This window comes from Peromyscus leucopus, chromosome 3 (genome assembly GCF_004664715.2).
Source record: "Peromyscus leucopus breed LL Stock chromosome 3, UCI_PerLeu_2.1, whole genome shotgun sequence".
NCBI classification, from domain to species: domain Eukaryota; kingdom Metazoa; phylum Chordata; class Mammalia; order Rodentia; family Cricetidae; genus Peromyscus; species Peromyscus leucopus.
In genome coordinates this window covers 78,359,073-78,431,161 of record NC_051065.1, presented here as the reverse complement: position 1 = coordinate 78,431,161, position 72,089 = coordinate 78,359,073, and the positions used below count along the sequence as shown (strand labels likewise).

The window sequence follows — 72,089 nt, the reverse complement described above, 5'->3', positions numbered from 1 at the left end:
ACCTATATCTCCTGCCTAGCTACCAGCCAGTTAGCTTTTTATTATACCAGTCACAGCAGTACATCTTCACACAATGTACAAATATCACATAACAACACAATCACTGTGGTTTTATGCACAGGATTAAGCTGATCAACATTCTAGTATGAAGCAAGGATGATTTCACAAGTATCCGCTGTTAGCTGAGGAACTATTAGTAGTTGATGGCTTCTGGGTAGAAAGAGTATGTTTTCTTTAAGGGTGAGGCTCATGATAGGTAGATTATGCTCAGTCAATGGCCCTACATACAAACTGGAATCAGTGGGGTATAAAAAATTAAAAAGACTTTACTGCAAGGCACAGGAAAACCTAATGGAGTTCAGCTACTACTTGGAAAAGTCAAGGACTTCTCCAAAGGTCAAGCCATGGCTTAAGAAGTCTTGGTGATATTTTAGCATATATATATTAGCTGGTTCCTAAAATGATTTTTTGTGTGCTTTCAAGAACCCCTAACAGTGTATTTATCTAAATACCTATCAAGCCTCCAAGGCCAAATGCAATAACACCTGTCTCCTAGGTCAGATGCATAGCTTTATTTCTTGTGCAATTTAGGGTGAGATCCTCCCTTCTTATACAGCCTTACTAATAGACCCCTAACTTCTTACCTAACCACTTCTAGGAATGTAGACAGAGCACATAGATCCCCTTTTTGATATACTAACTGATCATTAGCACTCAGTTGACCTCCTCTTTTACCACTCCCATTTTGAGTTATAAAAGAAATCCTGACAGTCACGGCCTGGAGACAATTCTTCCTACTTTTATGGCCCTGTAAGAATTCAAGTCTGGTGTCCTTGCTGAGCCAGAGGATTGCTATTGCTTGGGTTTATAACTGGATTCCTGAGAGACTTGGGGAGAACTGAGAGAGTCAGAGAACTGAGAGGAAGAAGGAGGATTTTGACTAGAGAACTTGAGGACAAAAAAGAGAATAGAAGAACTAGATGGGTAAGAACTGTAGAGGAACGGACTAGATGGGAAGAACTAGATTGAAGGGCTAAACGAGAGTACTAGAGGAACAAGATGGAAGATGAGGAAGAACCAGATGGGGAAGAACAAGATGAGAAAGAAGGAGATGGGAGAGGAGCTAAGATGGGAAGGAACTAGATGGATGAGAACCTAATGGGGCAGAACTAAGATGAGAGAATTAAGATAGAACTTAGAGGGAACAGCAGATAAATATAGAGAGAATTAAACAGAAAGGAACTAGGCTTGAGTACAGAACTGAAGATATGTGGATAGGATTTTATCTCAGAGAAATAAAATCAAGTGGATTAAAGAGTTCGGTGTGCTGAGATTCTATTTCATGAAAATAGTCCTCGACATTTGTAGTTTTCTCTTCTGAGCCCCTGGGAAGTATAATATTAAGGCTGGTCCTTTTCATGTTATACAAGAGACATGAAGTTGTTGTGAGGAGATAGACCTGAGGGGAGAAAGGAGAATCGGTGGGGTGAGAATATGATTAAAGTACATTGTATATATGTATGAAATTCTCAAGGAATTAAAAAGGTCACTTTAAAAATGAATGAATAGGAAGAATATGAGGAACCAAATATAATAGATGGCTCAGCAATGCAATTGTTGAGAACATGCTGTTACTAGTGTACATGAGCAAATGATTGCTGCAGTACTCTAAAAGAAACAGTCACCATGCAGTGGAGAGATGAAAACACAGACATCAGTTTCTCATTAAGGTTGTTGGTCTGAAGGCAATTGTGTAAGTGCTGTGGTCAGCACTCTTTACAATGCTCTTAGCTAGAGGAGGAAATTGCGTGATGGGAAAGTAGAACCGTAATACCACCCCCGATAAGCTGTCCACAAGATCAAATATATGTTTTCTCTTAGATATTTAATAAAATTTATGCTGACATAAGTAAGCTATACCATCTCTTTCAGGGGAATTCATAGCATTGAGGAAACGGATATGTAGAGAAGATGTTACCCAATTATTTTAAGCATGTGTATTTAAGTTGTAGGCATTACTTCGTTTGTTAGGGCTGACAAACAAAATACCACAGATTGGATGCTTAAGCAACAGAGATTTTTATTCTCACAATTCTGAAGGCAAAAACTCCAGGATCAGGCTGTCAGTATGTTTAAGATTTTTTGAAATCTGTCTCCTAGGCTGGCACATTGCCTTTCATGTCCTGCTCAATATAAAAACAGCAGTTAGATTGCACTATGGCCCACACCAAGTATTGTATTTTAACTTACACGTTTTTTTTTTTTTTTTTTGATTTTTCAAAACAGGGTCTCTCTTAGCCTTGACTGTCCTGTATACCAAGCTGACCTTGAACTCACAGCTTGCCTCTGCCTCCCAAGTGCTGGGATTAAAGGCATGTGCCACCACTGCCCAGCTAAATTACCCATTTTTTTTTTGCATCAAAAATCATTCTAGTGTTAATTTTTTAGTGCCCAAAGGGACCTTCAATAACGGAAGGAAAAACAGAAAAGAAGCAAAGTAAAGTTTCTATATGATTTGAAGGAAGAATAGTAAACTTGTGAAGAAACAGTGAGCTCTATGATCTGGGCAAGGGTCAATCAATTGCAGGAAGGTCACTAGGAGGAGAATGAAGGGATATGAAGCTAGTAAAAGGTAAAGGTTATTTTATTTTGCAAGGGTGCTTTATTTGACTTCAGCACAGCACCAAATCCTAGTTATCAGCAAGAGGAATTGCTTTTTCACTTGGGTTCAAGAGAGGCAGCTTTCTCATCTTACTCTTTCTAGCTTGTTGCAGGTGAGAAAGCTCAGTTCTGATAGCTCTTTCTATGCCCGTTCTTCTCAAGCACCCTCAGCTCTGAATGATCCATCTGCCATGTCAGCATATCTTGGTTGGCATCTCCCAATTCCTCCTTCTTTCTGTAAGATACACCTTTTAAAACACAAATGCATCCCTGTGTGCTTTTATTTATTTATTTATTTTTTTTGCAGTCAAATGGCATTTCTCTATTGCTATTTAAAAAAAAAGCTGTTAGCTTTCATAAATCTTATAGCTCTTTAGGTCCAAAAATAATGCAAGTTGTAGCAGAGGACTAAGTTGATGGGTTTGCCTTTGTTTACTAGATCAAGACCAGGTATTTTAAACCACTGTGTCATGAATTCAATTGGGATTATTATTTTATATTTTTTTTGAAATTAAAATATAATACCATAATTTCTCTTCCTCTCTTTTCTCCCTCCTGCTTTTCTCTTGTCCATCCCTCTAACGCCTTCTCAAATCCATAGCTCTTTTTTCGTTATATTGTTATAAATACATACACTACACAATACATGCATAAATATAAATACAACTGCTCAGTTCATATAGTGTTGCTTGACATATTTGTTTTCAAGGCTGACAACTTGATATTGAATAACCAGAAACTGGGGGGTGGGGCTAAACCTAGAGTCCATATATGAGTGAAAATCTGTAGATTGCTTTTAGTAATATAGTCACTTCCACAATATCAATTCTGCTGATCCATGAGCATGAGAAGATCATCCATTTTCTAATATCTTCAATATCTTTGTTCAGTGTTCTAGTTTTCATTGTGGATGTTTTTACTACCTTGGTTAAAGTTATTTTCAGGTATTTTAAAACTGTTATTTTTGTTTGTTTTTTGAGACAAGGTCTTACTATGTGCACCTGGTTTGTCTGGAGCTTGCAATATATACCAAGCTGGACTTGAACTCATAGACACATACCCGCCTCTGCCTCCTGAGTGCTGAGGGGTGAAAGGCATACACTACCTTGCCCAGTTTTTCAAAGTAATTTTTTTTTTTATGTGTCTATGGGAATTGCGTTGTGACCCTGATTTCTTTCTCAGCTTTTCATTATTGGTATATCAGAAAGGTACTGATTTTTATATGTTGACATTGTATTCTGCCAATGTATTGAAAGTATTAATCAGTTCTAATAATTTTCTGGTGAAATCTATGAGCTATTTTATATATAGGACCACATCAGCTGCAAACAGGGATGACTTGACTTACCCTTAACCTATTTGATCCCTTTATGTCTTTCTTTAGTTTTATTGGTCTAGCTAAGACTTCAAGCACTATACTGAATAAAAAATGGAAATAGAGTCCAGTTAATTCATGGTGTAATTTGTTAATTTTTAGTTTGGAGAATGTCTAAGTTAGGGTTTCTGTTGTTGTGATATAACTCCAGAACTGTAAGCCACTTTCAGAGGAAGGGTTTATTTGCTTACACTCCCACATCACACACCATCCTGAGAGGAAGTCAGGGCAGGAACTCTAACTGGGCAAAAACCTGGAGTCAGGAGCTGATGCAGAGGCCCAAAGGGAGTGCTGCCCGCTGGCTTGCTTTGCATGGCTTGCTTAGCTTGCTTTCATATAGAACCAAGGTCCACCAGCCTAGGAATGACATCACCCACAATAGGCTGGGCCCTCCCATATCAATCACTAGTTAAGAAAACGCCCTACAGCCTAGTTTTATGGAGGTAATTACTCATTGCAGTCTCCTCATTTCAGATCACTCTAGTTTATGTCAAGTTGACACAAAAACTAACCAGCACAAATAACGGATTTAAGATGAAGAGTGGGGTTTGGGAGTCATTCACTATTATTCTACCAGAACTCATCTGATATTTTATGGCCATTAATATTTGTTTTATGAAAATAGGAGCTTTATGTTTAGTATATTCATATTTACAATTGTTATAGGTTCTTTTTTTCTCTTTTTAACTTTATTTATTCTTTGTGTTTTTCACATTATGCATTTCCATCACATTCATTTCTCCATCCTTTTGTGTCTGCCATCTGCCCTTTCAACTGCCCCCAAAATAAAATAAAATAAAATTTAAGAGAAAAAAAAGAAGGAAAAAAAAGAAAAAAGAAAAGAGAAGGGAAAAATCAATCTCCTCATGAAGCTGCAGTATGACATAGTGAGTCACACAGTAAACCCTTTTGTCCATGTGTCTTTACTTTCAAGTGTTCATTGCAAAGAGTCATTGGTCTGGTCTGAGGCCTCTGGTTTCTGCTGCACTATTGATTCTGGGCCCTCACTGGAACTCCTCTTGGTAATCCTGCTGTTGTCCTTTGTTGTGGAGATCCTGCAGCTTTGGGTTTGCAGGATCAGTTTTTTTATGTGCTCTAGCAGATCACAGATGGGGTGGATGTTGGGGTGGACCAACACATAACCTTGGTTCTTGGCCCGGGTCGTTGCAGGATTGTTCAGCTTGCCAGCTCTTTTCTGTCTTCACCACCAGGGGGAGCTCTCCAGCATTGCCTTGGCTAATTCACCACTTGCAGTGGTGAGCAAAGGTTTGGGCCAGCTTTCCTGCTTTCATGTCCTCAGGGTTGGTTCTCTGACATCTATACCTTCAGAGCCAGCTCTACTGTGTTGCCCAAGTGTGTCATAGGAGCCACTCTGTCAAGTGCTGCAGCTGGTGAGGGACAGGGCAGCTCTTCTGCCCTTATGGCCTCAGGGCCAGCTCTGCCACCTGCCTCAGATATTGATGGGTGGGAGGTGAGCAAGCATCTCTTCCCTGTCTATGCAGATGAGTAATGAGGACAGCTCTCTTGTGCTCACATTAGGGTTGACTCACCCACACATCCACCAATGGGGTTGGTTTTATTGTGCTGCTCAGGCAAGGTGCAGGGTCTGCTCTCCCAAGTGTTATTATAGGTTTTTGGTGAATAATTTCTTTATTAATATGTAGTGATTTCATTGTCTTTTCTAATTGTTTGGTTGGTTCTACCTTATTAGATATTAGAAAAGCTATGTGAGTTGGTTTATGGATTTATTTACTTTATACATGATTTTTCATCCTTTGACTCTCAGTCTGTTTGTGTTTTTGCTTATGAGGTCTATTTCTTAGAGACAACAGATAATTTGTTCATGTTTCCAAAATAGTTGGCTAGACTGCATGTCTTTATTGGTGATTTGAGGCCATGTATACTTGAGATCGTTATTGAGAGATGTTCACTTCCATTTTCCTTGTTTTTGTCAATTGTTTTCCTGCTTGTTCGATCATTATTTCTTCCTTTCTCTCCTATTCTTATTAAATGTTTCCTGGTTTACTAGGTTGAACATGTTGGATTCCTTCCTAGCTCTCTCCCTCTCTTCACCTATTCCTTTCATGAAATTTATTCTTTTACATATGCTTATGATTGAAACTGGTTCCTTTCTTTTCCGTGTACAGTATTCCTTTAAGAATACTGGATTAATGGTCATAAAATGCCTTATATTATGCTTGTGTTAAAATGTTCTTATTCCTCTATTTGAAAAGATACCTAATGAATACAAGTAGATAGTTAATTATTTTCAGTGCTTATAATATATTGTTCTATGCTTTTCTTGACTTTATAGTTCCTGATGAGATATTTGAGTCTATCAAGTTCTGGGATTACATCTGTCTCCACATCTACAGACCTTGCATTTGAGTAACAGGTACTTACCATCATTTGGGCTTTTATGTGAGTTGCTGCATGCTGGGAATTTGAATTCAGACTTTAATCTTTATGTGAGATGTATTTTATCTAATGAGTCATCTGCCTAGCCCCAAAACATTTATGTATTTAGTATGTATCTCAGCTATTTCTTCTTTCTTTTGGATTTTTGGGTTTGATCTTTTGATGTTGGAAGTTGTGGTCATGTTTTTTTTTTTTCTTATTATTGTTGATGTTTGAATGCACTATTTCATCAACCTGGTTTGTTCCTGGTACTTATTCTTTTGTTTGGGAAATTAAATTGGTGATTCTTTTCATTCATATTTAATCCACTGTGTTTTCATTTCCAATATTTTTATTAGTTTACTTTTTAAAATTTTTCATTTTCTTTCTTTTATTCACAGTATCGACTTCTTAAAGTATATAGTTCTAATGTTCTCTGTAGCATGAATCTTAAAAGTTCTTATTAATAAAGTCAAACCCAAGGCCAGTTATTGGGGTCAATGCTGGTAGATCAGAAAGACAGAACAAGCCACAGCTATCTCACCTTGCCAATTCCTCAGCTGGTCTTGTCTCGTCAGACTGGAAGCTTCTGTGTCCTCATCCCAATTTCAATGGCTCTCAGCTTAAAAGCCTGAATGCTTAACCAGCCAAATGCTGAACCAGCCAAATGCTTCTAGTTTCTGGTCCTCATGCCTTATATACCTTTCTGCTTTCTACCATCACTCCCTAGGATTAAAGGCTTGCTTCCTGGGATTAAAGGCGTGAGTCACCATGCTGGCTCTTTCCAATGTGGCCTTGAACTCAGAGATCCCAGATGGATTTCTGCCTCTGGAATGCTAGGATTAAAGGCATGTGCTATCACTGCCTAACTAGTGGCTTTTCTGTTCTCTGACCCCAGATAAGTTTATTAAGGTACACAATATTTTGGGGAACACAATACCACCACAGTTCTCACCCATTTCTTTTATGCTGCTGACATCTCAGATCCTGAACTCAATTCACCTGTTAGTTTGTACTATGCTAAAAATCATTGATTGGTTTCCTACTAATTTTGAAATCTCCTTGCATGTTACCTCGGTCACCATCCTTTGTTACGTTTACTGAAGATCTGTGATATTTGAGAGGAACAACATATATGACTCAAAATTGAATAATCTTTTCATCATTTAATAATCCTATGCCCAATAAATAAAAGATAGGAAAAGCACTGGACACTTCTCTCTATTCTCTTTCCATTTCTGCTGTTAATATAATTAGATCACTTGCCTTTGTCTAAGTTCTGAAGGCAATTAATAATTGTTTTCAACCAGAGAAAAGAACTATGCAATAATTACAATGGTGAGCAGTCCTTGGGTTTATATTTGATATTCATTTGTTTATTTGGTTTTGTTTGTTTGTTCAAGTAGGCTCTGGCTATGAAGCCCTGGCTGGCCTTGATGTCATTATTATCTGATCTCTGTCTCCTAGATGCCAAGGTTACAGCACGTACCACAAAGGCTGACCCCAGTCTTATGGAAACTTTGTAGTACCTGATAGGAACAAGAGTTTCTGGAAGATTTAAAGCCTGTGAAATACAATGGAGTAGACAGTTTCAAGGTTTTCTTTGTTTGGTTTTTGTTTTTTGAGACAGGTTTTCTCTGCATAGTACTGGTTGTCCTGAAACTGTAGGTCAGGGTGGCCTTGAACTCAAAGATTCAAGTTAGAGTTCTTTGCCTTTAGAGTTCTGGGATTAAAAACAGGCACTAGCATATGGAGAGACCATTTCAGTGTTATTCTCCCTCAATTTACTGATATTTAAAGTATTATCAAACTAATTTACTAATGTGAAAAACCAACATGAGTACTCTCTTTTACTGGTTTGAAGGAACAGGAATGTTCTCCTCCAAGTTAAGACAGTTATGTGCCAGTGCTTTCCTGGACTTTGCCAGAATTTATAGCCACTGACAGTTTAGCATCTAGACTAGCTTATCATAACAGAAAAATGGAGTTTGACGAGTAATTTCCAAACTGCTACCTTTTTTTTTTCCTGAATGTGCACTAGCTTTGCATATTATAACTCTATTTCTGATAGATCAAGTAGGCCAAATGAACCAAAGATTTAATTATTACTGCTTTATTCCAAAGATATATAGAAATGCTACTTGAAGGACTTTCTCTCTAAGAGAGAACAGGCATAAAGGAAGAGGGTGAAAGATGAAGCCTGCGAGGAAGGGCATCATTTCCTAGTCTGTTATGCATTCATAAAGGAGCACAAGTTGGGGTATTAGGGTTGGCTTAGGGGCTAGAGATAAAAGAAGAAGAATGGGCCAGATGTGGTGGTGCATGCCTTTACTCCCAGAATTAGGAGGCAGAGGGAGGAAGAGTTCTGTGCACTCAAAGCCAGCGTGGTCTATATGATGTGCCTGAGAGTCACCTGCCTTGAAGTGATATGATCTTTCCCCAATAATACATTAAGTTTAATTTTTTCCCAAAATTTTGTGGCAATTAATTATGGATGAGTAGTATGCCATAAAATAAATACTAATATTATGATTCTTCTTAAAATCAAATGCTTTTATATATTTTTAATATTTAAAACCTGTAAATAAAATCTGTAATACATAGAATCTGTAAACATATAAACTATATGCTGTAGTTTATGTTTATACTCAAAAATCTAAATAGAATGCTACATTTATTTGATTATTATGAAAAAAATAAGTAGAGTTATAAATTTTGGAACAACAAATTTGTTAACATTATTTTATTAAATTCTCATTTAAAATATTTATTTTTTCCTTCAAACAGTCTGTTTTAGTTGGAGTTAAAGACACCTTTCAATTACAAATATAGTTGAGAAATCTTATGTGCAAAACTGGTTTCAACTACAGAGATGTTAAATTTCAATGTGTCATATGGAATGTTTGTATAAGAACATGTTAGAAAGATAAAAGACATGGAATCTTGTGTTAATTTCATTATTAACAACTTACCTTGTTTCCTCTCTTTATTATGATTAATTTATTGTTGTCATTTTTAAAATCACTAATCTACATCATACCTAAGTCCCCCCATTTTAACTTTAATCTTCCCAACTACATTGACTATCAATGGGCAGTGGGTTTGTTCAATATGCTTGTTTTTTCATCAATTTTTTTTTTTAAATTGAAATATCTTCTTATAGTGGACAACTGTAAAATAACAAGCAAGGTCAAATGTGACCTTCTGCTAGCATAACACACAACTAAAGGCAGAATGCAGAAATCCACAGACTTTAATAGTCTGTGATTTACCTAGACCCCAGACTTCTATAAGAAAAAAAACTTCAGAAGGTTGCAAAAATACAAAAATGAGAATTATTTCTGTGTCTAAAAGTTTGTTTCACAGTTTGTTACTCATGATATTCTTAATAAAATTCTTCCTGCTACTGTCCTTACATTTGCTGCAAGTGAGTGGTCAACATCTTTGCTTCAAATAAAATCTCTTTGGCATTAGGAATAAATATTGTTAGATAATAAATTGGAATTTGCAGTTCTGAGATGCCACGTCCTGAAACCTAAAGAAAGACTCTGCATTATGTATGCACACACACACACACACACACACACACACGCACGCACGCACACACACACACACACACACACGCATTCTGAGATTGCTTAAAATATCTGTTGCCATCATCGCTAAGTGAAGAATTTCAGAAACACCAATAACGAATACATCAAAAGTCCTGAAGATATTCGAAGCAAATGCTGCATGCCTACTGATTAATTTAATCTTACAAGGCTTGATGTTAGACACATTTAATTATTATTCATTTTATAGGAGATGAAGCAGAGGCTGAGATTAAAAAATAACCACAGGTCACAGAGCAGGTTATGGCAGAGCCAGGGGGTGGACTCAACAATCGTGTTTGTAACACTATACGTTCTACTTCAAATAAACAGTTTAATTAATTTAGGAATTAGTTTAATTAATTCTTTTCCAGTTTGCTGGAGTGAGGGTGGAATTTTTATGCTAGGAGACAAGGTCTTGCTATGAAGCTTAGACAATCTGGAGCTGCCACCTTCCTGCCTGAGCCTGAGTGCCGGAGGAGCATTCAAGTGTTAACAAGAGCAGAGATGCTTTCAGTGGGACATCTGAAAATTCTGCAGTTGGAGAAATGAATCAGGAAATTTTAGTGAAGTGTCTAACCACTGAACCAGTTATGGGTAGAAAATGATTTCCTCATTGAAGCATATTGTGGCTGCTCTGGTGCTCGCATGTTCTATTGACCTCGTCATATTAGCATTTGTGGTTAGTATGTTATATAAAGGATATGTAAATACAATAAAACTGATTCTAGAGGAAGCAGAAAAAGCAGATAAAATGGTTTTAAATTGGCTTGGTTTCAGATAGCTCTAGCTGTCCTGAAACTCACTACGTAGGGTTTAAATTTTTATGCAAGAATTTCTTTTGATTTTTGGCAATGACATTCTGTTTGTTTTTGTGGTCCTGGGAATTAAAGCCAGGATCCTCACATGCTGGCAAGCAACTCTTCCACTGAACTACATACCTTACGTAGCAATAGTATTTTAATACGTTCTTGTGGTTAAGCCTTTTTATACTAGATTTGCTTCATATGAAACAAAAATATTAACATAGAGCCCCAAACTCAATACATATTTCCTGTCATGTCTTCTTGTTTAAACACATTTAGTTCCTGTGCCAGCCTTGAGTTGGCCTTTGTTGCCAAGATAAAAGATATATCTCACTTTAGAAGTGTCCAGCATTAGAGATATAATTGAATTGGTAAGTGAACAGGGGACTATTATATCGACATTTAATAGCACTCTTACTCTTGCAATCTAAGCTATGCAACTCTTCTTGGCATGTTCTGCTTAAGATAATTGTAGTTTTTTTTTTTTTTGTAATGCTCCTTGTTTGTACATACTTTAAACAGATCCCTGGAATACTTTATTCATACGTTTATCTTTCAAGTCAAGTCTTCAGTTAGAAAAAAACATGAAATAACTGTCTCCTATACGTTGATCTTGTAAGCTGCATGATGTGTGCTCTGTGTCTGTCCACTTCCTACCAAATTACCAGAAAAGGTTACATTCATTGACTAACAGGTTATACAAATCTTTTTTCCCCCTGTAGCAGATATGCCTTATCTCCATATTAAATCTGTTTTTTTTAAATTATAAGAAACAATAGAAAATAGGTATTCAGAAAGATTTTCTTGCTGAAATTTCAGTCATTTGTAAAGCAGGTTGATTATTTAGAGAGGTCTATAAATTATCCTTCATTCAAAAGTCTGTAATTTTAATCATGTTATTTTAATTGCAATAGGTTGTAAATTTGCAATAAAATAACAAGAAGGGAGGCAGGAACAGATGTTCTGCCAGATCAGTGATTTCACTGCAGACTCTCTGCATTCATCATGTTGAATCTTCATCAGCTGAAATGGACTGATTGGTAGTAACATGAGCTCTGGGCATTCAAAAGGCATCAGACATAGGAGACAATGAGACAGGCTTTTAAAATAGGTTTTAACAGTGGGATTTACTGATTCCTGTGCCTGATTATAACTGTATTATTTCAAATTGCATTTATTTTGAAATGTGAAAGTGACTTAAGTACTGTACCTATAGGTTTTCTCTTTTTTTCCCCTTAAAAAAATTGATCATTCATGTGTTTTTATACATGTTAGATACCTCACCTCAGTAAAATCATGTATCATTTTTGTTAATCTGGATTTCATTTTAAAACCACATCTGTAAAAAATACTATTACTGTTTTGTTTAATGTGCTATTCATGGTTTAATGAATTTGTCTAGATAGCTGCAAATACTGTGGAAACAGGACCCTCACTTTCATAAACAAAACAAAACACACTTTAGACACTAATAGAGACCAATTGTATAGCTACTGCAGTAGCTTCAGCATATGTTTTGGATTATTATGGGATATTAACAAATATCCAATATTGGGCATTGATAAGAGGGGAAAGGGCATGGCAGGATTATATAATCTGTATATTCTCCAGTGAAAGCTTGTGAAAACATGCATGAAGGAGGAACACGGGGACAGGGAATGGATACAGGGAAGGCAAGAAAAGGAGGTGGGAGTGCAATACAGAGATGACAGTGACTGGGGTCAGGAGAAAGAGGGAGGGAGGGGAGAGACATAGAAGGAAGAAGAGGGGGAAGGAAGAAAAGGAGAGAGCTGGAGGAAGATGAAGAAGAGAAGTGTGTGTGTGTGTGTGTGTGTGTGTGTGTGTGTGTGTGTGGTGTGTTGAAGGGTTTACAAGAAACAGGACAGAGCAAGGGAAATGCTTGGTTTGTGCACATCTGAAACCCCAGAGCAGAGGGAGGTTTCCTACCCTGTCTTAGACTGCTCTCACAGGAAGTCAGAGAAGAGACAAATTGTTCTTGTCAGTGAGACCTGGGGAGGGACCTTTAGGTCTGGAAGGTTCTTATGTTCTACAAATGCCCTTTGTCTGGGTCTTATGGCTGCTGGGTGTATGGTCACTGGAAAGTGATGACAGTTTGAGAGGCAACCAGCAAAGGCCAGAAGTTGCCCAGAAACAGTTTGGTGAATGTGGAGGGCAAGATAAGAGAAAAGGTGTAGGGAAGGAAGGAGAATTGCCCTTAGTTTTTTTTTTTTTTTTTTTTTTTTAGCTTTTTCATAAAGATAGTTAGAAACTACTCCAACATGCTGTCACCATGGCCTGGGCTCGCCATCCCTCAGCCTGCTTCAGGAAAGGAAGTATCAAAGGATAAAACATACCTCTGCCACACCATGGGACTCAGCAGGTGTCTTGTCTTCCAAGCATCTTCCCCCAGCTACCTAGTTATTGATGCATTTCCTAGTGAGCATTGCACCTTCTCCAAGAATAGATGTATGCTGAAATATATACATTTTTTCTGTAGATAGAGATTTGTTTCTTCTTGTCTTTTCAGAACCTTCTTTTTTTTTTTTTTGAGAAAGAGAAGTATATATTGTTGGAGGGTATTGGGGAGTATTTCCTCATCAATATTATAAAACTACTTTGTATTCAGGTTAAACTAAAGTCAGTGTGGATTTGTTTTAGAACCACAGTTCTCCGTCTTTTCTTAACCAAGACAGCTAAGATGTTCTATAACACTGTCTTAACTATAAGCTCTCAGGGACCACAGGAATGGTGTCCCTTGCTAGCTCCCCTCAGGCATCCAGCAGCAATGCTGGCTGTATTGTTGACATTACACCTGCTCTAGCCACCTGTGCTTTCTGCCTTTCAGGGTCTCAAGGAATGTGGTGAACAACTCACCAACATTCACTTTAAAGCTGGAAACCATTAAAAGTAAATTTCTAGCCGGGCGTTGGTGGCGCACGCCTTTAATCCCAGCACTCGGGAGGCAGAGCCAGGCGGATCTCTGTGAGTTCGAGGCAACCTGCTACCAAGTGAGCTCAGGAAAGCGCAAAGCTACACAGAGAAACCCTGTCTCGAAAAACCAAAAAAAAAAAAAAAAAAAAAAATCAAAAGTAAATTTCTAGGAATATAGCACATTTTTCTCTGGTTAGACAAACTGCCAATTTAAAAAAAAAATAAGAGCGGTAAAATGGGAACATTCACAGTGACATAGAAAACGTTAAGGTGAAGCAGTTGTCTAGCCTTCTGCCTGCTTTATGATGCCACTGTTGAGCCAATCAGAGTAGCAACCTCACAAAGTCCAAAGGACCTTGTCTTAGAGTCGTTTCAAGACAAAGCTATAGATTTTCCGATGGCAGATAGAGTGAGTGCACAGTAATTAAAACTTCCTCTGCCAGCTGGTGTGGTGGTGCATGCCCATTGTCTCAGCATGGTAAAAACTGAAGCAGAAAGATTGTTGCAAATTTGAGGCTGTTTGGAGCTTTATAGTGAGCTCTGGTGTAAACTGGGTTACTACACTCTGTCTCAAAACAGACAAATATTTGGCCACATCTGAATCTCAATACTGATCAACACAGCTGCTGTTCTTTTTTGTTCCTCCCTCCTTTCCATCTCCTCCCTTCTCTTCCTCAAACTCTTCCTCTACCTCATTGTTTGTGTTGTGTTGTGGCCAGAGAGTGGAGACTGGAGCACTGAGTATCCGAAAAGAAGCTGCCTCGATATAAGAAAGATCAGCATCTCTATATAACAACAACAAGAACAAGATTTGGCAAAACTAAATTCTATACAATTCTTTACATCGAACGGACCTTTTTTTTAACCCTTTGCCTTTTGAAAACAGCTTGCTCACAGGGCAACTCATCGGGCACTTTGCCTATTGGTGGCAAGATGACGCATCTTATTGACAAAACTGTGAGGATACAGCCGCAGGAAGCAGCAATGGTTAGAATGCAAAAACAAAACTCAATCCAATGTGCTTTCTTTGTAATATGCTTAAGTCTCTATTAATGAGAACAACAGAATAGCTAAAATGTAGACATCACATTCCCCCTGTAGATTAAGAACAATCAGAGGGTTTGGGGATTATAAACTTAAATGTGTTTCCATTACAGTGAATAAACTGAAATTTCTTAGGAATTTTTTTCATAGTTTGATAAACTTCTAAACATTTACATGCAAATTCCTCAAGTTTGATTCATGACTTGTGGCATTTATTCTTGACTCTCCTTGTCAGTATGTTCTTTGCTTGCGGTTGGTGATTTCAATGTTTCCCCCTTAACTATAAAATGAAGATCTTCAATGATGGGGCCTTGTGCCATTTGTAATGCCCTGTGAGCATGTTGGTCTTATTCTTCTTTAGACTCAACTGTGGAATAATAGGTTTTGAAGTGGCAGTGTTGCTAAGAGATATTTAACTTATGTCTCTTAAATTTGGAAGCGTCCACAGTGCCTTTAGTGAACATAGGTATGGTGTTCATGATATCTTCCTTTCTCAAACACATATTCTGCTGAGAGTGCCCCACATGGGAAGAAAACTGCCAAAATTATACAGAAATGCAGGTAGCATTTACCTTTAACTTTCTTTGCTCTTTTCTTCCTTTCTTCTTTTTTCTTTTCTTTCTTTCTTTCTTTCTTTCTTTCTTTCTTTCTTTCTTTCTTTCTTTCTTTCTTTCTTTCCTTCCTTCCTTCCTTCCTTCTTCCTTTATTTCTTTCTTTCCTTCCTTCCTTCCTTCCTTCCTTCCTTCCTTCCTTCCTTCCTTCCTTCCTTCCTTCCTTTTTTTTTTTGAGACAGGGTTTCTGTGTAGCCCTGGCTACCCTGGAACTCACTCTGTAGACCAGGCTGGCCTCTAACTCAGAGATCCACCTGCCTCTGCCACCATCTCTGCCTCCTGAGTGTTGGGATTAAAGGCATGCACCACCACCTGGCTAAGGATTTCTGTTTTTTACTTCTTCCTTTCATTGTGTAGGTGGAACAGAGTTCTTCATTTGCTCTCAGCACAGAGCACTGTAACATGGAATAAATCCAGCAACGATGCATTAGTATTCTAATCAGTTAAAGGAATTAGAATTAGAGTTTATGAAACAGAATTATGATTTAAGCATTTAATAGCAAGACTTAGAAAGGGCAATGAAAGTCACATTAAAAAGGCATGAAATCTCTGGAGGGTTTTTGAATTTCTTCCACAGAATAATTTCCATACTATTTAGCCACCTTATCAGCAGGAATAAAGGGTTATAAACATTAGTTAAATAGCAAATCTACAGAGAAATAGAAATAGCAGATAGTTGGAAAATGGATGATACAGAAGCACCTTTGTGAGATAATCTTTGCTAACAGCAAAATTATTCTGATAAGTTATGAAAGTGGTTCATGTCAATAGATTGAAGGAATTAGGACAAGAAATGCACATTTTTTGACATATGTATAACTAAAGACAAATGCCTTTGTATAAGTTTAATTGTGTTCTCATAAATTATGCATCTATCTACATTCAATCACTTTAGAGATGGGTAGGTAGGCGAAATAAACATGTTTCCCTACATATGCTTTCTGGAAAGTGTTTGTTATTATCGAGCCAGATTACCTGCAGATGACAAAAGAGGCAAGCAGTGCTCTTTATACATGTTGTGTTGAATTAAGAGGCTGATTTTGATGATGGGGACAGGAGTCGAAAATGAGAAATAATTTATAAAAAGAGAAAAAAATTATTTGTCATTGTTGGTATTCTGATCTAAACAAACTTCTTCAACCGTAGCAATAGTAAGCAAAGTTGAACAGTCCTGAGAAGGCACATTCTGCTGTCCTGTATAGTGTCATATTTTCATTGTTGAACAGAGTTGGTGTCATTTTTACTGTAAGTCCCCAAAAGAAAACCCAAGTAATGGAATTCAATTAACACATTGAAAAGCACACTAAACCCTAGATCACATCACATAACATTTTTAGTGTCATTTTGAGTATGAGTTGCCTAGAATTGTATTAATCCAAGTAACAAGGAGCCCTGTTATACTCAGGGTATAATATAGGCCAACAGTTCACAACCTAGGAGAACAGGCTTTTAGAACATCGCTACAATGGTAGCCTGGTTTTGTGGATGACATGTTTGTTCCCCTCAGAACTTTGAGTACTGAAACTTCATTCAATAGAATGTGATCTGAAGGTAAAATCTTCTGTTGGGGAATATTATTTTAAGGTGTTGTTTTTTCTTTGTTTGTATTGCATTTGTTTAACTCTGTGAAGCTGTGTTACTGTGCCTGTTTAAAACACCTGATGATCAAATAAAGAACTGAATGGCCAATGTTGAGGCAGGAGAAAGGATAAGTGGAGCTGGCAGGCAGAGAGAAGTAATAGAAGGAGAAATCTGGGGGAGGAAAGAGATCGAGGAGTGAGAGAAGGAAGAGGACATTAGGGGCCAGCCACTCAGCTACACAACCAGCAATGGAGTAAGAAAGAAAGTTGTACGAAAGTAGAGAAAGGTAAAAGCCCAGAGGCAAAAGGTAAATGGGCTAATTTAAGTTAAGAAAAGTTGGCAAGCAACAAGCCAAGCTAAGGCCAGGCATTCGTAATTAAGAATAGGTTTCCATGTGTTGTTTATCTGGGAGCTGGGTGGCAGGCCCCCAAAGAGTCTTCAGAATGAGATTATATTGAGAGGAGACCATACATATGGGGTCTCTACTATGGGACAGTAACCTCAGGGTGAGAAAGTGACAAGCATTTTGCTATGTATGTGTGGCTGGCCTGGAACTCATTATGCAACTAAGCTGGCCTTGAACTTGGGATTTCCTGTCTCAGCCTCCCAAGTGCTATCATTACTGGTATGTACCACCACCCCATGCTGGGCTGAAGTCCTTGTAAGGGCAAGAGCAGGCTTCTTTAACACACACCTTCTCCATGTAAAGACACCCTGAAAAGATTTCTATAAGCCAAGGGTCTGTTGCCACCTTATAGCTCTCCAGAATTGGAGAAATATCTGCTGTTTAAGCCATGAAGACTATAGTATTTCCTCAGGGCAGCCAGAACTAAGACAATTGGTATCTGGAAAATGTTTTATTAAAACCTGAGTTTTATGGTCAGGCTTAGCAGCACATGCCTATAATTCCTGTACATAGAAGGCTGTGGCAGGAGGTAACAAGCTTGAGGCAAGTCTAAGATGTATTGTGACCCTGTGTCAGAAAACAAAACACAGAGCAAAAATTAAAAGAAAACAAAACCATCACCACTACCACTAAAAAACAAACCAAAAACAAAAAAAATATCTCCCAAGCAAACACCTGGGTTTTCAACTATGAAGGGATTCATCTGTAAATCATGAAACCTCCTGAATTTGGACTTTTTCCAGGGTTTTGTATTCAATTGAGACGTCAAGCTAGAGCTATGAATGCAAATTCACTGCTGTTGGATTGTAGCAGAGTTCATGGAGAAGTCTCAGTGAACTGTGGTAAAGGCACCGAAGGATGGTGCTTAATAACCTTCTCAGGACTGATGCAGCCTGTGTGTGAAGCCCTGGAGAGCCACTTGACTAAATAGCACATGCTGGCAAAGCAGGCCTGTATTTCACTTTAATGTGTCCCGCAAGTACCCAGCAATAACAGATGGGAGGCAAATACTTTTGATTGATGAAATTTTTGATACATTTGAAATTAGCTTTGATGATGACAGGACACCATTCACTATTTTTCTAGCCTGAAGAAGCAGACACTAATAAAACTGTAGTTTCCACTGAAGGAGCTGAGGGACCTCCTACTATGTTCAGACTCAGCTAGCAGTCTATGATAATGCTTGTAAATTGTGTATGAAATTTAACTAAATTAACAGATTTTTTTTTTTGCTTTTTTTGCATTTTTTGGGGGGATAAGTTTTCTCTGTGTAGCCCAGGCTATCCTGGAAATATCTCTGTAGACCAGGCTGGCCTTGAACTCACAGAGATCCACCTGATTCTACTTCCCTTGTGCTGAGGTTAAAGGCATGTGTCACCACCCTGGCTGAAATTTAACTAGATTCATAACAGTTAAATAACACACAAACTTGCATGGTAATTTGTTATATAGAAATGATATAAAATATGCTATGTAAATATTTAATATGTATATATCATAAAATGACATTTAATGTAAATGAAATATATAAAACATATATTTGTATAATTTTAGTGAATTTCTGCAAATTGGGCTTCTTTGAAATATATATTTACTTTGTGGGCAAATGAAAAAACCCTAAGAAGATTAAATAGGTAACCAAAAAAATCTCCTTGTCATATTTGAATCATTTGCTAATGTTTAAAAAATAATTAGTTCATTCTTCTGAAATGAGATGTTTTGTCTTTGGGCTGGTAAAATAGTGTAAGAAAGAACATATTTAAGCACAATTTTTTTTTACTATTTACTTGTTTAATCAATAATTAATTAATTAAAAGTGTATGTGTGTGTGCCAGTGTGCATGTAGGGACACAGTATGTATGCAGGAGCCCTCAGATGTCAGAAAAGGACATCAGATGCCCTAGGACTGGAGGTATAGGCAGTTGTGAGCTGCCATGTGGATTCTGAGAACTGAATCCGGACCTCTGCAAGAGCAAAAAAGTGCACTTTACTAATGTGACACCTCTCCAGTCTTAACAAAATGTTTTAAAATATGGAATCTCAACCTCTGTACTACAAGTTTGGTGAAAGACAGAGGAGAAAGAGCAATATTTAATCAGATAAACCTCTCTTCTTCCGGAACTTGCATGAAGTAGGCTGTGACAGACACGTTCCTGACTCTGGGAGCTGGATCAACTAAGAACTTGTTTGTACTGACTCACAGGCTATTTGCTCTTAGATTATGCTATAAAGATTTTTAATATCTGTCATATTATCTATTAAGCATGGATAAGGGGATGGTGTCAGTAGTTGGGGTCTGGGAAATCCCCTGAATCTTGCTGGGCAGAAAGGCATGAGGATGGGGTTCCTCACTGAATCTGCAGAGGGAAGGGGCTGAAGCCCACTGTCTCTGTGGAAGAACTCAAGAAAACCCCCTGTGCTGGCTTTTCCTACTCTGTGAATAAATTTACTGTGACAGAAAGACATTCCTGAGGAGCTTAAATTATACTTGCTAACTTATAAAGGACAACCAAGCAAGTTCAAGCCACTTAAAGTTGCTGTGCTACAAAGAGGTGACACTGTTAGCCAACTTTATATCCCACCAATATGTATGCAAAGATTCATGTTGATCAATAAAATTCGGAACCCCAAAACCTCAGATAGTGCTACATGTCAGTTACTTAATTATAAAACTCATGGCTCAATTGGGCCTGAGACGGCAGGTGCCGTTGAGTGGTTTCCTTCCCTGCTTTCCAATACAGAAGAACAGAACGTTGACTCAGACACTGAAAATGCACGTGGAAAGAAAAAGGGGATATTTACTTTCTATTTGAAGAGACAGAGTAAACAGCATTTTAACTTTAGTAATTTCTAAGTCAGGGACTGCAGAAAATATTCACTTTTTATATTTTCTTAAAAACCACCTATTTATACACAATTGGGGAGAAATCAGTGAAACCTCCAGAGTTCAGCTCCTAACCCACACTCTTTTCTATATCCCGATCTGCTCTGAGTGTGTCTGGGGCCTCCACGTGCACTAGGCTCACTTGCAGAACTGGCTATAGGTCACAGTCTGCTGAGTCCCTCTTTTAATGTTCATAGGTGCAGTTATGTGTCTTGCATTAACTGATATCTGTCCACTGTATGGATACATAGAGTTTTCTGCTTGTCTGTTGGACATGTGGGTGACATACTGCTTTGAGCTACCACCAATAAAGCTACTATGAACATTCATGTGTACTCTTGGTATTGACATATGCTTTCAATTTTTGGTAAGTATGAAAAACATTTTCAGTTGTCTATTATAGGAAAATACTATTTTCATTTTGAATATTGGAAATATTTTAAAAGTTGTAAGATTTGATGAGTATATGTAGAGTAGTTTTATATTAATATAGTACAGGCTGATAGAAATATTTAAAGGTCAACCAGCTAGTACTTATTGAAATTAAAAAATGTTTATCCTCTGTCCAGACAGTCATCCTTTGCTACACTGGAAAAATCTCTCAGCTTCTGCGTGCCTCTGTATCTCATGGGCAGAAAGAGGAGCACAATATATAATACGTATTTGATAGATTCATACATAATTAATGGAAATTTAGTGATCATTAACATTACCTCATGAGATATGATGGCATTATAAAAAATATTCTCATTGTTTTTTATTACTACTCATGAGAATATATTCAGAAGTCCTTTGTCAAATATGAACAGAAAAAATGTTAGTTTAAAAATGTTATTCTAAAACTAACAGTAGTTAGCTTCATTGCTGCTGACATGACACTTCCCTACATGTTGTGTGTTACTGTAGTCAATGAGACCCTATATGCAAATTCTTTGAAAGACAAAGGCATAGTAAGCATCTGAGAATACATTGAATCATACAGATTGGTTCTTAGCCTTTTAGGAGTAGGAGTGGATCTGCATGTCCTACTTTTAGGTAGCTGAATAAGGATTAGCAGCCTTGAAAGCCATTGAGGATGAGTTTCTCTCTCATAGTCAGTTGTGGTTCTCATTTCCCACTTCCCTAGTAATACTAAGAAGGAAAACATCACAACCTTCCCTTCTGAGTATTTAACATATCATATGGAAGGGTAGTGGGTGTCAAGGCTTTGTTGAGGTCTATTATTGGAAAGCTACATCTTCATGGTCAAAAGAATGAAATCTGAGTTTTACCTTTGGCCCTAGGTGGAAACAGGTCATTCTGATCTGCTCCAAAAATTAGAATTCTACATCCTGTTTTCTACTACTTTAAGAATTATTCCATATAGTCTGTCAATCACCTTGTTAGGGAAAGTGATTCAGGGAAGACACACCAAGAAGATGGGAGAAATAATTGTCTCCTTAATGGGATAGTGTACTTATATTTCCTAAAAACCCTTCCCCTATTACAGTTCCTACCCCTTTCCCCAGACATTGGGTGAAAGTTTCAAAAGAAATGAGACTTTCTTTACAGTAATGTTACCCAACCTTCCTATCCTGGAGAGGTAGACCTTTACCTTATCAATCAATTGCAATCCTGCCAGATGCTCACAGTGATAAGGACCATCCAGTTCTGAGATCATACCTTCAAACTCCACTAACATCTAACAGATGCTTGTTGTGGAAATCATGAATATTAGTCCTCTTGGAGAAGTAAATACCTGTGCTCTTGAACAGACTCACCTTACTTCTTGCTGAGGATACTTTTCTCCTACCCCTCTTCATTAAACTTGTAATAAAATTTCCAATTCTGCCAGCTTTAGTCCTGATAGTTTCAGTGTCAGAATTGAGAATCCTAGTGTGGCCTCACTGGGAGGCCCTAAACATTTCTGGGAAGTCCTCCTGCTGCTGATGGTGACATGGAGGAACTGTAACTCTTCTACTTGTACACTAAATGCTGACCTTCTCTTTCTTGAATATTGGTCAAAAGCTTGGGAATCTCTCCCTTTCACTCTGGGCTTTCTCATTCTTTCTCTGAAGACTTCTTTTCTACCACACATCGACTTCTGGACCCCCATTGTTGAACATGCTGACTCTCTTTAATGCTAACAAAAATGCATGAAGGCCTGGGGTGATGACCCCATAGTTAGAGTGCATGGGCAAGAGTGAAGATTCTTAGAATGCATAAGATGATGGTTGAGTGTGAATGCCCGCTTGTAATTCCAGTAACAGAGGAACCACAGAGCAAGCTGGCTAGACTGGCCATATCCCAGAGCTCTGGGTTTGATTGAGAGACTCAGCATCAATGAATAAAGTAGAACAGTGATCAAGGCTGATTTCCAACACCAACCAGGGGCCTCCACATGCATGCTTACACATGTGCAAAAAACATCCATGTATATATATGCACACCACACACATCCACACAGGCACATATGCACACACATACACACACACACACACACACACACACACACACACACACACACACACACAATACAGATGAAAAAATGGAAAAAGGAAGAAAAGTTCATGCCTTTCTTCTCTGTCTGTCTCCTCTTGGCAGCTGCCCAAATATATGGCTGCTACATTTGCTCAAACCTTAAAGAAATGGGACCTGAGCTTCCTTCAGCATCCATCTTTAAAATCCTTTATTATTAAAACTAAGAGTCCACAAAAGGAAACTCCAAATTTCCCCATAACCCAATAATAAAAGAATATGAATCAAAAAGCATTGTAATTGTCTTCACACAGATTTTATGTAATGCAGGCAGAGAAGGAATGCAGATTGATATCCATACAATTAGGTGTAAATAATTTTCAAATAGGTGTCAGTAATTTCTCCATATTTTTTCCAATTTTGAAAAGAGAATATTTAAGCATATTTTATTTTTCTACTTTACTTTCCTTAGTTTTGAACATAAACTATAAATGTTAGTATATAAAACTGATCAACTCAACAGTAAAGCAAAAATAAAAGTTGGAAATGGGCATTTTTTTGCCTTGGAATTATTTATTTGAGTTTTTTATTCTAGAACATTCTTATTCTATGGTTATATACAAAGAATACAGCAAAATTTCAGTTTCTTTGGCAAGTCTGCTGTGACTGGTAATAGCACGTGGCTGACATTTTATTCTACCCTGGAAAGACTCACAATGAAGAAGCATAGGTAGACATGCACATAGTAGCATACACATTTGGTTTCCGGGCCTCTGCATTTCCTTAGGGGTGAGAATCCCTTTTGCACAGGCTATCCAAACATTTTATGAAATAACCATTTAGACTTTTAAAAGACATTTCTTATTTAGTGTAGAAACACCACAAGGGAGCAGATGTGTGCAAGGATAGATAAAGAGAGAGAGAGCTTTGGAGCGACATTTCAGTCTGCCTCTCAGACAATCTTAGGTGCGGTATAACAAGAACCCACTAAATGTGGTCACGGGTGGGTATTTGATTGGAATTGTTCCTTTTACAAGACGCAACCACACTTCTTGCCCGTAGTTTAATTCAAATAAGGCCTCTCCAGTCAAAACTCTATCACAATGTATTTCATTGTCAGTATTTTCAGACTCAAATGTAAGCTTGTCTACGCCATCAACCACTAAAAACCCTGAGATGTGGGCACTGAATGACTCAATAGTATATCTGAATATGTACACTCCAAGGTATGGAATTCTGAACCTTCCAGTGCTTGGGTTATATGAAGCCCCATAATTGACACTTAGATCATTGAACAGGATAGGACCAGGTTTTGTCATTCCATGAGTGTGAGATACGAAAAACGCCACCATCGGAGCATATCTGTAAGATCCTTTGGAAAAATCTGTTCAAGGAAAAACATGGCAAGAGTTATTTTTCATGTTTTTATCTTGTTTTTCCTCCTACAGTTCTCATTTTATCTCTGCCATACACTCTTGGCAGAAGCACAAAGGTCTCTATCAAACTGAGCAATGCCCATGTGTCTGGATGCCTGCCTCCACTGTGGGCTAAAGTATGTGGAAACAGTCTCCCGGAGCCTCAGTTTCTCCATTTAGATCAGGGTCAATTGTGACATCCCTCAACTCTCCTGTAGAAATGCCTGCAAGATCATCTCCACACTGCTTTATGCTCCCTAGAGATAAAGGAATTCAAAGCGCATCCTTTATAGGATGCCAGAATGCCCTGTAGGGACTGAAGCCTCCATGATGGAGAGTCAAGTTTCTGTGATAATTTCTAGAGGCTGAGACTGAAGTGAAATGAAGCTTTGCTCATCAAGGAGAAGCAGGCAAAAGCAAGTTTCTGTGTAATTAATGCCCCATACACTTAGGAAAGATTTAAAATGGACTAAAATGTACTCTTGAACATAGGAAATAGGGAAAGTCTGACTTGAAATATTCTGGGGTCATTGAAGATTGTGTATTTAAAATATATACATTAAAAATGCTGCACACATTTTCTTATATAAAAGTCAGGAGTGCTACATTAAATTTAATATTTTTATTTTATGTATGTGTGCATGTAAGCCATAGGCTAGCTTTCAGAAGTTAATCCTCCCCTTTCCCTGTGGGAGCTGAGCATCAAACCGAGGTGTCAGCTGCCTGCCAGTACCCTGTCCAGCTGAGCAGCCTCGGGGCCAGGAGTGTTGCACTCTCTGAGCAAATGTACAACTAACACCAATCTATGGAAGTGAAGAAAACAGGAAAAAAAACAGGCTATGAAGGCACAAATGGTCTTTCACAACTATTTCCAGCGTGTGTTTGTACGTGACACTGCAAAGCATAAGAAGGTAAGACTTGTACCTGGTGCTAAGGTGTTATCTGCCAGGCTCTTGACAGCGCAGGTGTCCCCCGTGAAAGGGTGCCGGCAAGCACAGATGAAACTGCCTCTCCCACTGATGCAGGTTCCACCGTTCTGGCATGGGAAGCTGCTGCAGCTGGAATGTTCCTGGGCTACTGAAAGGAATCACAGTAAAAAAAAGGGATAACCTATTTTCATCTCAAACAAGAGTCTGCAGCAGGATAGTTGAAATGCTGAATTTGGAATAAGGAAAATGTGTGTTTAGACCGAAGCCACTCACTTGAAGCATGGGACTCCAAGCAGGTCTTTTGTCTCTGGCACTCATCAGGGTGGGTACGGGACTTCATGCAAAACCCTTATATCTGACCCCATTGTGTGATGTGACGATAATTTTGTGACCAAGTGTATTTGAGTATATAAACTTTTGGACAACTTTGGAGCAGAATATAACTATCTAAATACAGGACTATTCAGACTATATTTGAACTAGAACAATAAGGGTAAAGTTTCAAATCATTACAGAAGAAAGCTACCTTTTTATTTTAATGATGTATTATTATTTAAAACATTTGTGTGTTCATGTGCACACATGAGTGAATTTATGTGTGCCATATGTATACAGATTCCTGCTAATGCCACCAAAGGAATTTGGATTCCCTGGAAGTGGAGTTATAGGCAGTTTTGAGCTGCCTAGACTGGGTGCTGGGAACAGAATCAGTGTTTTTTGTAAGAGTAGTAAGTGCTCTTAGCCTCTGAATCATTTTTCCAGCTCTACCTTTTTAACACTAAAAGGAAAAAAAAAGACCTTTCATATTTGATCACCTAAAAATAAAATCTTATTTGAAAGTTAAAATTTTAATGAGTGACAAATTAAGAGAAAAATCTTAGCACACAAATTAAGTAACATATTTATAGTTCATGGAAGCCTCTGATGATCACACAAAAGAACATTTCCGCTTAAAAAAATGGAAATTGGCTAATGATATGAGCTGACAGTTCATTAACTCAAACCACAACAAGTCTCTGTATGTTTTCTTTTTTGATTTTTCAAGACAGGGTTTCTCTGTGTAACAATCCTAGCTGTCCTGGAACTCGATTTGTAGAACAGGTTGGCCTTGAACTCACAGAGACAGAGATCCCCGTGCCTCTGTCTCCCAAGAGCTGGAACTAAAGGTGTGGACCACTGCCTGGCCTCTCTGTAGGTTTTTAAACATCTTCAACATTGCTATGGATTACATGACTTACTATTATTAAATTATAGTAAATTTAGCCTTAATTAAGTCACGTTTCTGTCAGGTAGCAACATTTTAAAAAGACAGATTATTCAGATACAAGGATCTGACAAAAAAGTTCAAATGTTGATTGACAGGTTAATGGCCAGACCCTTTAACTGGACAATTTGGTCATTGTCACCAGCATTGAAGCACTCATTTACTTAGCTCCATACTTTCTGGTCTGTGTACACAAAGATCACTGCTCAAAGGGCCTTTGTAATATCATTTCAGTTTAACTTATTTTTATCTCAAAAAATTAAACTACATTTTAATAGCCAGTTATTCAGTTTGCAAAACCTCAACACACTTAGTTTACTGTCAGCGAGGTTACAGTTTGCACAGCACATACAAAATAACTTAATTATGCTAGAACTTCAAGTTATAATAGCAGGTATAAGCATAATGGAAAATTATGTAGATTCAGAGAAAATGCTGGAAGAATTCCCATTTACTTGCCACAATTTCTGTTATGGCACCACCCTGTGGCAGTAGTGTAAATTTAAAATTCACTGATTTCAAATTTTGTGACTGTAGATCACTTAAATTTTGGAATCCCCCTCCCTCCAGCATACCCCTGCTCTGTCTTCATATGCATATATATATATATATACATACATATATATATACACATATATATATACATATATATATACATATATATACACACACATACATACAACATACACACACACACTTACACAGACATATAGCCCTATCTATCTATCTATCTATCTATCTATCTATCTATCTATCTATCTATCAGAGAAAGGTATATAAGCCTCTTTATATATATATACATATATATAAATATATATATATATATACATACATACATAGCCACAAATATATGGTACAAATGATGTGTACCATAATAAAATTTGCCTGAAGTTCACAGGATAGAACAAGCCACTCAATTAAACATAGAGGCCAGGCAGTGGTTAGGGTGATATTTTATTTGTGCTGAAATGTGATTTTTTTGTATGTTAATAAATAGAAGTGCCTGGGGGTCAGAGCTAATAACAAGCCATTTAGCAGAAGTCTGGCAGTGGTAGCGCACATTCTTAATCCCGATCACATGACAGGCAGATCTCTGTGTGTTCAAGGATGCAGCCAGCATGGAAACACAGGCCTTTAATCTCAATACCAACCATAAAGACCTGGAAGTCTGTATAGACAGGCAGTGACGACGAGGTCATGTGGTTGAGTTTACAACCAATGAGAAGGTAGAACAGAAAGTCAATAAAAAGCCAGACACACAGGAAGTAGGTCTCTTTTTGAGGGGAAGGACGGCAGGGGCAGCGGGTGGTAAGAAGGTGGTCTCAGCTCTTAGCTACTGCTCTCTGATCTCTGGGCTTTTAACTCTGCATTTGACTCTGTGTTTCTTATTTAATTACATCTACAAGTGGTGGCACACACCTTTTATCCTAGCACTCAGGAGGCAGATATCCATCTGGATTTCTGTGAGTTCAGAGCCACCCTGAACTACATGAGATTGAGTCAGTTTAGGAGAGAAACAGAGCCAGGCAGGCAGTGGTGGCACACAACTTTAATCCCAATACTTGGGAGTCACACACTTTTAATCCCAGCACCTGAGACCTCATGCCTCTGCTACCAGTATTTGGGAAGCACATACACCTTTAATCCCAGCACTAGGAAAGAAGAATAATGCCTGGGTGGAGAAAGTTATATAAGGCATGAGGAGACAGAATGGCTGAAGCCTTTTCTATTGGAGCCTTTTTCCAGCTGAGGACTCAGGGACATTCAGTCAGAGGGTTCATGGAGATGCTGAGGTGAGAAATAACTGTGACTTGTTCCTTTGTCTCTCTGATCTTTCAGCATTTACCCCAATATCTGACTCTAGGTTTTTTATTATAAGACCTTTAGAAATTTGAGCAATATATATACATATAAACAAATGCATATGCATATACACACATACATATATACTTGTATGCACAGATGCACACATGCACTTACAATTACAGACATATGCACAGACATAAATGCACACACATACATAATGACAGCTGTACACACACAGGAAGAGATATGTGGGAAAGCACTGAGATTCAGGGTGACTTTTAAATGTATTAACACTGAAATTTGGTAGATTAGGTAGTATCACAAAAGGAACAACAAAACCTCCATAAATGGTGCATACTCTGGAGTTGTACAGCTGGATGAAATGAGGAACCTCTACATCTCATTATTAAAACATTATTTGTTTTTAAATAATTATTTTAAGTAAAAATTTGTATGTTCCGTTTCTACATGTGTATTAGCAATTTACTAAAAATGTGGTGAAACTTCATGCTTGTATTATTTAATGTTTTTTAAAGAGAATATATTAGTATGTTCCTTGAAAATTCCAAAATGATTTAATTTTTCTTTACATATTCTCTATAAACTACTTCTCTCATCTAGGAAAATATTTGAATAGCTTAGTTCATATATTTCATATATTTCTATATATTACATTCAATGTATTTGAAGAAATGTTGTAAACTGGCCTGCATTTTTAGAACATGTTCACCCATTAAACATGTTCTTTCATTTGCAGTTAGATATTCTAGATCTTAGCCTACTACTTGCTAGCTTGAAAACTCCCAGCGAGTCTCCATTGCTTGTTGAAGTGTGGCTCCTTGACCACAAAGCACAAGCTCCATTCGTCTTCCCATCCTCTGACCTAGCACTGTGATTAACCTCTGGGAGACTGCTCCACTAATAAGCGTCACTAGCAATGAGTTGATTACACAATAGAGTAGCAGGATAATGAATTATTTTGGAAACTTGATCAGCTCTATAGTTCTGACTGTTCAAGACAAGAAAGTCAATACCAACTGTAGACTTGGCTTGTAAAGACACCACACCTACTCCAGGGAGAAAAAAATAAGACACTATGAAATGATGACTTTCTCTCCATTGCAACCAATTCCATTCACTTCTTCAAGGCTAAGACTTCTGCTTGGTTTTCAGTGTCCAGTGTATATATTCAGCTGTCACTCTTCTGCCCCATTACTTTCTGTGATGGTTTCTCACTTTGCTCTTATCTCTTAGCATTACAGAGTGTGTTGCCTACCCTTCATCCCAATCTTTCTGCTGAGTCACAAATCATCAAGAAGGATCCAATTCTGTCTAGTTGAGTACATGAACTTTATCCTATTACTGCAGTAGTCCAAACTTCTTGTGACCACGTAATTGCTTACTTGGACTTCTGCCCTGTGCTTTCTGATCACCTGTTCACAGCTGTCCACATCTGTTTCCACTGTTTCTCTTTTATGTTGCATTCTTTGCCTCACTTGCTACTTAAGGTATTTCTGGCCTTCAAGTTGAGGACACAGCAACTCACATTTTAAGATGTAATATTCATGACATCCAGTACTGGACACATTATGCCAATTGAGTCTCGACAGTAGAGACTACAGTGACAAATGCTAGTTGTTGCTTCTGAAGAGAGTCTACATTTCTTCCAATGCAACGTAAGTCATAGGTCTTATATAACTTTGCATCTGTCTCAGTTCTTTTCACAACAGGTCATTTGTATTGTGATGTTATTAAAGGGCTCTAAAAGTTTACCTCAATTTGTTTGAACATGTGTTTATGATTAGTATTGACAATAATTAAAGTTATCATACTTGACTTGATATCTCTGTCTGTAGAAACTATGCTTTGTTTTATTTTGTGTGAATGTGTCAGTGACCCATGCCAGCACATTTATGTTGTGTGTTTAGCTAATCAATGCTGAGACATGTCATGACACCCTGGTAAGTATTTAGCCTCACAGACAGCAAGCATGGTTGATAACAGTATGCCAGTTGGAGTTCCTTGTAGTTTGCTATAACCCTACTTTTATACATCCTATGACTCATATTGTTCTTCTTTATTTCTATAGTACTTTGAAAATGGTTAAGTGTTCAATAAGCAATTTTTCTTGGGATTAACATAGAAAAATGAAGTCTGATAAAGCAATTTTGTCACCTTCCTTCCTCCCTGCTGCTACAGTTACCTTCACTCCCTCAATTATTGCCCAGTGTTGTGTGTTCTCTTCTTGCACCTATGACACTTGACTATAACTGCTCATGTGCCTTTGCTTCTACACTCTATGAAGTCAGGGCTCACAGTTTACTCCTTAGACACATCACTATGAATTCATACAGTATGTGACATGCACAAAATTGCAAAGCTTTACAGGATGAATGAACAAGTTAATGAAAGTTTGAATTAGTGGTTAGTTATCCAAATTCTGCCTTCACAGTTTCACAAAGATCACATGGGGTGTGATGGAGATAAGTACAATTAGTTGAGCAGTTTTACCAACTCAATGTTCTACTATCTTGTGCAAGGAGCATGTCTAATCTTTCAATGCTAATTTCCCTACAGAGAGCATGACTAAAATTAATTTTCTATTGTCTTGCAATAGTTCCGGAATCTCTAGGCAATGCATTTTGAACTCTAATATGCACTCCAGTTACGGTCTCTTCTTAATCCTATTATAACATTTCATAAAGGTCAGTGGTAATTTGAGCACATTAGAGAGCTCCTTCCACTCCAGAGCACCTTGCCATCACGAACACTTGCAATTTGTGATTCTAAATGCCTGCTCCATGTGTGAGCTGCCTGAAGACAGGCACTGACTTGAAGCTATACTCCATCTACTTAGTTTTTCACAGCACTCAATTAGGACTTATTGCATTGGAATTTCTTGACTTAACTAGAAAACTGTGTTCTGCTTTATTCTTATTTATTATATATGTGGTAAATTGTATGATTTATAACACATGGTTATACACACAAGTTATTATTATTTTACTTTATGAATAAATAAATACATACATACTTTATTTTATTGTTTATTTCTGTTTTAGCATCAATATCTCACTTTTTATTTTTTTCATTTAAACTAGCACTTTTCAACCTGTGGGTCATGACCCTTTTGGGAGTCCAACAGCCCTTTCACAGGGGTCACATACCAGATATCCTGCATATCAGATGCTTACTTTACGATAACAGCAGCAAAATTACAATCATGAAGTAGCAACACAAATAATTTTGTGGTTGGAGTCACTACAACATGAGGAACTGTATTAAAGGATCACAGCATTGAGAAGGTTACGAAGCACTGATTTAAACAATAATATTGCAAAGGGCTAGTAACTGTGATCCCTGCTAATAATGCAACAGAGTTTCAAAGGGATTAGTGCAGAGGCCTGCCATGCTGCTTCTGGCCAGTTTCACAACACACAGGTGAAAACAGCCTGTCACTCGCTGTGTGATTTTGCTGCAAGGTAACTGCCCTCACCTTCCTTTATGTTTCATCCTGATTCCAGTGATTGACAAAATCCTTCCTCTCTCATACTTCCAGGCATATTTCAGTGCCATTCTGCTTCCCCATTTATTATATAAGACTTAACCCTTCATTACTCTAGAAATATTTCACATTCCCTTCCTGACAAGTCTTGGAAGTGTCAAGATGTATGCATATATTCAGTATTTGAATTTATTCTATTTACTCATATTGTGATCACTAACATATAACTGTGTAGAAATACTCTTATGTTTTTATTGCATTTCTTTAAAAATGTTAATTTTTTAATAATTATCTTTCTTTTACATCATATCTGTTGTTCTTGATAATGTTTTCTTGGTCACCTTTTTTATAACCCTTCAAATGTTGTATTAAAGAACATTTAATTCTATCTGCAATCTAGGCTCGCAAGAAAGCTTTTGGGATCCATTTATCCCCAATGCTGGGGTCACTGGCATGTGCATTCATGCCTCATTGTTTTGTATGGGTGCTAGGGATTCAAACTTAGGTCTTTATGTTTGCAGAACAAGTACTTTTATATATTGAACCATCTCCATACTTCTAGAAGTTCAAATTAATACTTAAAATTATGCAGTGTAGAAAAAAATTTTCATAGTGGTGTTGACTAACTTTAAAAAAATTGATATCCAATACATAAAATATAATTCTATTTTGCCATGTTTTAAATGAAAAATGTAATTAATGAGCAGCAAGAAAATAAACTTATGGTACTTGATATACAGAGCAGTTAGTAATCAAATTTTCTTTCAAGTCTTGGTGTCGGTGGAACTGTACTGCTGTGGAAGCTTGCCTGAACAAACATGCAAACCTAGTTGATGGGTAGATAAATGCAGCCAATTGTTCCATCTCCTTGTCCCCCTTTACCACCAGACCAAATATTACAAACTTTAGTTCAGAAAATGGCCATCGCGGTGGTGGCACATGCCTTTAATCCCGGCACTTGGGAGGCAGAGGCAGGCGGATCTCTGTGAGTTTGAGGCCAGCTGGGCTACCAAGTGAGTTCCAGGAAAGGCGCAAAGCTACATAGAGAAACCCTGTCTCAAAAAACAAAAAAAAAAAAAAAAAAAAAAAAAAAAAAAAAAAAAAAAAAGAAAAAAAAACCAAAAAAAAAGAGCACGTGTTTCTGACTAGTCACAAACATCCTAGTATGGGTGTGGGGGTTTGGGGTTAAGGCTTGTCAAAACTGCCGGTCTTTCTGCTTCTTCCACCATCAGGAAGTGAGATGATACAGAAGGTGAGGGAGTCTTTTCATTCCCAAGAAGCCATGAACAGAAACTTGTTCATTTAATATTCTCTTCAACTCTGATATGTTTTATTCATAGGAACAGTGAAGCCATTCCTCGTAGATAGGCCTATAACCAATTCTGACACAAAGAATATATTTAAGACTTCCATACACATAAAAGAGTTAATGAATCTTGAAAGAAGAAATGGACTAACTAAAAATGGAAGGGGACTAGGGAGAGGTGGAAAGGGTAAAACACATTACAAACGTGTATTTAAAAAAAAAAGTCATGGTAGAAGCTGTTATTCTGTATAAATAACATCTAATAATCAAAATGTAAAAAGAGTTTGATGTGAAAGAAAAGAGAGGGTAAATCATATATGAATGGAATTGAGAAGAAGTTGTACCATCCTTAAAAGTTGCTTTGTGGTTAGAATTTGGTCTTTGAAATGCAGGATTGTTCCTGCAGAGCAACTGTCTCTGCAGAGGGTGGATTTCTATGCCTGTTGAGAACAGCATGCCTGCCTGACAGTGCTGGGAACCAAGGGCTTCTCGGGGAAGAAATATGGTGCACATATTATGACATCTTCCCTCACTCTATTAAAGAACACAAAGACATTGGCCCCTTCATGGAGGGAGCACAAAGAAGCATACATTCATGGATTTTCTGGTCTTCCTGAATGTTTTGCCATACTTGGTCCTCCTGTGTTTTCTTTTTTAAAATTATAATACATTTTAGCTGTGGACACAAGTAATTCCAAGGACTGTAGTGATTCCAGAGCATTACCAAATGTGTGGCTTTCAGACCTTCTAAAATAAATAATGAGTTCTAAATTCAATCAGCCTTTATAACTTAAATGACTTATAGTTAGCCATTTTATACATAGGTCATCTTTGTCAAATACACCTTAAAGTGTACTTAAAAACTTAAGTAATATAAAAAAATCATAACAATAGAAAACTCTGTTGAAGGAAACCATTCTTCAAAAACTTTGTAGAAGGTTGAGAATGTAGCTCACTGTTATGATACTTTCCTTTCATTCACAGGGTTCTGAATTCAAGCCCGAGCACCACAAGAAGAAGCATGTGCAGGTACTTTTTCATTGCTTATCAATGTGCAGGGTCTTGTAAAGTTAAGTCATTATGATTTGTAGTCTATTCTTTCTGCTATCATGTCACAAGGTACATTTTACGCGCGAGCGCACACACACACACACACACACACACACACACACACACCCATGTGCATGCTGAGTTTAAAACAATGACTTTTAAAAGCCAAAAATTTGTAGAAAAATAAAAATAAAACAATAAGATTAAGTCCATAATTTCTAGTGATAAAAGTAAGTAGATACATATCAAATATTAGGTGAAATAATAAAAATGTAAGTTGTTGAACACAGCTAAGGAAAATTGTATCATATAATTATATCTAGATACTATGTCATAAGCAGAGCATTTTCTAATCTGTAAAAAACTTGTAAGGTGGTCAAGTTATTTTATAGATGATTTACAGTTTAAAACATAAATGGCATTGCAAATAAATGCTTTACCAAGAAAGATTTGAGTCCTGGTTCTACATTTAGTGTCCAGTAGTCATCACAACTGTCTCTATGAAGTAAAAAACACCAGAAATGGTTGAGAGTGGTGAAAAGAGTTAAGTATTCACTAGGCCTTCTCTTCTAACTTGCTTTTATATTCACAACACTAATGACTTTTGAAAACTATGTTGATACTGTGCCAAATATTCTGTACACTGAAATCTTCTTTGGGAGTACAGGAATGACTATGGATAAAAGAGGTTTGTTACATGACTCGACACTTAAACACTAGGGAGTGGGGAACAAGCAGTCTGCTCACTCCACAGTGATATTGAGGATTCTGTTGCCCTTGACAGGGCAAGCAGCCAATCTCTCTCCAGGGATAAGTCAGCCAATTGCTGTACAAACAAACCTTCAAACATGAAATTAAAATGCATAAATCTTTGATACCTATCTGAGTAGTGTATAAAAACAAATCAAGTGTTTAGACACTAAGCTAGAATAGCTTCTTAGCTATGGCCTGGTAGATACCATATTTAGCATAACTGAACGCCAGGCTTTCCCTTTTACTTTATCAGGTAAAAGCAGATTTCATGAATAAGTCATGAGACTTTCAGTAACTTCCCTGTGGCCAGGTCACAGGAAAGTCACACTGAAGTCAGTATCAAGACTTGAGCAGTATCAATGGAGGTCAGTCTTTAATCCTTGATAAAGGAAACTCCCAGGAACATCAACTTTGGCCACATGAAATGCTCAGTTACAGCCATACTCCAAAGAGCATGGAACACAGGAAAGAGAAGCAGGAGGGAGAAGGCACAGGAAGACAGTCTCTCATCTCTGTAGGACAGGACTGAGGATGGAGCCTGAGGCAGCAGATCAGGGTACCTGATAACTGGAGGATACTTTGGTTAATCTCTGACTGTCCCTGGTTCTTCAAAATAAATGATAATACCTGTCTTGGTGAAGGACACAACATATCTAGTATATCTACAAAGCCTGCAGTAAGTGATGTTAATAGTGTAGTATTAGTGTCAGGCCTCAAAGTAAGTTACAGTTTATTAAAATTGAAACTAATATACAGATTGTTCTCTAAAAAAAATCACATTTTTGTAAATCTTGCTAAAATATAAATAATGTGATAAAGAGGTTCCAGAAATGATGGTGTGTTCCTCTGGTGTTAGTTAGTGGAAAAAAAATGTAGCTCTGGGTTCTAACCTACAATATCAAAAGTCAAAGGTCACTGTTGTAGAATATTACTTAAAGATGTGTTATATTTGTTTATACTATAGAATATTAGTCTAATGATGCAAAGATGTGTTGCATTCTTTTACGTTGCATTTGTTTAACTCTGTGAAGCTGTGTTACTTTGCCTGTATAAAACACCTGATTTGTCTAATAAAGATCTGTATGGCCCACAGGTAGGCAGGAGAAAGGATATGCAGGGCTGGCAGGCAGAGAGAATAAATAGGAGGAGAAGAAGAATGGAAAGAGGACAACTAGAAACAGAGGAGCGGAGGGTGCCAGGAGCCAGCTACCCTGCCACACAGCCAGACACATAAGAAGGAAAGAAAGACATACAGAAATAGAGAAAGGTAAAAGCCCAGAGGCATAAAGGTAGATGGGATAATTTAAGTTAAGAAAAACTGTCTAGAAACAAGCCAAACTAAGTCTGGGCATTCCAAAGTAAGAATAAATCTCTGTGTATTTATTTGGGAGATGGTTGGTGGGCCCCCAGAGAGCAAAGAGTAAAAACAACAACAACAACAACAGGGTACTAGGCAGTGGTGGCTCATGTCTTCAATCCCAGAACTTGGGAGGCAGAGGTAGGCAGATCTCTGTGAGTTCAAGGTCAGCCTGGTCTACAGAGTTAGTTCTAGGACAACCAAGGCTACATAAAGAAACCATGTCTCAAAACAAAACAAAAGTCAAATTTAGCCAGTGTAGTGGGTGGTGTATGGCACAACTGGCAAAGAGCTGCATCAGATGAAGTATTTTACTTTATAATGACTTTATCTATTTATTTTGATGTGTGTTGTATCTGTGTATCTCTCTCTGTGTTAAATATATATATTAAATATATGTGTGTGTGTGTGTGTGTGTATGCGTGCGCGCGCGCATGTGTGTGCTTTTGTGCTTACACTGTGTGTATCAGAGCGTGTGCCCATGAATGAGCCAGATGTTGGTGTCAGAATGACTTCCTCAATGGCTTACCATCTTACTCTTCGAGGGTTCCAGGTCTCTTCACTGAACCTGGAACTCACCATTTCTGCTAGACTGGTTGGTAAGAGAGAGCTCCAGGGACCTGCCTGTCTCCCGCCCACTCTGCTGGCATTACAGATGTTCACAGCCATGCCTGGCTTTTTCATGGGTTCTGGGAATCTGTACTCAGGCCCACAGGCTTTCAGAGCTGACACCTTACCTTCGAAGCCATCTCTCTAACCCCTCAGGTACTTTATCTATCATCCCTGGTCCTTGCTTGCTCAGCTGTCCAAAGAATGCCACCAGTTTATAGTCCACAGCAGGAGGGTCAAGCTGATAGGTGAGCAAATGCACATTTGCTTGAAAGGACCCCATTTCTTACAAAGTGAATTCATTGAAAGTGATTTCCACATTGCACTTGGAATTGGACCAGTGCCTCTGTGTCTTGGCATTATTATTGGTGTCTTAACTGTGATGCAATAAAGAAGTTTTAATTATTAACTTTGATAGATAAGACTATAAAATTTGATTGATAAATAAATAAATGCATAGGAAGGAATGTTATCAAGGCCCCATCAGAAAAACAAAAATCAGAGCTGTGCTATTTCCTATCATTTCCTTAATCAAATATTAAATCAATCACTCATCTGAGAGCAATCAGCAACATCTGTTGATGGTCCTGCTATCCTCTCATACCCTGTTTCAAAACTTCTCTCCTCTGCAAACATCTTGCGTTTGGGCTGTGAGCAGTGTGTTTCTCACAGTGATGCATTAGAGTACATTTCTCCCAATGACACCAGTAAATGACCTACTGCAATCCAATCATTTCAGCAGAAGAAATAGCTGCAGAGGGTTGACTTGTTTTGTTTTTCTTTCTTAAGGCTATTAACTAAAGTAAAACTTAGTGCTACAGTGAGGACCAGAATCAAGGCCTGACTCTCAGGTCCTCACTCTTTCCACTGCTCCTGTTGTCTCTTGATTACACTCTCACAACACTTTTCAAGTCCTCTTTCAACCATCTCTTCTTACTTCTTACCCTCACTGTGTTGGCCCACATTTATTTAGTAGGGTCCTAACTTGTGTCCTAGTGTTGGTCTGTGTGACAATGCTTGCCACTACAGCAATGTCATACTTTTGCATCTCGACTTCACTACAGCCAAACCACTGCTCTGAACTGTTAAACCTATCTTACTTTTTCAAAATTGTATCTAAGTGCAGTTTTTTTCCTTTTATTTTAAAAATATGGAACGCTTCACCAATTTGCGTGTCATCCTTGCGCAGGGGCCATGCTAATCTTCTCTGTATCATTCCAATTTTAGTATATGTGCTGCCGAAGCGAGCACCTAAGTCCAGTTTTTTAAACATCAATGGCTTTCTGTATTCTGCTAAAATCTAATTGCTGAATAGTCTCCTTAAGTCAGTCATTTCAGAGATATTCATTGAGTGTTTATTTCATATTGTACCGCTAAAGCTCAAATGAATATATGGTCTTATTTAAAAAAAAAAAACCTCTTAAACTCTTATTTGTACAACAAATTTCTTAAGTAGCTGCATAGAGATATGTTTTAAAGGAAAGAGTTTGATTATTTTATAGTGGTCTGCGAAGAAAGAGTTGAAACATGTAGATAGGATGTCTATTAAAGTTCAGCAGCACATTGATAACTAACTTACATTCAATCAGATGCAGTAGAGTGCATTAAGCACCTTGCATTACCCTACTTTGCCGGAGCATGAGTGTCTTCCTTGCCTCCAGCCTGGTTCTAAAGTAGGATCTGCTCAGTATCATGTAATCTATAGCATGAAAGAGGTTCAAAGTTGTTATTCAATTTCAACTTACCAGGAAGTGTAATGCTGTCTGTGTTTCTTTGTGTCCGACCTATCAGGATGGTTGTCACGTTCACTGATTTCTTAAGTGCATTGGGTTTCTTCTGCAGTTTTACCTGCTTCTGAGGCTTGACAATATTTGCCAGACCATCAGACAATAACTGATCAACTTTCAAAGTTAAATTAGATAGAGCAGCTTGAGTTTTAATTTTAACTATTGATTCCACAAGTTCTGTCAGACTTTTCTGAGAACTCTGACTGTCTGGCAGAGGACCTTTGGTCCATGTGGGTATGGGAGCATTCTGTCCACATGCACTTGCAGAAGCATTATGGCATGTCATTGAAAGCTCATGGACAGTTTTGTTAAGCAAAGAGAAACTCACTGAAAGATGGATGGATTTTGCTTCCAGTGCTTTAAATCTGGAAGTTAATACCTTCAGTTGAAGATCAGTATCTTTCTGGTTTGATACCATGTCACCTTTTTTAAATGAAATATAGTAAGGTATAAGTGTCTTGGTCACTTTAGATTCAATGCCTTGCAAACGAGATTCAAACTCTTTGGCAATCTTTGTTGCTGAGAGTATATTTTCTTCTAAATAACTCACGTTTTGCTGACATTTGTTCACCTGGGAAGTGGTTTCATTGAACATTTGATAAATCTTTTGAAAATTTAATGATTTAGTTTCTCATCTTTGGGAAAAGCTGTAAGTGCTTTAGCAATTTGTAAAACAAAATTATACTTCTGATTGTCATTGACCAAAATCTGAATAGAATCATTCAGATGCTGGAACTCAGAAATAAATGTCAAAATGGATTCTATATTTTGGTTATACTCATGAAGCTTAGGATTATCTGTCATAGAACTTAAACTGTCCTTCAACACATAATTATCTTGAACAAAATCCATGGCATTGTTTATGACAGTCATTGTCTTATTTAGGCCATCTTCTGTTTCCAAGACATGGTCACTGATGCGTCTTTCAAAGGCTTCGCCCTGGCTCTGCACTTCATTTCTGAGTAAGTTGTGTCTTTTTGTAATTTCTTTAGTAAGAACATTTAGGCGGTTGATAGCACCAATCAGGTTTTGTAGCTCTCTGCGCGTAACTATGGCTTCCTTTGGCTCGTGTATAACCTGCTGTCGAATAGACGACCTCTGCTCCAGCAAAGGCTGAAGTATCTCCATGTCATATGTCAAATCATTCAGCTGCTCACTTATTTTATCCACCTTGATGTCCATGGGAAAGATAACCTCAGACAATGTTTGGTTTAACACATGCAGATTCTCCTCTGTGTCCTTAAGTTGAAATTTAAAATCATGCCTGCACTTAGATAGCATTTCTTCACATTCTCCCCTGACTGATTCCTTTTCCATCTGCAAACTAATAGTGAGGTTGCTGATCTTACTCTCCTGAGCATGCAAATCACTGAGCATCTGCAGTAGCATCAGACCTTGCTTGCTTGCTGTCTCTTGTAGAATAGAGATATACTTAGTGACATTACTGCTGCCTGATTCCTCAGTGGCAACATTTTCTGTTCCTGATACTTGTTGAACTGATAACAGCTGTGCTTGTGCTTCCTGCATTTTAGAGAGCGTTTCATTGAGGGATTGGTGGTACAGAACAAGCTGTGAGCGCTCTTGTCCTAAAGCTCCTTCCAAGTGAGCCTGCTTGGCTTCTAGCTCCTTGACAGGCTTCTCACAAGTCAAGGCCATTTCCTGCCTAACATTTGTGATGTTGTTCTTTAGATCTGTGATGTCCTTCCATGTGGGTTGATTTTCTTGCATTAAAACCAACTTTTGCTGGGCTGTTACTGAAGCCAAGGAATGGTTCACTTGTAGAACTGCCTGCCTGGTACTTTCCAGGTCTTCTGATAGACTTGACACAGTCTTGAAGAGCTGAGCAATGGTTTCCTGCATGTTATTTTGGAAGGCTTTCAATTGTTCTTTTACTATATTCTTTAACAGATCATCAATGCCTTTTGATTTTAGAGCTACAAAAAACAAGATAATAAATAGTAAAAATACATAATTTTGAATTATAAAGTCATATCTGTGAAGAGGTTAAAATTCTAAGACCAAACACTAACTACATATACTAATGTACTAATGAAAATAATCCTTCCATGCCTATATTTGTGACATTTGAAAAATTCACTTTTCATAAGTGAATCACTTTTCATAAGACAATCACTTTCTTGACCGGTAAATCTGACATGAAGAATCAGTTACCATGTATAACACACTAACACTGTAAACCAAAAGTTCTATGGTCAAAAGGAAAAAAAGGAACTGCTATTTACTCCAGACAGAGATGGCTCTACAGCAATCCTAGGTCTTCGTGTGAAGGAAAATAAATCACACTGGGCTTTTTGTCTGAGTAGATACCTGTTGTTAGTATATGACTGTATTATCAAGTGTCCACTAATTATACGCAGCACTTACATTATGAACTCATGAATGCTAAAAATTCACAGAGAAAAACTTTAATAAGTTGATGGAAAATATAGATATCCATGCCACTTAACAATGGTTTATAATAACAAGTAGTAAAATGAGTATGTTTTATAAAATGAGTGAAACTCACATTAAACCAGGAATTTATGATATGTTTATAATGTTTTGCATAATAAAAGGAAACTTGACAGTAGTGAACACTTAATAGTGTTCCTAGCACCTTAAACATACCTGATAACACATTGGGGCTGTGTGAAACAAGAAAGCAAGAAGGAAAAAAAGAAAGTGTGAGAGAGAGAGAGGAGGGATGGAGGGAAGGAGGAAGGAAGGGAGGAAGGGAGGAAGGAAGAAAGAGAAAGAAAGGGAAGGGAAGAGGTAGAAGAAGAAAGGGAGCAGGTTGGGAGGGGGGAGGAAAATGGCATGAATTATTTCAAACAACTTAAGTAAAAAGTGAATATTTGAGAAGTCTAAAACAAACAAAACCAAAAACCAACCAAACAAACAAACAAAAGATACTATCTCATACAGAAACAATAGGAAAAATAAAACATATACTTACAAAGTCTAGCTACAAATAATTATAAATGGAAGAAATGTTCATTAAAATGTACAAAAAGAAGCACATTGATCATCATATGAGATTCAAATAACAAAGAAATTTTAAAAATGAAAGATGTTCACAGGGGACCACTGCCCCAGCAGTTAAAGTTCTCACGTAGCCAGTTCACAAAGTTGGTGAGTAGGCTCCATGGTCTTGTGTTTTTATAAAGTATTTAGCACACATAAAAACTCACATAAAATTATTGTAAAAGAGAAATTTTAAAAGAAAAAAAAAGTCCTTCTTGAATATCTAGAAATTAGCTATTCTGGTTCAACCCCCCACACCCATAAACTGTACTACTGGAAATATATTCTCTAATATTAGGGTTGCTAAATACAGAAAGGCACAAAAGAACAAAAATACAAAACACATGAAGTATCATTTACTAAAACATGGCAGCAAAGTATGATGAAAGGCTAAATTAGAAAAGTTTAAATAGCTACTGTTGGACCCCAAAGTTTAGGGTCTCAAGTGGGCGCCCCAAGAACCAGACTCCAGTTCAGTTGATGCAATAGCAGGAGGATTTATTAAACTTCTGTACAGAAGGGCTCCTTTGCTCCCAAGAGCAAGAGTCGTATCTTACTGCAGCCCCATAAGGGCTTATAAAGGAAAAACCCACAAAACCCACAAGATTATAATTCCCATACAGTTTCATTTCACAAGATCATGGTCTGGTTACAGAGTGATCACAGAGAGGGTACAGATATATCAACAGGTACATTCTTCCTGAAACCTCAAGGGGGGATATCAGGGCGGGAGTGGAGTTTACACAAAGGTCACAGTGGTCCTTCCTGGAGCATTTGCAACTATCCCAGACACAGTTGAGCACATCTCTTAACAGAAATCTCTTTACATTGTTATATGGTTGCAGGGGAGATTGAACAATGGCTAAGTCAGGTTGCCCTTGGAACTAGAGTTTTAGTTTCTCATTTCCTGGTGCTTGAAGTTTCTCTTTTCCTGAGGCTTGGGGTGTAAGCCTGAAGGGCTAGGGTCTTTCACTACAATAGGGAGAAATTATACAAAAGTAGTTTGTTCTTTTTAGTTATAAACAAGTCAGAAGTATTGGCTATCATTTTGCCAGTTACCCATTTATTTAACAAATATTTTGTGAAAGTATTTCTATATCATACGTGGATAGTAAAATATGACAACTTAAAGTGTAAGGCAATTGTAAGGCACTACTCCATAGCACAAATATGTCTGTACTCTCTACAGGATAATTTAGCCATTTCTGGTTAGTTGAAATTGTGGTCAATTCTTGCAGCTTCTAAAATGTGATATACAATAAAATTCCTATACCTGTTAGGGTTAGTTTTTGAATTTGTGACTTCATGTTAATCACCCACAATGCTTTGAGGATTGAGAAGGAAAAATAAAATTTAAGACTTTTTGAGTTAGCTAGCTGCAAAAAATTGCTGATAGAGGTTTAATTCCAACTATTAAAAAAATGACATGATCAGAAGGTCAGGGTATGAATGACAGGTCTGTCATAATGCATAGGTAAGATCAGTATAGATCTTGCTGAAGGATATTAGGACAAGATGAAAATATACTTGGTTCCCTAGCTATCATTCTTTAAGATACCCTTGGGAAAATAACAAAGGAAATTTCAAAATCATAGCAGTGTTCTAAAAGACATCAAATAAAACATTAGTTCAAAATCATGTTTCATGATAGCGTTTTTTCATCTGCATTTCTACAACTCATTGGTAGAGAAACATTCACCTAAATTTCTGAGTTTACAAAAACATGTCACCATGCTTCATGTTAATACCTGTGCGGGGTAGCTCTCTAAAATCTACTTGACTTTGTTTCATGTAACTTAAATGTCATTCTTGTTGTTATTATTGATAATCACTCCTTTCAAAGTTTTAGATTATAATATAGTTGCATCATTTTCCCCTTTTTATGTGTTCCTTTTTGTAACATCAACAAAACTCTTTTCTAACAACCATGATGGCCTCAATCTAACTACAGCCAAACACAAGTTAAGCTGTAACTAGGTACAAAATGCTAATGAAGTGAGTATTACAAAATGTATTTCAATACACAATTATTTTGAAGTTACATATTTAAAATTACCTTGTTAAAGATATCTTTACTATCTAATCTGAAGCAAAGATCTAAAAGTGACAGGAGAGAATGTCACTGAGTAATGTGTTTTGTGTCTTAACTGAATGAATTTCTTATTTTGTTTCCCTTTTACCTTTTAGAAGAGATTGGAATTCCTTGCCTTTGTCTTCACCAATCTTCCCTTCTAGTGAGAGGTATGCCTTCCTCATGTCATCTGCTGCCAGGGACACATTGTCAACCTTCTTCTGCAGAAGTGTCAGCTTCCTTGCCTGCTGGCTCATTTGCTCTGCCATTTTTTGAATCACAGCTGCATGCAGAAGAGAGAGATTTGGGACCATTAAGATAATAGACTTAACACCTGTCAAAATTTATGACATATAAAGAAAATTCAAGTACACCGTATTGGTGCTCGTAGATTTGAGAGCATAGACTTCACTTCAGTGGCAACATGAACGATGGAGCAACTTCAGGGGATACAGTGACAAGAGCATTTTAATATCTTTAATTTGTACATTTTAAAGTCTTCTCATAATTTGTCTTTAAAAATTCTTAGCTCTATCATCACATTCTGGATAAATAAAAATATTGAGGGTTGGAAAGTCAAAGGAAGGGGGCTCTCTGTCACCCAGCTGATGGCCCGTTTCTGCTCTTAAACCATGTCCCAGCCCTAAACGTATACGATCTTATATATGCATGGCATTGTAGTTGTTCAAGTGCTTCGCTGTTTACTGAAGTCTTCCTTGGTAAGAGGCAGATCTCAATTTTGAGTGAATCATTCTGTACAACATCAATACTCACTACTCCTTTACACACACATTATACTGATTCAAAGACTTGCCAGTAGTTTACAGATACCAAGTCACGATATAAAGTAAAGGACAATTTCTAGGAGGTTGCCCAAATTCACTCTTTAAAGTTAATTCGTTGCATTTTCATCCAAAATAACAGATTTTACTATGGCATTTCCTATATATTTATTAGTATTTCATTCATATTCAACTTTAATTACCGACCTCATTGTCACCATTTTCCTTCTTGAAAGCCTCCTTCCTCCCAAACAACTTCTCCTTCAGTCATGTCTTCTGATTGATGTCTGTCTATCTATCTATCTATCTATCTATCTATCTATCTAATATATATATGATATATATAATATATACATGTATATACATTTACACATACATCCTATATGTGAGTATATATAAATATATGTGTCACATGTGAAAGAAAACATGTTGTTTGTCTTTCTTAGTCTGGATTATTTTTCTTAACATGATGATCTGTTGCATTTTTTTTAAAAAAAGATTCCTTTAAATATAATTTTTCAATTGAATGCCTTGCTTTGTTTACCAAAATCTATGCCAATCATACTATTGCAGAGATGATATTGGCCCTAACTGACTTTGTTTTGGGGCTAAAGTTAAGCCTGAGATGGCAAAGTACTATATGAGAACAGAAAACACATCTCCGGCTGAGTTTTGATCAGTACAAGTTCTTAGGTAACCAACCATTTTCCAAAGTTATCAGTACCCCTTTGTGGTCTCTTATCAGCCAAACCAGCCTTCCCAGCTCTTTTAACTCAGTGGAGTTGCTCCTTCTACATCAAACAAAAGCTGAATTTATTTTTGGAGAACTGTTCTGTTTCCCTGGATGTGTGATCGCAGCATTTTTAGTCACCTGGGCTTGTGCATGGAATTTTCCCCCCACTACTTTATGAAAATCTTCTTCCCCTGGGAACCTACAACCTAGTGCAGTTTCTCCAAACAATTAGCAACCGCAGAACAGGATTGAGAAGTGTGTTAATCCATCACCACTGAAATGGTGTTGACAGTTATTGGGTTGAAGGTGACAGTAATTACAGTCTAGGACCTGGGTCGCCATAGTCTTGCTTCTGCTGTTGCTGGGGCTGCTGGGCCGTTCCTTGGTCAACAGCTGTGTGACTTTCAGCCTGGTTACTGTGTGCCAGTTGCTGCTGTTCTTCAGCTAGACAAAAGCAGAGAGAGTATAAAGTGTTAGCATTGGAAGGGCCTCCTGTTTTCCAGTCCTGAGTGAGAATGGGGCCAGCATTCATTTTCCTGTGTCACGAAGCATGATGATGAGGCTGAGTGCAAACTATTGCACCCTATTCATAGGACAAGGTAATGCCACATGCAGTTGGAAGTTGGGGCTATAATTTTGTCTCGGGAAAAAAATTACTCAAAATTCATGCAGGTGAAAAATGGATGGAAGCCTTTACAGATGTAGCCTATGAAACTGGTGAACATTACGATCCATTATGGTAAAAGCGACAGCAGCCTTGTAAGTAGACTGATTTTTCACTAATGCATTTTCCAACTGGTGATTGTTGGAAGGAAGGAAAGTGGCATATTCTTTCCAGCTAGACACCAAATCAGCTATTTAATTAATAGTGCCATTTAAGTGAGTTGTTCCAAGATCAAAAAGTAATACATAGTTTCTGATAAACTAATGGTAAAATTAAACAATTACAGTCATATCTCCAAGACGATCAACCCATAAAGTCAGTGACATTCCACAAAACCAGAAATCTTTATACCTATATTTAAGGAGCATAATTTCTTACAAATCCAATAATTTACATGTTTCTGTAATATTTATCTGAGGAAACAATTTTAAGAGATTCATTTAAAATTAAAATATTAAGCACTTCAACAATACATTTTTAAGTTACAGACTTCTAGTGAACAAATTTATTGACTGGTGCCTGCGCACAGATATGTGCAAATATATGTTTGGTGTTTATCTGGATTTATTTCCCTATGAAATTCTGTGTCAATGAAACTGCCATTGTGGTGCATGTTAATGACACCCATGATGCACAAGCGGCCTTGCTGACAATCCTGAAGCTTTCCTACTCCCTAAAACATGATGTAGGTTTGGTATTAATTTGGGTTTGTCTCCATTGTTCTGTTGAATTTTGCAGTACTGTTCTTCAAGGACTTGGGCTAAATCAATGAATTACCATTTGTCTACAGTTTGTTTTGATGCCTCTTACCACCCTAACTGAGAAGTTATTTAGTAGAATAAATTGGTGCAGAGCTTGGAGAGAAGTATAGTGATTTAAGAATTAGGGTAAGGAGGGGAAAGTATTAATCTCCTGTTATGACCCAGTAATAAGGCTCTTATGATCTGAATTCAAATTGATTTATGCAAAGGTATTTCTGAAATAACAGTGCAACTCTCCTGTCATGGCTCTTCTGGGGGTGGGATAACAAATCGTGTTTCTAACAGTTTGCTTCTCGGTCCACTCAAGTGCATAACTAAAGAATAAATAATGGTTTTCAAACTGTAGTCTCTGCAGTGACCGTGAAAACATTCCCTGGGGAAATCTGAACCTATAGCTTCAGGACCCTACCCCATTTTAAGAAACCCTGACATGGAGCAGCAATCTTCTTTTACCAAGCTGGTCACGGGACTCTGATGCATGCTAAGGCTTGTGAACCACTGGAGTGAAGCATCACTATCAGTCTTCTTCTGCAAGCCCACCTTGTCACAGGCCCACGTTTCTCTGAGCAGTGAGGAGTGTCCAGACCATAAACTGTAAGTACTGATAGCAAGATGAGCCAATTTTGGGTACAAGAGGGTTTGAGTGGCCTTTCCAGTTCCTTACTGCTTATCTCCTGGAGCTAGACCACAGAAAGAAAAGGTACTAGTGCATTTGAAAGTGAGTGAGGCATTGCATTAGGAGCTAAAGCACGGTCAGAGTGGCCAGGGCCATGGCAGTATGACACAGGCTAATTACCGCGGAAACTTTCTCACGTTCAGCTTTCTATACATATCATGAGTCTTTGTTGTTGCTCTCTACTGTTTTAGCATACCGTTGGCTTTTTTTGTTTCTTTAACTTTATTACCAATAGAAACTATTTGTCTCTACTGACTTGGAAACACTAAAATATTCCTGCTTTTCCAATTCCTCTTTTAGGACTGTGGTTCATTGGACCTATGCTGAGCAACTGGGCACATGTATCTTTTAAAATTTTTAAATCTTTAGGTGATTTTGATTTCATGGGTCTGGTTAGATCTACTGACTTAGAAAAGAAGTGAAAGATTTTTCAAATCTAATAAAATTTATTGATACAAGGCAGAAAAATTTTCTGTTTTCATGCTAAAATTGAAATACAAAAGTCAGTCTTCATGGATTCTTAAATAGGATCCCAGTTATGACCAGAAAATGTTTCAGAGGCATGATTTATTGCAAGTCTAACGAGTCAAAACCATGTGGCAATCATTCCATAAAGAAGCAGGCCATTATAAAAAGTGGCATTGGCAGGAACTGTTCACGATCTCTCAGTTCTGTCATGTACACGTTATCATTCTCTCTGTGGTTCAGATAATAGGGCTGAGCAAATGGGGTGTGGAACATGAAAGATGCTTTTGCTGTCGCCCCAGAAATCACATCTAAAGTCTACTTATAACTCAAAATTCCTCAGAAGTAAACTCCTTTCCATCCTAAAGCTAGGCTGCCAGTCTTCATTCCTACCTAGCTGCATACATGCTCCCCACTCCAGATTCTAGTCACGATGAATCAATGTGGCTTATCAACTGCAAACTACTGAACCGTGTCTTTCAGCAAATACATAATAATAACATACAACAACTGATGTCATTAATCTTAAAATTGTGGTATCAATTTATTTCAAGTTAATTGTGTATATGTGATTATTCATATACATATACAAAGATGTATTCTTCGGGATATATGATGAATGGAATTCCAACCCAGCACCATCTGACTGCAGTTAATAGTTTTACCTCAGGAAACTGGAAGTAAAAACATCTTTAATATTATTAATAATATAGCCATAGAGAAGAACATTCAAGAAAAAAATTTTTCTATGAATTGTGCTTGTGAAAATATAGCTAAGTCAGGTGGTGTATAGCTGTTATCCAAATGCTTGATAGGTGAGACAGGAAGATTGTCAAGAGTTCCAGGCCTTGCTGGGCTAAAGAACAACTCAGTCTGAAACAAACAAACAAAATACCACTGATGTGAAGTAAAGAAAAAAAGAGTATACTGAATTTTCCACACAAATAGAGCAATAGAGCAAGACGAGAAAGTCAGCCTGGAGACTCAGACATGGCTTCAGAGAGAATCCTGTTGCTGTCATTCACCATTTTAGACATCATAGATGGAGACAGGATGAATATGGTGTCAGCAAGCATTTGAGCATAGTTGTGCTGGGGTTCAAATATATGCACCACATAATGTAGCAAACATATGGCCGTCTAAATACAGAAGAGGGACAGAAAGCAGAGAGAGCTCATGCTACATATTCAAACATGAAACACTACAAGGATGTTTGGTCTTCAGTAGTAGCCTTTGGGACCAAGGCATTTTGTAAATTATTCCCCTTGTAAATAATTTCACATATATATGATATGAAAATGTCTATATTTGAGACATATGCTATTGGAAATACATTATTTGAGATTCCCATATATTTGAAACAAAATATAATGTGATCAGTTGCTTGAGAAAATGAGAGCTTTTCTTTGAAATTAAATGTGTGTGACACAGCTACAAAATTAATAAATGTTGCTTCATCGATGTTGCCCTAACTATGACTAAATGGTGCTCACACGGCTCTAAGAAGTAACTACATTTGGGATTGCTCTAAGAATTTTTATGATTCAGCTGTCCAGGAAGATGAGCAACATTTAAAAGCATAAAGCTTTTGTAGATTGAAAAACATAAATATTATCACTTTTCTTTCAGTAGAGCCCAGAAGAGCAGGACATCCAGAGCATCAGCATTAATAGACATTGCACATGTACAGAGACCTTGAGTCACACAACGGATCTGGATTTGAGTGAGTATTCTTCAGAGACAGTGAGAACAGTTTCCTATGTTTAATCAAAAGGGACATTTTGCTGGTGTCATTCATGGCCAAAGGAAAAGCATGTCAGTAGCCAGGAGGCAACAGCAAGTTTATCAGGGATGATTTAAACCACTACATGCATTCTATATGGTAGAGGGGGACTGTTTGGGATTTGAGTAGATGGATTTTCTCTAGCATTATGGTTGTCCCTGTACTTCCCAGTTCAGCCCAACCCTAAATATTCAGGAAGTAAGAAGTCCAGCTACGGTGTAAACTGGGAAACAGAAAGGAAGATAGCATTGAACACTAAAGTCTAATTTTCTATTGACCTTGGGGTAAAAACAGTTATAAACTTTCAACATTCATGAACACTAGAAAGATGGTTTTGTGATATAAACAGAGAAATAGACAGTGATGGATTAGAGAAAGCAGAAGTCTTGAAACAGGAAATGAGGTACATGAGGTCAAATCTTTTTTCAGTTAGTGACAAGTAGAAGAGAAAAGGAAGCTGTCAGAGCCAGTGGGAAGTTTGCTCCTACACGTACTTGCCCCAAGCCTGACCACATGGGCACCTTACCTCAGTTCAGAACAAGGGACAATAAATACACAGAGGCATCAAACGGACGTCTTTAGTTTCTTAACACATTCTACTGTTAGATGATTTAGACCTCTATGGTAGAATATTCAACCTTTTTAGTTTTAACATTTTGGTGAAGTTTTAAAAAGACTGATAGGAAGAAAAATACAATTGAGTGATAAATTTCCAATATCCTTATGCATGTGTGCATCCACACAAACTAGGTGGCAAAATTGTCCTCCAAATTGCAGGGGGTTAAAGATCACACAAAGATCTTTGAGATCTGGTGGTCACATGAACCTCTCTGTTCTGGAGCTCATTTGCTGAGGTCCCTGCCAAAGCTGTTAAAAACTTGAAATTCCTGTTTTACAAATTCAATAATTCATGTTTTCTTTTCCTGACTGTGTATGCCAACTAGAGTTCAATATTTCCATTCATCCTAATTTATATCTGGGGATTTTGACCAGCAGCTGCAGAGAGCTGATAGAATCTCTGACAGTCTGCTGCTTTCCTGTGATGAGGAACCTGGTTGATCGATGTTCTTTTATTTTTCATTTAGCAATCTTTCTGTCTCCCCAGATATAGTCTCCACACCAAGGACTGTAGAGGTTTTCCTGGCAATCTGTCTGCCCTTTCACAGAAACACAGACTGCTTGGTTCCGTGGATGCAGATCTCTAGGTTTCTTTCCTTTGTCCTCTTTATGTGACAGATGCAGTTACAGAGAAGCACTAACTGAAGCCAGCAGACTGTGAGGAAGGTTGTGTACCTGTTTTGAAAGGCAACTTCAGATTTTATTTGTGCTCCTTTGGTCTTAGTTTCTCCCTGCAATGCAAACTCTGACACTGGTGATCAAGAACTCAGAAGCAAGGTCAGCAGATGTCAGGAGCAACAGCTTTCTTATTAGGTGTTTTTATTTTTTCTCTTTAATTAAACAGATTTTATTTGCAAGTTGTTTTTTTGTTGTTTGTTTTTTAGATGTTTTTCTTGAGTCTTTTGAGGCATATGGAGGAAGTCGTTAATGTCAAACTCAGTAAGGAGTATGCTCTCTCTCCTGCTTATTGCCAAAAGCCTTCCTGTGTGGCTTGACAAGACAGACTTCTAGCTGATCCTGCAGCATCAGGTTAACTGGCAAGGGGATGCTCAGTGTGCTCACAAAGATGCATTAGGTAAGATGAATAGGCAGCTTGGTATACCAAGGCTCTGAGAGTCAATGTCCTTTAGTCAGACACTGCATAATGTTACAGATCAAGAAGCTCACAAAACATAACATGCATGTTTTCTTAAGACAGAAAACAGTGAAGAATACTGGACAGAAAACAGTGAAGAATACTGGAAAAAAACAGTTTTGTGACAATATAAGAAACACAATTTTTCCTCATTTAAATAGTATACATTTCAACATGGTGAATTTGGAATGTATTTTAAAATAATCTCACTACAGAAATCTTGTATTTAAAAGGTTAGTTCAAGCATTTTTATAACTGACTGAATTTTCTCACATTTGTAAAATAAAATATTTTTCCTGTGTTTATAATGTACCATAAGGGGTCAATTTATTCCATATCTGCACATGTCTTTTCAGTATTCATAATTTCTGTGATAGATATTTTAAAATGTAATTTTATAGATCTTTCTTTAGTAAATCTGTGTGGGCTCTAATGTTGAACAGATTTGCAAAAAGGATCCTCTCAAAACTAACATCAATTGAACATAAATTACTTTATTTTGTGATATAATAGAAAATCATAATTGCCTTGTTCCACTTCAGAATATTTTAGAGACATCTACTGGAGAGGCATGGAATTGCAAATTTTATTTTATAAGCATAAGTGGTATATCACTACAGACAATTAAAAAATGTCTCTAATAAAATATTGCAAAATAAGTTTCTCCCTAAAGGGAAAGATGGAAAGATTTGTGACCAAGTCCAGAAGGCATAACCATATGAAAACTATTGCTTTGATGTTAGACCTAATATTCGTTTTTTTCGCCCTAAAGTTCCAGTCACCTAATTAAAAAGAGAAAAAAAGATTCCTTTTGATACTATCCTATTTTAGTGGGTAAGCTACCACTAGAACACAGTGTTCTGATTATTTGTGCTAAAGTACATACAGAGCAAATGAGCACATTAGAAGAGGGCTGGGGAAAAATGCCCAGTGGGTTTGATAAGCAGCATCTCTTGCTGACACCCAAAAGATGGATTTCTGACAAAAGAGGAGGAAAAGCTGGGAAGAGGTGGGTGCTCTTGGGGAAGGATAAGGAGGACAGTCCAACTGTCAACACATCTACTGATGTTTATCATATGTTGAAACCATTACTCTACTGCAATCAAATTAAGAGGAAATTATATTTACATTATGAAATTCATTTTGTTTCTGGAGATGGGAAGCAGAGATTTATAAAATGTGTGTGGTACTTTACACATTTTTCTATGAATAAATAGTCCAATGATACTTTGATGGATAAGCCCTGAAATAATTGCTATTCTACCTACATAACCAGGTATCTACGTAACAAACTGCAGAGGCCTCAGCAGAAGTTTAAAGAATGGATCGGCCAGATTGATCATTCTTGCCCTTTTGAGGCAGTCTGCCACACGGCACATCATAGGTAGTGCTGTCACACACTCTATTCTTATGGGGACAACATGATCTACTGTATAAAAATGAAAGGCTGGTGCCATATTTATTAAGTGTAATGGGTGAGGGGACAGCTTGGGATGTCACTGAGTAGGTATCAGAAGGGTAAAATGTGAAGGAGGAAATAAGTCAGGAGAGAGCTAGTTAACATGAGATGGTGGCTCTTGATGCTACCAATATCAACTATACTCATAAAAAATGCAAGTCCTTGGTGGACTACAATGAAAATAAGAGACAAATGGCCAGGATTCTGTCTGAGCAACATGACATTCTTTTAGAATCAAAGCTATGTTAGAATTGACTATATGACAATTTGAAATAATTGGGCAAACCTGCCACCCTAGCCTTATTTCCACATACGTTTGTATAGAAAAGATGCCTCTCCATAACAGATTAATCAGCAGACTCTGGCTTTTTGTGTAGCTTAAATTAGGTGACTATGACAGGAGGTCATCACTGAAGCTTTTCTGGGACTTCCTTTGCTGATGTATTGAAACAGAAAACTGCAAATCTAATATTAAAGATATCCCTAGGTGGCTTCTAGGAAGAATTTGAGGTGCCATTCACCACAGACTATAAACCACTTACATTTAAACCCTTGGTAATCCCTGTAAGAAGCCAATGACAGTATAGAACAGGTACTCAAATGATCACTTTGTTTTGCTTTTTGCGGGTATATTTACCATCCTGGAGCTCTGTAGCTTCTTCCAGCTACATGCATGTAGTCTGCCATAATGATTAAGAATTGATTAGCCAGTACAGGAGGCTGAGTGTGGGGCAGGCCCAGCTCTCAGCAGCTGGGTCTAGGACATGCTTTGACATACTGCTTTGTTCCCTGCCACCTGCAGTCAGACATTCAGTGCAATGGTGTGTGTAATGACAGCCTGCATTCTGGAAAGACACTTTGCAAACCAACACTTTATCCCTTAAAAAACAATCATAGAATTAATATTCTCTAAACATCTTCCACATACGAAGAGAAATAAAGACCTTAAGCATAATTCCAAATATTGTCAAGATTTTTAAATAACATAAAAAGTGTGGGTAAGAAACAAATGCACTGTAATACTGTGAATATATTTGCACACCTTATAAAATAAATTCTTTGAAAGCAGTAACATTTGGATCTTTTTCAAATATTTTGTATCACCTCGTCTTAAAATATTTTCAGTGTGGGTAATATTTTCTGTAAAAGTTTTATTTTACATGATCAGGAGGTAAAACATGACTGATATCATCTGAAAATGTGCTGGATTTTATGTTATCTGTGAAACTTAAACCAGGCCCAGAGAAAACAGCAGTGTGGAAGATTTACCCATAGATCCTCACTGCATGAGCTAGCCGGGAATAATACCCCTGACTAAACTGCATGATTCTTGGAGCTCCTCTATATGATTTTTTGTTCCTTAATGTGACTCATAATGGTTTCTCCACAGTTACATTAATTTTTAATCACAATCTCCTACACTGTTGATTGAATTCCCTACCACTGCTAATGGCCTTTCTTGTAATATTCATTCACTTAAAATATGAATGCAGATGTCACATCTTATTTTTCAAATAAAATCTGTTTAAAGCTGAAAGCAAAATAACAGTTGCATGGATATTAGGCCACAGCGGGTGACCGTGTGTTTGATCAGTCTTCCACCAGAAAAATCCTTAAAATTTCAGCTTAAAAAAATGGCTCCTTTAAGATTAAAAAAAAACTAATTTATTCATAAGTTACAAGGTACATTCCTTAACATGAACTGTCATTCACAGCCCCATTATATCAAGTAGTTGAACTGGAACAAAACTAGAGTGTTGTATAATTATTTTATATGGGTTATTTCTAATCGTATTTATTTAAAATATAAAATGAGAATTTACAATAATATCTCAGGAAGGTGTGTCTTTGTAGCTCTAGTTAATACTAATTAATACAGTGATACCATCTTACTCATTTCCTAAAATCAACACAAAGACAAGAAAAATAGTGAAGAGGCAGGTTATGAGACAGTGACCCTGGAAGCTTTAAAACAGCAGCAGGCCTAACATCTGGCTTCTTGGTAATTTCCCTTGGCTCAAAATTGGTCCATCCAATTACTTGTTTCTCAGAATTTGTTATTATGATGTTATTATTGGCATATACCTTTGAGCTGACAGTTTGACCCTATGTATCCAGGACAGCATCTCCATTCTAATGAGGTGACAATCTTATGCTGCATCCTATAGACAGCATTGGATGTCTTTTGAGATCTGGAGAGGAAAACAATTGAATCAAAATTATTTGCTTCATATTAAGATAGAATTAGGACTTATAAATATAAAATACTTAGAATAATGCCTGACATGTGATAACCATTTAGTCTTGGTATTATTATAAAGTCATAAACCTATCATCAGTATTACATTCAAAATAGCCAACAGGATTTCTTTGAATATGCAACAAAAAGCATGAGTGGTTTTATCACATGTATTTTAAATTAATATGTCATTGCATTTTCTAAAGATAAGATAGTTTTTCATTACATAATGCTTTCTAGCTAGATCAGTGTTAGAACTCACTTCAATTATAATATAATACTTTAAAGCCGAGGAATACAAATAATAGAGATAAAATAACTTGTTCAATTGCCCATATCTAAAACTGATGGAATTGGAATTTTAACCTGGATTGTATGAGTTAGGCCAATGCTACTGGAATTTGTCCCAGTCAACCCTAGTGACCAGTTCAAGTGTTGTGTTGGGAGGAACTGAATTAGCCGGGTTTCAGCTTCTGTTGTAACATGACAGGTAAGTCAGTATATCAGAGGTTATTTCTCCATAGCAGAATGAGATACAAGATTCTTCCATTCCTAAAAGCATGCTAAGTCATTCATCTATGTCTAATTTAATAAGTTATATTCAGTGAGTAATTCTGTTAGAGGGAATATCATCTCTACCCTAACTGCTAAGGCTAAGTAAAGAATGAAGATGGAATTTATTTAGTTTGTGGGAATGACCCTAGAACTTGGAACTTTGTTGAATCATGCTAGAGGGTCAATGTTTCTACTCTGGCAAACTGAATGTCTGTTGCATGGAACGTTGATATAATAAATGAAATACAGGTATCTATTGTATAAATACTGAAATTGTGAATGAATGCAAAGACCTTTTCAAATGGACACAAAGACAAGAGATAGGAATAAGGATACAGTAGCTGGGTTTAGAAGAGTAAAGAGCTGGAGAGGAACTCACCTTGAACCCAGAAGAACAATATGATAAGGGTTACTGTGGTAATATTTTCATTACTGAATAATTAACAATGTGTTCTTTGTGTTCTTTCTTGACAAGAAAATTGTCAGAAAGGGAACAGTGGCTGAAAGCAAGGCCACAGCTTAGCTCTCTGATCCCTAAGATGTGCTCAGTTCTCTGGACCATGAATCACAGTCCTCAAGGGACTCAGAAACACCAGGATTTTATGTGTCCTTATTGTGCATTGTTCCAGATTGCTGATGCATAAGATCCATTTCCTGAGTTATTTGTATGATAATTTGTGTAGCGTTAGTCTCAGAGCTTGAATAGCAATGCTTTTTTTTCCCAGGCTCTTTATGAACATCTCTAGTCAAGCTATGATTACTATGTATATTCAGAGACTTTATCAAGAGCTCAGCCTTACATTATTTTTTGACAATGGTGTATGTGTGTATGTACATACATATAATGTGTCTATATTATAATACATTCATATATGTAATGAACAACATGGTCACTAATATAATGTATACATAATATAATATATTCATATATGTCATAAACAGTATGATCACTAAGACTTATAAAAGAAGAGCTGCTTTCCCATGCACAATCACAGGTAATAACTTTCTATATTTTGAACACAAGTTAAGTTATATATGGATTTTTTACTTAAAACAAAAACTTTTTAATACATCTTTGAAGTTATCTATGCCTTTCATAAGTATCTAAGCTCAGGCTTGTTGACAAGGCTACTAATATAACAGTGACTATGGAACAAGAAGACTAACAATCCCTAAGCACTCACAGGGTAGTAGGTAGTAAGCTGCATACATGAATGCATTAGCTCACATGATTCTCAAAGCTAATACACAACACATGCATTATTAGTAACCACATCTTAATTTACTAAAGGTCATATATCTAATCTAATATAAGGACTCTCTGCTCAGCCATACAGTGCCTGGCACGGCTATTCCTATGTATTTTTGGTCTACACAGAAAGTGTCTATTTTCAGAAAATATTGCATACCTTTGGGAACAGAGTCCACTGGACCAGCCACAAGATCCTCTCGTTTTTGGCACATAAGCGCCATGAGTGTCCAATATTACTGTTGGAGATAACTTGGTATGTACATGGGCACACCAATTCCTGAGGGAACAATCATTGTTGGTAGAAAAATTAATTGTTAGAGAGAGATATTTTTGTCAAAATCATTTTTCACAAACCTTTATTTACTTACTCTGACATATCAATAAGAAACTTTAAAAAATGCTTATCTACCTATTTTTATAACCATACAGAGAAGAAAATGAACAATGATTGATTATTGTACCTAAGAAGATTTCAAGAGACACTATATGATGAAAATAATCAGAGCGTACATTTTGGTAGTTTCAGACAAAATCCAGGATTGTTCTTATATTTAATTTAAGTGTTTGTACTGAGATCAAAGACTCAGATCTATGTCTATTACTGTGGGTGATATATAATAAGATATAAGCTAAAAAAGTTAACTGCATGGTATTGGCATAAAAACTGACACACTGATTTATGGAATCAAGTTGAAGACCCAGATATAAATCTACATACCTCTGAACACTTGACTTTTTTTATAAAGAAGCCAGAAATATATAATGGAAAAAAGAAAGTGTCTTCAACAAATGGATGCTGGTCTAACTGGATGTGGTCATGTAGGAGAATGCAAATAGATCCATATCTATCACCTTGCACAAAACTCAAGTCCAAGTGGATCAAAGACCTCAACATAAATACAGATACAATGAACATGATAGATGAGAAAATGTGGAATAGCCTTGAATGCATTGGCACAGGAGCTAACTTCCTGTACAGAACACCACTAGAGCAGGCACTAAGATCAACAGTTAGTAAATGGAGCCTCATGAAACTGAAAAGCTTATATAAGGCAAAAGAAACAATCAATAGGACAAAAAGGCAGCCTACAGAATGGGAAAAGATCTTCACCAACTTCACATCTGACAAAAGGCTAATATCCAAAATATACAAAGAACTCAAGAAACCAGACATCAACAAACTAAATAATCCAAATAAAAAATGGGGTACAGCTCTAAACAGAATTCTCAACAGAAGAAACTCAAATGGCTAAGAAGAACATAAAGAAATGTTCAACATCCTTAGTCATCAGAGAAAAGCAAATCAAAATGATTTTGAGATTCCATCTTACACCTGTCAGAATGGCTAAAATAAAAAACACAAGTGCTGTTGAGGATGTGGAGTAAGGGGAACACTCCTCCACTGCTGGTGGGAGTGCAAAGTTGCAGAGCCACTTTGGAAATCAGTATGGTAGTTTCTCAAAAAACAAGACCCAGCTATACCACTCCTGGGGATATACCCAAAGGATGCTCCATTGTATCACAAGGACACTTGCTCAACTATGTGCATATCAACTCTATTCATAATAGCTAGAAACTAGAAACAAGCTAGATGTCCCTCAACTGAAGAATTGATAAAGAAAATGTGGTACATTTACTCAATGGAATATTACTCAGCTGTGTTCACAAAATTTGTAGGCAAATGGATAGAACTTGAAAAAAATCATCCTGAGTGAGTGTACCAGACTTTCTGCTGGGCCACCAATCAGCTCTCAAATCACGACATAGAGACTTATTATTTGTTATGAACACTCACCCTTACCTTATACTTGTTTCTTGCTAGCTCTTATAACTTAACCTGTTTCTCTTCATTTGTGTTTTGCCTCAGAGCTTTTTATCTTGATTTTCTTCTGTATGACCCACTCCATCTAGCTGGCTGGTGGCTGTCCCCAGGCAGGTCCCACTTTCTCCTCCATTCTTTCCTTGTCTTTTGAGCCTAGATTCGTTTCCTACTTTTTCTCTCTGTCCACCAGCCCCACCTATCCTTTCTCTGCCCAGTTATTGGCTGTTCAGCTCTTTATTAGTTCAACCAGGTGCCTTAGGCAGGTAAAGTGAAACAAATGCAACACATCTTTATGTAATTAGATAAATACAGCATAAACAAAAGAACATCTTTACATCATTAACAAAAGCAGCAGAAACAAATATAATATGCCTTTACACAGTTAAAATAATATTCTGCAGCATAAACAAATGTAACACATCTTTGCCTAGTTAAAGCAGTATTCCACAGCAAGGGAGGTAACCCAGATCCAGAAAGACAAACATGGTATGAACTCACTTATAAGTGGATATAAGTTACAAAGTAAAATATGCTATTGTCCACACACCCAGAGAGGCTAAATAACAAGGAAGGTTTAAGGAGGGAATGTATAAATCTTCCTGAGAAGGGGAAATAGAATACATTTTGTGGGTGGATTAGGGCCATGTGAGGTCAGGAATAGGGGACATCAGCTAGGGGAGAGGGAGAAAATACTGGGAGAAACAATTGAATTTGGGAGGCATTTCAGGAGTGAGGTGGAAACCTAGTGCAATGGAAACTCCATGAAATCTACGAGAGTAATCCTAGCAAAGACTTCTAGTAGTGGGGGACAAGGAGCCTGAACTGACTATCTTCTGTAACCAAGCAAGGCCTCAAGTGGAAGGATTGGGACACCAACCCAGCCACCAAACCTTTGATCCACAGTTTGTCCTTCACAGCAAAAGAACTCTTTGTGTGACTCATAATCAGACTTGTGCTACTGTAGAAATAAGCTCATTAAAGGATGTTAAAAATGAAAATACACATTTAAACCAAATTAACTTGACAATAGATGCTTAAAATATAAAAGGAAGTCTGGCATATTGATGGCATTAGACAAACTAAAAGTCCTTTGTGCCTTCCCAAATTGTCTGTAATGTTGGAGAGTGTTGACTTAGAAGCTTTCATTACACTATGGGGTTAGAGTCCTTCATCCATGGACAGCATTTGGAATTCTGTCTAAGGACAATGATTGCTGCTGGACAGCAACAGGTACTGAGAAAGGCTAGTGCTGATTCCTTGCATTTTCTAAGTGAGAAGGTAAAAGGTTTCTTTTAGGGAAAAGCAGATGAGGTGGTATTGTGTTCCCCAAAATATTGTGCACCGTAATAAACTTATCTGGGGTCAGAGACAGAATAGCCACAATATTAAACATAGAGGATAGGCAGTGGTAGCACACGCCTTTAATCCTAGCATTCCAGAGGCAGAAATCCATGTGTTCAAGGATACAACCAAGCATGGTGACTCACGCCTTTAATCCCAGAAAGAGTGGTGGTAGAATGCAGAAAGGTATATAAGGCACAAGGACCAGAAACTAGAAGCTTTTGCCTGGTTAAGCATTTGGCTGGTTAAGCTTCAGGCTTTCAAGCAGCACAGTTCAACTGAGAGCCATTGGGATGAGGACACAGAAGCTTCCAGTCTGAGGTAACAAGATCAGCTGAGAAGTTGGCTAGGTGAGGTTAGCTGTGGCTTGTTCTGTCTCTCTTATCTTCCAGTGTTCACCCCAATAACTGGCCTCAGGTTTGTATTTAGTAATAAGAACTTTTAAGATTTATGCTACAAGCAGACATCTCTGGTCATGAGCAAAAGCTTAGCTTGCTGATCCAATAAATGGAGCGGGATGATGATTCTACAGTAATTTAAAAGTTAATCCTCTTGTGCATACTAAAATCTGAACAGTCTATCATGCTTTCTGTTTTACATTTTGGAAACTGTCTTTCACATAGCTAATAAGAAGGCTAAATTGGGAAAACTATGCACTAAGTGACAAAATCATGTCCCAATTGTATCTTTTCATCTTATGAGACAGAGTAGACAGACCAATGAGGGTGCCCCTGACTATGACTACACAGGAACAGATCTATAAGAAACAAGGACAACAGTCTCAGAATTAACTGTTCAGGTACACAAGCCCTCAGAATTCTGAATAATGAGCTTGTGATCATGCAGTTTGTTGGAGCTTAGTCTTCTGTGTTCGCTCAGGTAGCTTGAACTGACAGCATAGCAGGAGAGCACTGAAGATGACCGCTTGTTGTCATGTGACCCAGAGAATCCCCACACTAAACCAAGCCAATGTTCTCCCTGGAGCAGGAACTCGTGGTTGAGAGACTTCATCAAATAAGCTTTCTTTTCTGGCATTTCATTTTTGAGATGAATTTAGAAATCTGTGTGCCTTCTAGCTACGGCAGGGAAACTATATCCATAAAATCTCAGCAACATGGCTGTCTAAAGAGGAGCAAATTATCACAAGACCAGTTGACATGCCAACATGAATGGGGGAAATACCATGGGAATGAAGGGCTAATGGGAATTAACAACTGCTGAGGGAGGAAGAATCAGTATTCCCAGGGGTAAACCTTTTATTGGTTTTTCAAACACCAAGTGGTCAGCCCTAAAAACATATATACATACATTATATATATATATATAAAACACTAAATGGAATGGACATGGGAGGTTTTATGTGTGTGTGTGTGCATTTATAAATATATATGTAATAATAATAATTAAAGAAAAAGAGACCAATCATTTGAGAGAAAATTGTAGGATGTAGTATGGAACATGTTGGAGAGAGAAAAAGGAAGGGAAATAATATAGTTATGTATTAATTAAAAATAAAACAAATTTAGAAAACTGAAACAAAATCAAAAGCATCACAGTAAATGAGATGAAGAAGAAAGAATATCATAGCTAGGAAACAATATTAAGTAAATATTATATTTAGATATCAGTAAAGAAAAAATAAACAGACAAGACAAATACTGTTTCAGAGAATTCTAGAACATGGTCAAGAGGCCAAGATTAAGAATTTAGATGAAAAGAAAAAAATCAGTTCAGAAGACTTCTGAAATATAGGGCAAGAAAATTTTCATTGTTAAGTCATCCTAACTGAAAGCCAAGAAAGAAAATTCAAAGTAATATTGTAGAATAGACAAAATGGATGTAAGTGACACCTACAGCTGCAGATTGCACATTTTCCCAGAGCTTATGAAGCTCATTCTAAAATATGTCCCATTTTATTCCATAAAATAAGTCTTAATAAACACAAAAGAAAATTTTAAAAAGCTTAATTCTAAAGCCTGCTGTGCTGTATTGTATCTGTTTGATGTAGCTTTATTCTGCACTGAAAGCTCAGTAGTGTGACCTGTTTCACAGATTAGGAGACTAAATGAGTTAACATATGTGGGGCACATTGCTAATAACTGTAAGGAAATGATTTTTGGGTATGCATATATGTACACTACATGTGTTATGTGCAAACGGGTTTGGCCCCTTCCTAATGACTTGATAAATCTCTCAACTATAATTGCTTCTGTGTTCTAAATCAATAACTTTCAGAAAACAAATACAGAAGGCTGTCGTCATCACTTATGTTCAATTCAAATGACATAGGACAGCTCTCAGGATAGTTATAACATTCAAAATGTTTTTATAGTCCTGAAAAATCATGAACACAAGTGTTTTTGTTTTTGTTTTTGTTTTTTTGAGGCAGGGTTTTTCTGTGTAGCCTTGGCTGTCCTAGAACTTGCTCTGTAGACCAGGCTGGCCTCAAACTTACAGAGATACACCTCCATCTGCCTCCTGAGTGCTGGGATTAAAGGCATGCACTACCCAGTGAGAACACAAGTATTCTTAACATGCTATATATTATTAAGGATTTTGTTTGATAAGATTGAGGGAAAGAAGTCCTGTATCAAATCTAAACTTGAAAAAGTGAATGCCATGTTGTTTACTACTCATTAATGAGAAAGTTCAAAGAAATTTGCAACGTATTAACAAAAGAAATGGTAAAATGGAAAGTGTGGATTTACACTTAATCAAATGATTATTATAAGCCAATCACACTTAGAACTTTAGACTTGTTATATTTAATCTGTAGTTATAGTCCAAACTACCATTGCATTTTAACACCTATCTTCTTCTGTAAACAAATGCTTTATTGCAAGACAAAAGTAATAATTTCTGTTCATGATTCTTTGTCTTTTAGACTTTTCATGAGTATTGTTTAACGTTTTACAAAATTTGATGGTTATTAAACATAGTGAAATTTTGATGCTTTAATTTTGCAACTAATTCAGGCCTTAAGATGGATCACCTCAGCCTGGGTGATGGCACACACCTTTAATCCCAGCACTCAAGAGGCAGAGGCAGGCAGATCTTGAGTTTGAGGCCAGCCTGGTCTACAGAACGAGTCCCAGGACAGCCAGAGCTACACAGAGAAACCCTATCTCGAAAAAACAAACAAACCAAAAGTAAGACCTCTTTCACACCCACATTCGCAGCATGGTCAGCACCATTTACTCATTCTCTGGAGTGGGACAGACTGGTAGAATGGCGACGGCAATCACATTTTCTGTGACAGATGATGATGGCACACAGCCTCCAGGGCCGCAGTTGCTATGTCTGATACTCTTGATGGGACGCAGTTGCCATGTACCACATTCTCAGTGTGATGGCAGTTGCTATGCACAGTATTTGTGATATGAAATGAGAAGAAAGCTTCACTGTCCCCGTCCCATGATACACCCAGAGTTTGCTTGCTTTTGGGGGGGAACTTATTTCCTAATTTTTAAATCAGTAATAAAGTGCTATTAAAATGTGGCACATAAAATTACAGACAAGTCTCACACACACACACACACACACACACACACACACACACACACACACACACACACACACACACATATATTCGTATGGTCAAACAGTGATGTGAGTGATGTTTTTCAGGAATTTACCAAACTTTATTTTTCTTTAGTTCTGGTTCTCACTCAGACTGTGACCACAGCAGAGTGTTGCAGATGGCTTCTGGTCCAGCAGGGGTCAGGCTTTCCCAGGCATCAGACAAAGCAGGTTAGATGCGTGAAGTCTGCTTTTCCACTTAACTTACTGGTCCTTCCTGCCAGCAGACTCTTTCAGCATGTTTCCCTACATAATATACGTTTTTAACTTAGAGTTTTATAATCCGAAAAGCAAAAGGTGAGGGCATACAGAAGTTTTTCACTTAATTGCTTGATCTGAACAAGCACTTGTCAAATTCAAGTACTTTGGATGTGTATGTTTATGGTAACCATGACAAGAAGGAGAAGAGTCATGGACATCTATGATTAATGGGAGAAATTAAAATGCAGAGAACACTCTAGAGTTTGCTTGCACTGACCGTGAAATAATGGAAGTATCTGCTTGTCGACAAGATGAAAACTTTCTTCCTTGGAACTATGTTTCTGGAAGTTTGAAATGTGCAATAATCTCCTTTGGATGTCTTGATGCCTTCAGGCTTAACTGTAACTTTTCCAATACTATGTACCACAGTTGCACTGGGTGTGCTGACCCATACCTGCCAGTTCAGCACTTGGCATGTCAGGGCTGAGACTCAGGAGTTCAAAGCCAGCCTAGGCAACAGAGCAAGTTGAAGGCCAGCCTGTGCTCTGTAAAACCTCCAAATCTTTTCTTAACTTTTAATTCTAAACTCCCTTTTAAGTACTGTCCACATCCATGACTTGAAATATTTCTTTTCGCTGATGTTTTTTTTTTTTTTTCAATTTCTATCTCTAAGTTTCAATTTCCCATCTGAGTCCTAAACCATGCAACAATCTGTCGTTTCCCAGCTTCCTTGAGCTCTGTCTTTGCCCTATCTCTGTTCCAAGCAGTGACTAGAATTACCAGTAAGACAGTAAAGTCCCTGAGTTCATGAAAACAAACAGTGCACAGTTGTCTGCCAACATAGGTAAGTGTGCTAAAGGAAAGCATGGATGAGATAAGAAAGGGGCAGGCGCTAGAGGATGATGTCAGGCTGTCAGACAGGGTCTCTTTAAAGAGGTGACATCACACTAAAATTGAAAGAGGAAAAGAGTTCCTCATTCTAATCACTGAAGAAAGAATACCCCAGAAAAAAAACAAACAATGCCCCCCTAAACCTGTGAAATCCTGGAAAGATGGATGCTAACGTTTTCAGTCCACAGGCATCTCTGCCTAGAGGACTCAAAGTGGATGTCGTGTACATGAAGGGAGAGAGCAAGACTCCCTAACTTTGAGAAACACTCCTGTGAGAACTCAGAATGTATTTTGAAATGCATCATGGACTGGTCAGTAACTGTTTCTAAGTCCTTATTTAAGCCAGTATCATTTCTTTTTCATTTTAGGTTTACAAAAGTATGAGATGATAAACAAATTCTAAGAGTATGACATGATCCCTTTTTCACATCAGTACTTCAAATGTTCACTTTAGGCATCAGAAAGGAATCATTATGTCCAATGAAGAACATTAATCCGACTTTATTGTTAAAATGAACTCTCACTGTGTGGAGCGTGGGGCGCAGGAGTGGAACACTGATGGGAGTTGGGAGTGGAGAGTGGTGACTTACAAGGGCAGGGTGAGGACGAAATGGAGAGCGGCAGAGTGACTCAGAACACACTAGAGGGAGAGAAGACCTGCTGGTGGATTAGAAATGTCTGTAGGGAGAGGAAAATGTGAAGGATCTACTGAGGCCAGCTTAATTGACCAACATGACAGCAACTGGGATCCTTGTGTAGAGCAGGTGGGAGTGTGGATTAAGTTAAGTGGGTAGCTGGGTTATACCGCACCTCAGTCCATCTCTTCTTCTCAGTCAAGGCTTACTAACCCATTCAGAATGGATAGCCCATTTACCTCAATCTGCTTTTCTCAGCTTCATTCACACATACATTACATTTGACACAAGCAGTCACTACTAACTACCTTTCCTGCTCACACCTGTCACCCTGTGCCCTGGCTCTCATGAGGGTGCAGCGTGAGGAAATTTTCAGTCATTGAATTTTGCCATGACCACAGTGTTAAGGACACATTGGGTGTCCAGCAAATGTCTGTCCTACATATATATGCTCTAGTTCTAATTTCGTCTTTTTGTGCCTATTTAAATGTGCTCAGTCATTTACAAACACCCCTTCTGCCAGACAGGAAACCACAGATCTCCCATTGCTGACAGCTCCCAGAGTGCTAAAAGGGAACCAAGCCAGACAAAAATAATCCAGATGAATCTCACAGAAGGGAGCCTACTGTCGACACAAGTATTCCTTTTTACTAGGAATTATTGTTAAATTCCAAACATGACAGAGTGATAAAGGTATAATGCGTTTATCTCAGACCAACCAACCAGTGTTTATTTTCACTGAGAAGTACTTCCTGGGAATAGCTCTACTTACACATGAACCCTCATATTTCACATTCTCTTTTCCACTTTCTTACATACACCAGACCACAGTGTGATTATTTATCATGCACTTAACATAATAGAGATGTAAATAACACTGAAAGTAGGTCCCTATATGCAAAGAGTTCCTGAGTTATTTGTAAAAATCCTTCTCTGAGTCAGGCAGTGGTGGCAGATAACTTTAATCCTAGCATTCAGACACAGAGGCAAGTGGATCTCTATGAGTTCCGGGACAGCCTGGTCTACATAGTGAGTTCCAAGATAGCCAGGGATACACAGAGACCCTGTCCCAAAAAAAAGCTCCCCCCCCAAAAAAAAAAGAATTCTTTGAAGATTTGAAGATTGAAAACCATAGAAGACATTAGCAGGGCTGCCTAACAGCTCCAGAAGGCTGCCATTGGGTGTAAAAGGAATAAATAGATAACTGGGGCAGACCATGCTATCTGTGTGGAAAAAGATGAAGGTGCACCATATTGTGGAGCAAAGAATTAAATGTGGACAGGCAGGGTGTGATAGAAGATGAGGCTGAGGGCAATGTGCAAGGATATGTGAGGGGCTGGACAAGGAATCTGAAATATGTTTTGGAGGCAGCCAAGAGCCCTTCGAGATCCACACACAGAGAAGTGAGACACTTGTTCTGTCTTCCCCCTTGAGATGAAGCCCTCCCTTCTGCTGAAGGAGTGCGCCAGAGGAGCTGGCCACCAAGCCTTCAAAGCCAGCCCTGAGATGTGCTAACTAAATGACTAAGTCAATTTATTTAACCTTTCCACAAAGACATGATAGAATCTTTCCTTCGTTACGAAGTTATCGTTATATGTAATTAGTTTAACTGGGTCAAACACACATATAAGTTTTGGCTGTTATTATGGTTAATCAAATGAAAACATGAAAAACTTCTTTCAACTCAAGCCTTCTTTGGATCTTTATGGAGAGAGAGAGAGAGAGAGAGAGAGAGAGAGAGAGAGACCTGGTTTTTTACTCACATCACTGTCATTTGGATGGCCTAATGAGTAGCATATTTTAGACTGAGTAGAGAAGATTACTAAAAGAGAAACCCAGGTTCTCCAGGACCAGAACCAAGAGAATTTCTATGTCAATTGTTATTTTTCTGTAGAAACAGTTGAAAATTGTTCTCATCAGGGAATCCATTGGGTAAAGAGATATTCAACTAGTTGCATTTCATATGTAGTTTTCTTGAAACACGTGTTGAATGCTGGGAAATTCATTAGATATATGGATGCCTACCCTTTGAAGCAAATATTCCACACAGGTAGGAAGACATTCAAATTCTTTGTGTGTCCAAAGCCTGGCAGAGTGCCAGGCACATGCTGGACACTCATAAACAATGGACAAAAAAATAAGTGTTCCCAAGTATTGAGAGGAAAGGCCTTAGCTAAAATAACCAGCATTAATTCAAAAAGTCTAATGCCAACTCTTATGTCAAGTCTAATATTTATTTATGAAATAGTTAAATAGTAATTTTAATTATGATACAATGATTCGTAATTGTTATGTAAGTGGTACTTTAGTTTGTCTTTTCATAAGCTTTTACTGGCTTCCTAGACTATTACAAAAACCCTCCTAATTACAGACATGTGAAACGCTAACAATCATTTCCTATGACTGTTCAAGAGTTCTATTGCAATTAAAGAAAATTGGATTACTGACATGGTAAATAGAAATGATACATGAAAGCAATTTAGAAAAGATTCTCAGTAGATATCATTTGTCATTATTTAATAGGAAACTTCTTAGTAGGTAGGATGGGTGTTATCTGCTGTAGATAAATTCCACTCATCCCAAGTTAAACATAGCTGGTAACATTTGTTTCATAATTAACTTGGTTTATTCCAAATTTCAAGTGATTTTCTAGCTAAAATCATACTTACCTGTATATCTTTAAAGTTTTATGACCCTGAAACTTTATAAATAGACTCGACTTAGAGAAATCCAGATAGTCAAATGTGCTGGCTTTAACTTTCTTACTTTTTGCTACTTACGGTATTTACTCAACAGCTTGCTCAGAACGTCTTTCACACAGTAGGCATGAATTACTATTTTTAAGTTAAAATTTACTGTATTACTGGTATAATGCCTAACTCAATTTAGACACTTGAAACTATTTCACTACAGGTAAAATTATTTATAAGGTTGGCTTACACCTCTAAATACACAGATGACCAAATCATATGTGAATAAAATATTCACTTGCTTAGGCATGTGTTTTCTTTTGGGGCCCATTTGTGCCTTTTTTTTTTTTTTTTTTTTTTTTTTTTTTTTTTTTTTTTTACAATTCTCCTTTTTCCTTAGCTTTATTTTACTTCAACAATTCAAACTGCTGCCACATTAAATCAAGCTGAAAAGCCTGCTTCCTGCGTCATCAGACTTCTGACAACTGAAATGTGATTTGCTGAGCAACTGTTCTGTGTGCCAGGTACATACATCTAAGTTCTCTTAACTGGATTTTTCATCATAACCTTTCACAGTGGCCTGTAGGTGGGGTTTTCACTGTACCGGGGGTGCTACTTTGTTCTTGATCCTGAACAACAATTGGAACAGTGAAGAGATTTCAGCTATTTGTCCCCCCCCCTTCCCTAAGGCCATGACTGCACTTCTGAAACCTCTACCACAACCTGATGTTACTATGAACTTGAACTGTTCTGTGAGCATGAGAGAATTCAGACTGCTAGCTTTTAAATGTCTAGACATTACAGTCAGAAACAGAGCAAGAAGAGAATGTTTCTTACTTTCCTCTAGTTGTCTCAAAACTGGATTTTTGATAGCTGGGTCTTTGACCTCCACTGCTGTCACTTCTGCGGCGCGTTTCCCTTGGGGACCTGTTTCCCATGTCTCCGGGCAACTTGGGGGAGATCACTTGTTGATCGGACTTTCTGGAAAAGCTCTGAAGGAATTTCAATGTGGCATTAGCAAGCACCACCTTCTCTGCTCCGGCGTCGGGCTTGGTGATAGGTTTGCTCTGGAGATCAAGAGGCAGCGGAGCCATCACCGCCCCTGTCTTCTCCAGGGGTGTGGGTGTTTGGCTTCTTTGCTCCTCCGGTTGGGTGCTTGTCTCAGAGGTCTGCAGTGTTGATAGCAGCATCGTGTCTTCCGAAGGTCTCTCAGGAGCTGCAGCTGCCTTAGAGGTGGGATTCTGAGTGGCGGAGAGCACTCGGAGACTCGCTACTTCACTTAGAGGAGCTGAAGGGGACTTCAGAATCAGTGGGGCGTTTTCGTCCTCAGGTGCAGTCCATGAACGCTCCTGGGTGTTGGTAAGCCCAAAGCCCCCTCCCCATAAACTAGAAAGCAGGACAAGCAACTTCAGTCCTCGCATGGCGGTAGATTTACGCACAAAAATTCATGCGAATTGGCAGACAAGACCTTCCAGCCTCCCCGAAAGCTGCTTCTGCACCAAACGCACTGAAACTGGGTCTAGACAATCTGGTGTGCGCAGAGGAAACAGGTTTCTGTGTTTACAGTGTGCTCAGGAAGCTCGTTTTCCTGTTTCTGTAGTTGTTCTGCGATCTGTGACCCTCCTAGGATGGATCAATGGATGTGGTGAAGGACCTCGGAGAAGCTAAGGGGAGAGGGAAAAACAGAGGCAATTATCACCAGGAAAAGCCAGGGGAAACCATGAAGCTGTGTTCCCTTTCCCAGGTATGTTCCAGTCCCTCTGCCTTTGCAAAGAAACTTCCCATTGGCAGTGGAGAGTGGAATTTCTTAGGCTTGATGACAGAGTTTCATAGTTTGCTCTCCAGTATCAGGAAATCAAGAAGAGATGTTGTCAAGATTTTCTTCTCACTGTGCCACACCCAGAGAGCCACACTGTTCAATGCACACACAGGCACATACACCAACACAAACAGTTAGCATTGTTGTATCCTTTCCTGTACTGTGGGAAGGATGTTTTATAAATATGCCTCAGTTGGATCATTACTGAAAGTCAATCTCAATAAATATAAGTAATAAAAAGTCTAAAAATTAAAAATATAAAAGCATATAAGAAATTCATTTTAAGTTTTGATCTTAAATTTTGTTTTTACCACTGACATGAATAACAGAACAAATATTCGGTTAGTGTCTGTACTTTTCAGCTCAGATCTATGAGTGATGGTGTATAATTCAGATTTTGCCATTGAGAAATGGATAAAAAAATGAAATCATATAAGATGCAATCAATTGGTATTATAGGTAATGCTACATTATTGCTATAAACTAAAAGCAGATGAGTTTTAGGTAACAAAAATCCAGTTGCAAAAAAATTTTTCTAAGGTAGTTTTCCAGTAAAGACACTTTTTAGAATATGAGTTCATTTTTCCAGCATGTCTCTAATTAGGCTTCAGTTAAGCTCTGTTCTCTAAACATTCCCTATCAGACACTAGACAAATTAACTTTATCACAATCTCAGTCACTCACACATTCATTCAACCAGTCTTATAAAGCTCTAAGCCGTGGGAAGAACATCCTCTTAGGTACTGCAATTCTAAAGAAAGATCAAATCAAGGATTACCCAGTGTTTCTTTATGTGTGGTCTGTTACATTGTTGGCCATAGAACATATTTTTTTTTAAGAATTAGGAAACTGATCTCCAGGATCTGTTTGTGGGGCCCCTCGCAGTGGGACCAGGACTTATCCTAGGAGCATGAACTGGGTTTTTAGAGCCCATACCCTGTGGTGGAATACCTTGCTCAGCCCTGATGCAGGGGGGAGGGCCTAGTCCCTTCACCAACTTGGTATGCCAGACTTTATTGACTCCCCAAGGGAGGCCTTAACCCCTCTGAGGAGTGGATGGGGAGTGGGGTGTGGGGGATGTAGGAGGATAGGAGGAAAGGAGGGAGGCGCAACTGGGATTGGTATATACAATGAAAAAATAAATAAATAAAAAGAATTAGGAAACTGGATAGCCTGCAAACTTGTTATAAATCATTACAGATATGTGTTATTGTGCCAAATTATGGAAACAAGACACCAGGTTTGAAACAAAACTGAAAAATTTCCTTTGATTTACCAAATACCTGTCTGAGTACATTTTCCAGCCTCGATTTTGTCATTGATTTATATGATCACATTGTTGACCCATTAGAGAATATAAGATGCAGTGTAACTTAAACCAAGACTCAGAAACCAGCAGCTCTAACTCTGGCATGGACTTCAAAATGAAATAATCCAGAAACTGTATGCATAAGAGCAGAGAATTGAGTGGGGACCCAGAAGCAAAAGGGCCTCAAACTGCAGAACTTTACCCTATGGACGTAGTTCTCAGTCCTAAGAAGCAGACTTGATAGAAGCCTTGCTTAGAGGAGACGAGGACAAGCAGTTTACAGCAGAGCAACGGCTCAGAAAACCTCCAGGAAAGCATTTCTATTTAAAGCACAATTTAGTGTTCACAATGCTAGAACCTGTAGAAATAGAAACAGTTCAGACACTTCCGAACACTTGCAAAACAGAACAGTGGCATGGTGCTTCCTTTCATTTTCTTATTTGTTTGCTTCTATGGTTTAAAAGAACACCTGATCCTAGTCACAGTAAGTGAATGTTGGTGCTAAAGGTTAATTTCCTGGATCTATACCTGATACCGACTAGGTTACAAATGGTAATAAGACTGAATGGTAATGAGCATTGCATTTCACCTCTTGTGGGATATTGACCAATATAATACCTGTGCTTGTCCCCATGCAGGCTTACAAGCGACCTTCTGATCAATAGGCTAAAGGTTCAGCATGTTGTTATTGATCTGGTAAGCCCTGCTGTGCTGTGACTGCCCTGAAAATACCTAGCTTACTTGCTGGTGTATGGATCAGTCCTTACTCATAAAATGCTTATACTACAGAAACCATCAAAAGGCCAGACCTCAAGTTTTGCTTTCTAAGATTGATTAATAAGCAATAAAAAGTTAAAGGGAAGAAGAAAAAAAAACTCCTGAGCTGAAGAAAACTTAGTGTATTACTTCTTTTGGATACCATAAAGGAAGGGATCTTAATGAGGGAGGGACAGAGAGGAAAGGAGAGGGAGGGGGGAGAGTAGAGTGAGAGAAGGAGAGAGGGAGGAAGAGAGAGAAAAGATGTTTAAATTTTTCCCTTGGGAGCTCGCTCTCTTAGG

At 37.7% G+C, this 72,089-nt stretch overlaps 1 protein-coding gene and 1 non-coding gene across 2 annotated transcripts; both read right to left on the bottom strand.

The window, feature by feature from the left end:
• Positions 1–23,046: 23,046 nt before the first annotated feature.
• On the bottom strand, positions 23,047–69,506 carry Mmrn1 (multimerin 1). Its single transcript, XM_028889271.2, is given in 9 exon segments — positions 23,047–24,130; positions 25,086–25,238; positions 38,486–39,148; positions 39,151–40,461; positions 43,732–43,905; positions 45,468–45,581; positions 54,784–54,890; positions 56,902–57,021; positions 68,741–69,506. Coding segments are annotated over 9 exon segments (3,648 nt in total). The 5' UTR covers positions 69,325–69,506; the 3' UTR covers positions 23,047–23,708.
• On the bottom strand, positions 37,885–37,991 carry LOC114706788. The gene has a single exon (XR_003736571.1). It is a non-coding gene; the product is annotated as a U6 spliceosomal RNA (small nuclear RNA).
• Positions 69,507–72,089: the final 2,583 nt, after the last annotated feature.